This window comes from Netta rufina (assembly GCF_964035555.1).
Source record: "Netta rufina genome assembly, chromosome: 5".
NCBI lineage: Eukaryota > Metazoa > Chordata > Aves > Anseriformes > Anatidae > Netta > Netta rufina.
The window spans coordinates 60145895-60206842 of record NC_140128.1 but is presented as its reverse complement, the minus strand read 5'-3'; the positions used below and the strand labels follow the sequence as shown (position 1 = coordinate 60206842).

Here is a 60948-nt window from a genome sequence, read left to right as displayed (position 1 = left end):
AAGACTCATGTGCATGGCCAGCTCTGTCCTCATCGTGGTGATGTAGTTGGGAAGGATGACTCGTCTCCCTGCCTCTGCTTCCTCCTCCGTAATGGGCATTTGCTGCAGTCTCTGCTGCCCAAATGCAAGATGCTTGGTGTTCCCAGTGCCTGGGCTTTAGTTCAGAGCAGCCACAGGGCTAAGCCAACTAACAGGGCAGGTTTAAGGCAGGGCTTTGTCTTTCCGATACTGCCCACAAGGCCGTTGTCATGCCAGTCTCTCCTCAGTCTCATGTTCAATCTTTTTTAAAGCCTCCCCTTGCATCTCGCTGCCTGGGGAGGACAAGTGAGCCAGAGTGAGCCTGTCCTGCTCTGCCTTTCCTGGTGTTCCCATGACCAGGACAGGGCTTCCCACTCTGGGCCTTTTGTTTCCCGAAGTGGCAACCTCTTTATGCCCTTGGCTGGATGCTCCTTCCTCTTCTCACCCTTCTGGAAATGATTTAATAACCAGATCCTCCTGTGATGCCCTTCCTGGAAGGTCCCTGATGCTGCTGCTTGAGCTCTTTTCTTTTTAACCAGGTTTGTTCTCTTCCTCCTCCAGGCAATGGGTGATGTCTCTGGGAGGGCTCACATCCCCCTGCTGCCTCAGATGGCTGAGTACCACTTCCTCGGCTCACACAGACAACTGGCTGTCTATTTGTTTTCAGTCTCCCTGGAACGAGTCTGGCCTTTTATTCCGCAGCTTTATTCTGCCTTGCCAGCAGCCCTGCAGCTCCCTCGCCAAAGCAAAAGCAAAGAGCTGAGCTCCGAGATGCGACTGGCACTTGGGAAGCAAGCTCGGATTTGGCCACGTGGCCCAGATGTTTTTATTTGGGTTTCTTTGTTTGTTTGCTACTTTACCCGATGCCTGCTGCTTAACTCTGGAGGATGTGAGCTTTTGTTATAAACAAACAAGATGCAAAAAGAAAAAAAGAAAGAAAGAAAGAAAAAAAAAGAGGATAAGGTGTCAGAGGAAGCAGTGACATTTGGAAATGTGTGCGAAGCAATGTGGCGATGCTTGCTGCAGTCTGCCGAGAGCCTGAAACAGCAGCTGGGAGGCTGTCACTGCGGGGCTGGGCGCTTTCTCTTGGCTGCCAGCCCCCTGCCTCGGCTGCAGCCCCCAGGCGTGCAGCACGCCTTGCTCGCTCCCTCTGCGCTCTCCCTCTGCAGCGCTAAGGGAATGCTACATGGGATTTTGATAATAACTAAAGTCTGAGGATTTCACGTGACTCTGGGCTACGGAGCTGTGCTGCGGTGGGGTTAGATTACTGAAAGAGCAGCCAAACTGGAGGAGCTCTGCAAATCCCGCGTGCTGCTAGCTTGAGCATCTGCACAATACGCACAGAGGTGGTGGCTCAGGTTTGCTTCTTGTTAGGCGGAGTGGGGGAAAGTCTCATCAATCTCGTCTGTTTAAACCTTGCACAGGAACACTGTTTAACAGCTCCCTGCCTGCAGTTCAATCTCTTTAATGAACACGAGCACAGATGAGTGAGGCGCAAGCTGAAAAATTCAGATCCCAGGCCAAAGCATGAACGCGCCAGCGTTTGGGTGTGTAGGTCTGGGGATGGAGTCTGACTCACTTGCAAATAGGGACCCTCTGCAAAACATGGATCAAGGTTCAAATTCCTGTCCCTCCTCTAAAATTAAATAAAGTTTGAAGAAATTCTGAGAACTTGGTGTTTTGGTTCTGGGCCATCTAAGAAGGGTGAAGTATGTGCTTAAGTGCTTTGTTGAATAGGAAGAGACTTGAGCATGTGCTTAATGTTATTAAGTGCTTAGCTGTTTTTGTTGAACCAGGGCCCCTGGCTTTTAAAGTCAATACTAACCCCTTAGGCTGCATCTGAAAGGATTTGGAAAAGAAGTGGCATCCAGATACTGCTGGATGTTTGACTGCTGAGCTCTGCATTCCTGCTTTGAAGGCTTGTTCCTCTAAATCTGCTCCCATTGCTATTCCGAGTCATCTGAATGACTTGTCCCTGGCCACCAGGTGATTATGCAAGTGAGCCCAGGGAGTTATGGATATTCAACACATGCCCCAGCACAACTCCTGGAGAAGTTCAGCTGCCCTGCAGTTTCCATCGGTGATCTCAAGGCAGCTGGGTAATACTGGGATGTTGTGTGATGCTGTTTCACTGGGGAAACACACCACAGGCCTCCTGAGGTCTTCTGCTGGCCACCTTTTGTGCCCTGGAACCAGCTTTTCCTTGTGGGACAGCCCCTGCAGCCAGTTTATTTAAGAGGAGAGGGTGAGCGTGGGCTAATCCTACTGCCTGTGGGTGATGTGGGCTGGAGAGTGAGGCTGGTCCGTAACCAACCGCAGGGAGCAGAGAGTAGCTGGAGGCAGCGAACTCAGCTGCTGGAAAGGAGGTGTCCCCAAAAATCTGCAGCGAGAGGGTGAATACAAACCTCGTCCCCTGAAATAATGTTTTATGGTATGAGAGCTGGAACCAGCAAGCAGCGTTTGTGAGCAATGAGAATGCAGAATTGGGGAAAAAAAGCAACTTCTGGTGCTTTACAGGTAGAAGAGTGGCTGAGTCCGGGATGGAAATAGATGGAAAACTTATGCACAGATGAAAGGCTTGAAATGAAATACATTATGCATGAGACTAACAGTTGGAATCTGAGAGCCACTTGGAGGTAATCATCTGAAAAGCAGGAACGGTTCCGGGCAACAATTTCAGCCTATTGCAGAGGCACCAAAATGGTTACCAGAAATGCGATTTCGCTTTAAAGCGAAGACAAAGTTATAATCACAGGACTGGAGTGGCATTCGGCGAGCACACCAGACCCAGAGCTCCCGGCCTTTGGTGCTCTTGTGGGCCTGGGCAGAGGCAGGCTGGCTGCTGAGCCTGCCCCGGGACAGGGCTGTGGTCCTGCAGGGGCTGGCAGTGCTGTCCCGTGACTATGCGAGACTGGCTTTGATGTGCCACGCCAGCATCTTTTGGAACAAAATAATTTCTCAGTGCTGCCATGCCGTTGCCGGCTATTTTTCTAAAAATTGTTCCCGTCTGCACATCTGATGCTCATACCGCAAATGGTAATGCACAGAAGCAGCGTGCCCCGAGTCAACGGTTCAGCTGTGAGACTCAGATTAAAGTTTTGGGCCAATCTTTTCAGGAAATTGAAATGCCATTCTTTTCTCTTGCATGTTTGCAGATAGCCGGGTTGATAGAAAATGTGTTCTTCCAGGGCAAAGCCTTCATTAAAGAAGATTAGAAATGATATTTCCTCCTAAGCCAACACTGATAACAGGATTAATACTCAGAAAATGATGGAACAATGAAAACAACAGAGATTCAGGTTGTGCAGCAGGTCAGCCTGCACCTGAAGCCAAAGCCAGCCTTTTGTGTGCGGCAGGTTCTTGGCTCAGGTTCACCGCGAGGATCAGAGACTGACAGCAATTCCCTCCTGAGCGCTGTCTGTTCCGATTCAGATCACGCCGTGCACGTGTAGCAGGCTCCGTGACTGCACACCTGACCTTCCAAGTTTTATGGGACTCACTGATGCAAAGCCGGAGCCAGTGACACCTCCCTCCCTCCAGGCACGTGCCTCAAGCAGCAGCAAGAGGTCTGTGTTTGTTCTCCCCAGCGCAGTGGAAAGGGGATTTGTTTCAGGCAAAGAGATTTATGTTTTTTCTTCTTGCTTTTTTTTTTTTTTTCAGTGGTTCCTTGACCTGTTGTTGTCGCACACAAACTGAGACTCGCTCCTTTTAACCCTCTGAGCATGCAAAAGCAGCAGGGAGATGATTTGGGGAGAAGAAGCAGAGAATTTTAGGCTCAGTTCTTCAGTGCAAATTTAAATTCCTGGACACAAAAAGGGGAGGAGGGTGAGACAGTGGGAGTGAAGTGATGTACCCAGGACTGCCTTGCAGATCAATACTGCAACAGTGTCCTTTGAGCTCTCTCCCTTTATACCTGGGACATCTCCTGGTTTAAAGGGAGATCCCATATGATGGGGGTTGCCACACCTTAACTCATCAGCCTCTGGCACTGAGGTCTGGTGACCTTGTATGAGTTATTTAGCCCACCTCAGCTTGCCCAAAATAAGGTGAAAAGCGTCGGCCAGCCCATAAGGCGTGCTGTTGGGTGCACAGCAGGTACAGGCAGGTGGCCTCAGGTTCATGCTCACTGTGTGCTGAGAGGGGAGCTGCGATGGGGCCTTGCCCAAGTGAGCATCAGCTGGGGCTGAATGAACTCCTTTAAAGGCTTTAGGGTTGGAGTTCACCAAGAAAACAAAAATAATAACAATAAAAAATACACAGAAGAGCTTATTGCTCCAGCAGGAACCCCTCTGGTGCTGAGTTGAATGCTGAGCCGTGGCTGTTACAAAAGCATTGAGGTGGGTGCAGTGGTTCAGGTAGCAGAGAAAGCATAAACCACACAACCTTGCTTTGGGACAAAAAAATTGGGCTGTGCTGCTGTCACTATCACTGTATCTTCACCATTTTATACCATAGCTGGCTAGGTCAGCCCCCTGAAGGGAACTTTCCTGCCCTGCTGTGTTTTGGCCCTGACATGGGAGGGGAAGGGAAGGCCCTTGAAGAGTTGTTGGCCCTTGAAGAGTTTTATCAGTCCTGACAAATCCATGTTTACCATTTTATCAAAGACATCCCATGATGGAGAAGCTTTCTCTTCCTCGGACTGTGCCAGTTCCTTCTCCTGGGAAATTTTCCCAAGCTGTCTAAAACCTGTAAAAAAATGTAATTTAAGCTCATCATTTCTCTTCTTCCACTCCTGGTGGCTGATTATTCATAGTTTAACAGATATTTCTCCACAGACACCGTACTGGTGAGGGCCTTTGCCAGCCTGGTGTGCTGAGATGAATGCTGGCAGCTAGGGAACAAGAAGGCATTAACCTGGCAGATGTCCGAGGTTAGGCATCCTCAAATGTAAATATGAAACCCAGGCCAGGAGAAGAAAAGGAATCATAGCACAAGAACATCAAACAAGAGCTTGGGAAGGATGAATCAAAAGTCATCGTGGCAGAACTCAACTGACATCATCTGCTTGGTCATGAGGGAGAAAAAGAAGAAAAAAAGTGAGATTGAATGTGTCACTGGAGCAGCTCAGCACTGATGCATTTGAGCAGTGTTCATAAGTGTTCATAAGGAGGGAATGCAGCTGGTAAAGTTTCTTTATTGTGAACAAGAGGGTGGCTTCAAGCTCTGCTTCTTGTCACTTGTGACCTTTGAGAGTGATTCTGGTTTGTTAGCCCCATGTTCCTCCTCCCTACGTTGTTTTTATCAGATTCACTTATCCTTAAAAAAAGAGGTAAAAAAGGAGCTGATCTTGCCTTCCCAACCTTTCCATCTTGCACATCTTCCCTAATCTAGTGTCTAGAAGCAAGTTTTGCATTTTTTGGCCAGTTTGGGGGCTGCCTCAGCAGCGCTGTGGCACCTCACTGGGCTCGGGGCTTGCCTGTTTCCCAGAGGTTCTGCACTGCTTGGCCTCCTTCGTGAAGCAGAATTAGGGTTTTCGGCACCTGGGGAAGCACCACGCCAATTGAGGCAGCAATGGGCGATTCAAAGGCATCCCTTTTCCTGGCTATGCAGATGGGCTGCTACCTCTGGAAAGGAAACGGATGTCTTTGCATGGCTCACGGCCTAACAGGGATGTCTGGAGAAGCTCTAATGTCGCTTCTCCACCAGCAGCTGTCTTCTGCATCCTCTTCCATGGCCTCCTGGGTGACTTCTTGTTTTGCAAACAGTTCATCCTTCCTTCCACGTTCCCTCTGAAAGGAGCTTTTTGCTGGAGGGTTTCCTGCTCCTTTCCTTCGTACATACAGCTCTGCCTTCTCAGACATGCCAGTGCAACTGTTCATGCTGAAAACTACATCACTGAAATATCTGGGTTTAAAAAAAAGGAAAGAAGAGGCAATTTTTTTAACTCATGTTGAGGCAATGAGCTGTTTTCCAGCCATGGTCACTTGCACAGATGGTGGGACAATGATCATTCGCAGAGGAACAGCCCAATGTAGGAAATGCCCAACCAGCTGGAGTGCAAGGGATGCTGTCACTGTCCTGCTTCCAGCACGTCTTCCCCTCTCTTGCATCAGATCAGGGTGCACATGAGGGGCTCAGATCGCTGCAGTGACCCCATGGGAGGTGTCTGTCCCTCCACCTGACACACAGACAGTGTCACTGGGGGTGAGGGAGAGCAGGCCTGCTTCTTTTCAAGGGAGACCAAAAGCAGATCAGGTTAGAGTAAGGAGAAAATGGACCCTCAAGGGACCTAATCGAGTTGTTGTTCGTTCCTAACGTAGCAGTCATTAGCAGTTTTTGCCACAACAATACAAATGTGGTAATGTTCTGACAGGCTGGGATAATGTTATCAACTGAATATTGTGAATTTTGTGTTAAGGAGCCTATTCCACATTTAAGGCCTGCGCATCTTTGTTGACAGCATGGACATGTTTCAGCACTGCACAAAAGCAAGGAAATAAATGTAGGCTGAAGGAGCCTGAAAAGAGTAAAACGAATCGTAGGCACGCAGCAGTCACCTATCACCCACAGAAATTGTTTTCATTTGACAAAAAATGGAAACGCTGCCAGGATATTTTGCTTCAGTTTAGGTTATTTGCTGGAATTGTTTGTGGTTAGTAACAAGCGCAAGGTTCACTTGTAATAATAATGTAACCATGGAAATATGATAACTCAAGCTGATGTCAGTCTGATTTGCTGGTAAGATTTATACCCCATTATATTATCCAACGCAATTAAGAAATGATTAGAAAATTAACATTAGAATAGATTAAAATAAAGTATTAGAGGCATAATGTTGGCTGCAGGTCTTTAGCATGGTCCCCAAGTGGACGTTTCTGGATAACGTATCGCCCTGCCTCAGATGTGTTGTTACAATAAGCAAAGAAAGCAATTGCCTTCATTTTACAAACAGGGAATTGTAATGTTCCTCTTAATTTCTGCAATTTCCTGCACGCGTTTTAGTGTGGCTGGTCAGAAATTAACCTAGGAAAAGTAACAAGTGTTAATTGGCCTCATTTCACCGAAACTGGATTCAGTGATCAGCAGGGGTGGAGGATGGAAAGTCAACTGCATGCATCAGGGTGTAGGGGTTTGTTCCCCCAGGAAGGAAATCAGTGCTGAGATGGGGGTCCAAAACATTTGCCCCTTGCTGCCTTGGTTTCTCAGTTGCCAAAATTCATGGTAATGACCTTGCTGGCTTGTGGCTACTCAGGACTGCTGCAATCTCAGAGACTTTGGATGTAAAATTTTCCTCTGCCCAATCCTGCAGTGTGCACAGACTCAATGCTCTAACCTCCTTCATCTCTCTCTGCACGGTGTCACTGTGGTAGCTCTGGAAAGCTTCTCTGGAGCTGAACCTCTGTGTTTTGGATCCACTGCTCATGCAGCCAGTACTTTCTCAGGTCTCCTTTCAGTGGCTGCCATCTGCTGCTTCTTGTCTTGTAAGAACTGTGAGGCAATCATCTCTTTACTCCCTATGTATGAAATACCTGGTGCAAAGGGAACGCATCATTGCTACCACCTGATAATATAATCCTAAAAGCTGAGCCAGGATAATCAAAGAAGATGAGCCATTTCGTAACCGCCTCTGTACCAGACAGAATTACACCTCTCATAACATCCTAGCAACAGAGCTCCTCAATCGCAGTCTCTTCTTCCTTGCAAATACCTCACTGACTCCTCGTATCTTCTGTGTTCAAGTTTAGGATGGCGAACCTGGGATTATTTGGTTTTTGGAGATTTTGGACTGATTAATCCAGTGAAGGAACAGCAACTTTACAAAGGAGTGTACGAGCAAGTCCTGCAGGTGTTGCTGCACGCCAGGAGAGGAATGGAAGATGCTTTCAAGACTTTTTGTCTTGCTGCTTATGGACAATTTATTTTGTTATTTTCTGAACAGTATCTTCCTAAACAAATGGAAGGGACTATTTCATGCTCATCATCCTTGGTCTTTCTGCTGCCTTCAAACTCTTCTGGGTTCTCCCTCATGACCTATGCTCTGCTGAGCTTCATCCTCATTCTTGCAGTCTTCTGTGTCCCTTCCCTTGCTCCCAGCCATGCAGTGAGCTTGGTTCAGTTGAACCAACCTGCATTCTCCTCTCCATGTGATGGACACAGTCGACAGTTTTGGCAGTTCTCATGCTGCTTTTCCCTCCTGTAGCTGATGCACTGCAAAGGATGAACATGGAAATGTAAGCAGGGAGCATGGGAGACTGGCAGCAGCTGATACTTGTCAGAGTGGAAGAGGTGCCTTGGGAGGGAGGAATTGAACAGTAATTTACAAAATGATAAGTGGCAAATAAATACATCTGAACATTAAGGCAGGAGCTACCTACCACTGTATTTTTTATTGGAAGCTGCGTGTACATTGCACGGTGCACAATAGCACAGAAAGAGTTGAAATAGCTCTGCATAAATATTGCATGAAGCCTTGTGTACGAACGCATGCAAAGCACAGAGCTACATACAAAAATTGGCTAAAAAGGGTGAAGGAAAATGTATGAGCTCTGTGTTTCCCTATCTGGAGAGCTTCTGGTACCTGCTTGGGAAAGCAACTGGCATTGCAACACAGCTTTCAGCATAAACATGCTCAGAGGGTGCTGCGTGCCAAGCCCTGTGCAGGAGATGGAGCCATGGAGAAGGTTTTTTGGTCAGCAGCAGTGGCCTATAGGTTGTGGGCTGGGCCCAAGTCCAGTTCTGGGCCTTTTACGGGCAGAGAGAGATAAAATAAGTAGAGGGGCATTGGTCCAGTACGGGACTTGGCTTTTTTTTTCCAGCTTTGCTTAGCAACCCCAGTCACTCCTTTGCCCTTGGGGTATCCCTTGTCCTTTCAGTGTTTGTCAGTTCTTTCTGTGGCTGCAATTTCATGGTCTCGTGGATCTGGCAGCACTGACACTGCTCCCCAAAGAAGTGGCCCTGCCTTCTCTGGCTGCTTGCTCCCGCACCGCCTCGCCTCCCTGCTTTTGCTGGCACATACAGCTACGTCTACATTAGTAGCCAGGACAGGATTTACCGCGCAGTATCGCCGTACTGAGGGCCTGCTGTCCATGCTGTATGTATTTCAAGGGTGCTGCTCGTTGTGTTCTTATCCCGCAGACTGCCCATTAATGAACACCCATTAGTGGCTGCAGCACTTTGGGTGTGCTCCCTCCTCCTGGTTTTCTTTTACCCCAAACCAGCTCGGTGCATTTGCTCTCAGATCAGCCCGTGATGTGAATCGAAGCACGGCAAGCCAGAACGATCTCGAGGGCTGGTTCCAAAAGGCACTCCTAATCCAAACTGAAATATTAATGCAGATGCACTCTGTCGACACGGCTGTGTGGTGAACCAGATCTGGGAACAGATCAAAAGCAAAAAGAATGGAGCTGGCTTTAGCATCAGCCGTTCTCTGAGGTGATGCCTCAAACATTTGGGAGGGACTGAGGGCTGGTTATGAATGCTCTTTTTAGAAAGCACTTTATGTTGGCTTGAAATGGCTGTGAAATAGCGATTTGTGTGAGCTGCTGGCTCTTTGCAACGAGGACCAGCACCTACAGGGGACAAAGCAGGTGGATGGCACCCCGCAACCCATCGCCTTCTGCAGACAGCATGGGAGTGGGGCACTAACTTTGTGTGAGACCTCTCCGTACCACAAACAGCCCTAATCTCCTGCGGAGCAGAGGGAGAGCAGGAAAGAGCAGTTCATTATGTCTGGGAGAGCTGCTGTACCAAACAAACCCCGTATTGTGAAGGGCTCCCTGAATGCTTTCTTCTCTCCTCTTCCATTCTCTCCCCTCAGAACACACCCGGAACTTAGTTTTTGCTCTATTTTCATTCTAACGTTTTTCTTTCTTTTTTTTTTTTTTCTTTCTTCTTGAGCACTTCCCCCCACCCCCCCTCTTTCCACCGCCTACCCATTGTGAACCTAATTGCACGTCCCAGGCTGCAATTAGTCCACATGCTGTATGAAGTTCACTTCATTATGGCTTTTTCAGCCAGTCCACTCCAACGGGCTTTGCAGCAACACCTCGCCGGTGCTTTGATCCCAGTGCCCACGCTGCCGCCTGGCACAAGAATGATAAAAATCCTAGAACCACTAAGGTTGGAAAAGCCCTCCAGGATCACCTGGTCCATCCCCCTACCACCAAGGTGACCACTAAACCGCGTCCCCAAGCACCAGGGGACATGGCAACCTTCCCTTGAACACCCCCAGGGACGGGGACTCCCCCAACTCCCTGGGCAACCCGTCCCAACGCCTGCCTGCTCTCTGAGCAGAAATGTCTCCTCATTTCCCACCTCAACCTCCTCTGGCACAACTTGAGGCCATCTCCCCTGCGCTCCCCACCTTCCCCCTGCTCTCCCCACCGCCCTGGGCTGCTCTCTCCCCATTTCTTTTCCATTTTCCAGCTGCCCAGCACCCCGACGTGCCGCTGAGGGGCTTTTCAGAGCCCTCACCCATCCCCAAACCGCCTCCGTCTCCTTCCACCGGGGCACGGCGGCGCCCACCACCGACCCCCGGCGGCCCCGCAGGAGGGAGGCGGAGCTGAGGAAGAGGAGGAGGAGGAGGAGGACGAAGAGAAGGAGGAGGAGGAGGAGGAGGAGGAGGAGGAGGGCGGAGCGGCGGTGGGCGGGCGCGGGGCGGTGGCAGCAGCCGGGCTCCCCGCGGCCCATTCGCCACCGGCACCGGCGGCCCCGGAGGCAGCGGCGGCCCCGGCAGCGCGGAGCTCGGCGGCCCCCCGAGGGCAGGGCCCGGAGGCAGCGGCGGAGCCCCCCCTCCCCTGCGGCGATGAAGGCCAGCCCCGGGGCCGCAGCCTCGGCGGGACCCGGACCGGCTCCGGCACCGGCACCGGGATCGGGGCCGGTCCCGGGAACGGGGCCGTCGGGGGGAGCCGATGCTCGCTGGAGGGAGAAGGGCGAAGCGGAGGCGGAGCGGCAGCGCACCCGGGAGAGGCTGGAAGCCACGTTAGCCGGGCTGGGCGAGCTGGACTACCTGAGGCAGAGGCAGGAGCTGCTGGTGAAGAGCCTCCTGCTGCGGCGACCCCCGGGGGCGCAGGGGGGCCGAGGGGAGCAGCAGGCGGGCGAGGGGCCGCCGCCGCGGAGCCTGGAGGAGAAATTCCTGGAGGAGAACATCCTCCTCCTGCGGCGGCAGCTGGTGAGCCCCCGGGACCTCGGGGTGCTTGGGGTGGCGGCAGGGCGGGTGGGGACACCCCGGCACCGCAGCCCGACACCTCGTCCCGTCGGGGCTGGGGGTCCCGGTGATGCCCCGTGCTCCCCGCGGCTCCCTGCCCTCATCCCGGGGGGAGCCCGGGGGTGGCTCTCGGGGACCGGCTGGAAGGGAGAGCCCCGACGGGGGTCGTCGCCGCCGCCTCCCGCAGCCTCGGCGGCGTTTTGGTGGTGGCTGCCCGGCCCTGACTGCCATTCAAGGCAAGGGATGCGCTCCCCTTGCCTTGAATGGAAGTGGGAAGCGAGCTCCTGGCTCGGCGAGCCCCAAAGGAGGCGCCGGGAGCTGCGGCGGGCTCGGGCTCGGGCCCCGCGCGATAAGGGGCTGCTTTTAGGGGAAGGGGGCTCGTGCGGGAAAGGGAGGCAGGCGGCACGAAGCGGCAGATCGGTTTGCAGTGAAAATAGCCTACAGCTGCGCCTGGCCGCCTTTGTGCGCGGCTCAGCATTTGCTTTCACCGGGGGAGAAGTTGGACGGCGTGATTTATTATTTGCTCCCCCTCCCCGCCTTTTTTTTTTTTTTTTTTTTTTTTCATCCTAGCCTTTTGGTGCACCTCATGTAGGCTGATTCCCTCTCCTAAAAGCCAAAATGATGATCTCGCTGCTCGGCAAGAGCCGTAGCCAAGTACCAGGGCACCGCCACCCGAAGAGGGGCTTTGTGGCAGCGCTTCCATTTGTGCACTTGACGTTGCAGGCAGGGTGCTGGCTGGGCTGGGGGGACAGCGGGGGCAGTAGGTGGCGCCCTCAGGCACCGCTCAAACCCCAGCCCGGCTCCCAGCCTTCTCCAGAAAGGTGGGAGAAGACTTGGGTCACCCCTTCGGTTCTCCAGGGATGGCGATCAAAGCCAGCGCGGCTTCAAACGGCCTCGTTCGTGCTGTTGGCGTTCGCTTTCCCTTTGCCCGAGGACTGGCCCTCCCCAGGGAGAGGTTGTCCTTGATTTAATGGGTTCAGAGCGAGCCCAGATATGAGCATCAAAACTCTTTGTGAGGAGTGTATTGGAGCACCGCTGGGCACAGATCAAATGATGCACTTGGAAAAAGAAAAAAAAAAAAAAAGAGATAAACCTTCGCCCTGCTTCCCCTACTTTCCCCAAAGCCAGAACAATTAAAGAGTATGAAGCAGAACAGATGATGGATAAGCAACATTATAATACACACAGGGAAACTGATTGCATTGACCGTGGGTTAATGAGTGCCTTACAAAATCATTTCTTATTGCTTATTTTATGCCATCAAATTACCTTCATAAATAGCCTTAGAATTCATCTCGCAGCAATTTTGTACAATTATAATGGGAGAAGAGGAAGAATTTCTCTTCCTTCCTGCTGCACTGCAAAACTAATAAAAGGGCGGTGATCCCAGCTCTGGGAATCTTGCTGCCTCTGTGGTGGAATATGGGCTTATACCGTGCAGCAGAACGAGGCGGTTCCCACACTACAGACACTTGTTGGCAGAGCCGCTCATCCCATTGTGTGAACAGATGTGATCTCTGACTAGCATCACTGCGGTGGTGAACGTCCCCTGTTACACTGGCAAAGCTGTATTTTCCCTGAAGTAACCCATTTCATATGTGCAGGTCTGGTTTTACCATATCATACAAAACAGCTTTGTTGTTACAGCTGCGTTCTCGCAAAAGAGCGCTTTGCCAACACAGTGTATTGTGGGGCACGCTCCTTATGTGGAGCTGGCTGGAAAAGGCTGGAATGAAGTGCCTGCATAATTCTTCAGTTAAGTGTTTATCCAGAGCATGTATCTAGAATTTCAGGACTTTGTCCGGTTTGTAATTTCTTATTTTTTAAAGAGCGTTGACATGATGCTCAGAGGGAGAAGGCTGATAGTCTGTGGAACCCCTTTGTGTCTGTCCCACTGAAGGAGCTGACGTTTTTCATCTTGTCTTCCAGAACTGCTTGAGGAGGAGGGATGCTGGCCTATTAAATCAGTTGCAAGAGCTAGATAAGCAAATAAGTGACCTCCGTCTGGACGTGGAAAAAACAACAGATGAACACCTTGAGACAGACAGTCGTCCAAGTTCAGGTAAGGCCAATGTGCAGCAGGACGGAGCCTCTGAGTACCTAGAATTAAGCAGCCTGTAATTTTCAGTACTACACCAGAAAATGTCTATAGCACATTCACACTCTGATAATTAGTGCCAACTAGGAAAGTTCACCTACTACTAGAGAGGTTGCTGTTTGTAGACAACATATTCAGAGGGATGTTTCAAGCTTAATTGGGTTTTTAGTGTTTGGGTCACGTTTTTTTCTCAAGGCCACCCACAAAATGTTCCAGTCCTCCTGTGTATTAGGAAGGAGGTTGCAGGAAAAATGGTAAAAGCAAGCAGCGACAGCAGGAAAAAGATGTCAAAGTTAATCTTGCAGCCAGATGGAACAGTGAATCTTAATATCTGATCCCTGATTTATTGAATTTCATTCCATTCTAATTGTGTTGAAGCCAATAAATGGTATTTAACTATGGGGAACCTTCCTTAGCAGCATCTAGACTTTTGATGGCAATAAAAAGTGGAAAACCCACCAACCAATCACTTGCACTGTTAAAACCATTGCTTATTTCTAATTTGAACTTGACTTGCTCCCATACTGATTTATTTTCAAATGCTTTTCTCCCATAGACTAAGGTCTTTTCTAATGCTCAGCTTTTTCTCCTCTTGGAGGTGCTATACATTTTAATTCCCAGCTTTTTTTGATGAGCTAAACAGGTCAAGTTCATTAAGTCATTTGTTTCAAGGCATTTTTCCAAGCTCTTAAATAGCTTTATGGCCCCTTTCCATTTTTTTAGCTTTGTTTTAAGCATGCTGGATTTGAGGACTAGGCACACCGTTCCAATGTCTTTCTTTACCAATGCCATATAGACTGGTGAAGTCATTTCCCAACTGCTATTCATTAGTCTCTTTGTACATCCAGCAATCTCATTAGCTTTTTTCTTTTTTCCTTTTTTTTTTTTTTTTCCATATCATTAAGCTTGATTGAGCTGCTTTTCCATGCTGACTAAGTCCTTTTCAAGAGAATTGTTTTCCAGGATGCATCCTCGTTCTGTAGATATGATCTGCATTCATTTTTCCTAAATGTACAATTTAAATCTTGATTATAGTGTGTTGTATTTTTCTTGGGTAGACCGTGTTTACCAAGAAATAAAAATTTCTGTGCCTGCACATTTTTTACTCTTCTTCTTTCATGGCATCCTAAATATTATATCTATGTCCAGAACTTTTTGAAAATAATGGATTGCATTGGGCCCAACACTTGGTAAAAATTCTGTAGTCAGGTGATAGCTGGGGAGTCTGTGTTGGAATATGCTATTAAATGAGTGGGCTGGCAAACACAGCCTGGAGCCTTCTAGCTAAAATCCATAAGCCCCTGTAAAGGTTAAAACCCCAGCCCCTATAAAGGTTAAAAAAAATAAAGTTTAAAATATCATATGCTGAATAAAGTTGTGCTCTTTTACTTTTAAGTGCCTTACTATTAAACTGAATTCTTCGTAGCAGTAAGGATATTACTAAATTGTGCACTGCTTTTTTGGATGACTGAATGAAATCCCATAACTAATTGCAATAGAGTAAGCCAACATAAACACAAGCATGACTGCCTTTCTAGGGACACAAATGGTAACTTTGTGTAGACATAACTAATATAAATCCGAACTCTTATTTTTATAGGGTTTTATGAGCTGAGTGATGGAGCTTCTGGATCGCTCTCGAATTCGTCTAACTCTGTCTTCAGTGAGTGTTTATCCAGTTGCCATTCTAGCACTTGCTTTTGCAGCCCTTTGGAGGCAACACTGAATATCTCAGATGGACGCCCTAAATCTGCAGGTATAGTAAAAGCAGGTCGAATACATCATACTCCAGGAGGTGGCTTTGGCTTTGGAAACACTGCCTCAGGAGTATCTGGGTTGGATTAACCCTTCTTCTTTTCATTTGATGTACTGTGCTCTGAAAAGATTCCAGTGCCTATCATGTGCATGTGTCATGAGGCAGGACCGTTTGCCTTCCACCACTCCAGCCTCACATGTGAATCTGTTGCCCTAAACGTATGAAAAAAAAACCCACACATGAAAATATGACAGCTGCTCTACCCAGTAGAGGGCAGTGGTACATACGCACATAAACACATTAGTCGGCTATTTTCTCATGATTTCTTTTAGAAAAGCATTTTTACTAAACAGCAGTAATTAGAAGTACCTCCACAGCCATGCAATATAGCCACACTTGTCCTTATTAAAAGTGACAGGGTAAGGAGCTAGCTGCAGGTCGCAAGTTGGTCTGTTTGTAGCAGTCATTTTGTCAGTTCTGAAGGTCCTTAACACCCAGGTGACCATGTTGAGGTGTGTTCTTCGTTTAGGTATTATAGGCAAATAGACAACATGAACAGGGAAAACGTATTTAGTCCCTGGCAGAGAGCTGTTGACTTTCCTTTGATGACAGGCTGAAGTTGCAATCCTTAATTTATATGATGGTAAAATAGGAAGGCCTCCTCTGTCCTAATCTGTTCTGCTTCAGTAGGACTTTTGTGATTGAGCATTACTGGTTGAAGTTGCAGCCATACTCATTCAAAAGCCTTAAGTCCATTCTGGGTTGTGGAGGATGCTCGTAACCATAGTATTTCTAATTTCCATTCTGCTCTTTAAGGTTAACTTATAGTGAATTTTTGTGAATCGAGGACAAAATAATTCACGTTCTTCTGACTCAGAAGTGGGAAAATTCAGCCTGGGATACATTCTTTCTGAGATGCTGAGAACTCCTCTAAGTTATCCTTTGAGCAGCTTGAGGTAATTTAATGTTCCCTGTTGAAAGGTATATGGGATTTTCAGCAGCCATACATAAAAAGAAAAACATGCATAAGGCTTTCCAGCAGATTGCTTTGCTGTTTTTTTTTTTCTTCTGTGTACAACATGAAATCTAAAACTCTCATTAATCATACCGTCTCACTTTTAGGGATGAAATTTCTCAAACTGGCACGTTTCAAAGAAGTTTTTTTGGCAACATTTCCTGACTCTGACATAGAATTTAGGAAATGTGGGAAAACTGTGAGGTGATCTGGAGGAAGTGCCTGTTCTTACCTTCCCTGTTCTCCCTCTCCTGCCCACACAGGAACATCATCTCTATCAGCTAATTTCATCAAAGTATGTGAGACCTCTTTTGAAATAAGCCTTAGATAAGTGGCAAGCACTGAGCATTCAAATTTGAGAACCCTGGCTGAAGTTTCTAGCCCAAGGGTAGAAAACAAAACTGACAGTGATCTCCAAGGATCATTTAGGTTGTCCCCCTACCCAGGAAGACAAAATGAACTAAACCTTAAGAAAATAATAATCGTAGGTGCTTGGATTGAAGCCTTGCTTGTAAGGTTGCTTGTCTCCTAAGTGCCTTAGCCATTAAATCTGACTCATGCATCTTGAAACGCACTGGATTTATCTTCCACAACTCTCTTTGCAGAGCCAAGGCTAGGTTATCGGCTGTATTGACCTGCAATCCTTGTACTTGTGTGGAAAAACGAGCCTGTTTCCCATTCTTTCACCTCTTATTGTTCAAAATGCACACCTATTATTTACAATTTTGCAATTATGAATAGTTATCATGCTAATAGTAATTATAATAATAACAACAATAAAATTAAATCTGGATTTTAGTTTTTGACCCAAGACATACTTGGAAAAATCTGGAAGTGAAATTTGTCAGTAAGCTAGAAGCAATTTGTTGGTCTCTTGTCTATGTTTTTTGTTTCCCTTTGGGCAAAGTAAATTCAGAGTTATACATCTGAGGCCCACGGTGAGTTATACAGGTGACAGTATAACACACAAACAGGAGAGACCCTTACAGGCTTCTGGGTGGCTTGGATATTAAACAGGAAGCTCTTAGCAGCCTAGGCACAAGTTTGAAATCAATGTAAATACTCTCATCAGGGCTGAGATTTTTATTTTTTCAACAATTTAGTCATGTTGACGCAAACCCTCCCTAGCTGCAGGTGGGAAGAGACCCGTAGAAGAATAGTGCTGCTTGTATAGCTGTTGAGCAGCATCCCTGATAGAGAGATTTCTCCTGTTTGAACAGCACTGCCGTACTGAAAACATTACACTGCTTGTGTAGATGAGACCAGAGCCCCTGACAGCGTGTGAAAAACAGCAGGACTGTCACTGGCAGGCTCTCTAAACTCTTCTAAAATGCCTTTCAGATCTCATAGGCTGGATGGATTATAATAAGGAAGGCCAGCATGAGGACCAGACCGCAGGCTCTGTCTGTCGCTCTTTGTCCACACCGCACTCAAATTCCCTCGATGTCGTTGCAGATGTCCACCCAAAGTACCAGTGCGATCTGGTGTCTAAAAACGGGAGTGACGTCTACCGGTACCCCAGCCCTCTCCACGCGGTCGCTGTGCAGAGTCCCATGTTTCTTCTCCCTGTGACTGAGAACCCACAACGAGAAGAGGAGAGACTCGGCTGCGATATTACCGACGTTTGCGCTGGATCTGAAATAGACTCAGGAAAAGCAGCCGATGCCTTTCTCCCGCCGGGCTCCTGGCCTGCGTCATGCCCATCCGCCAGCAAGAGGATAGACGGCTACATCTTAAGCCTGGTGCAGAGAAAGACTCACTCTGTAAGGACTAACAAACCAAGGACAAGTCTCAACGCTGATCCCACCAAAGGGATCTTGCGACATGGCAGCATGTGTGTCAGGCAGGCTGCTGGGGCGGTTTCGCACAGCAACGTCGTGAACCTGAAGAGCACGAAGCAAGCGTGCTTGCCGCCCGGTGGGACGGCCGCTTTGGACACCGTGGTGTCCTCCCCGCTTAAGCAGAGGCCGAGGGAGGCAGGTGGTGAGCAGGTGGAGAGTAGAAAGGTGCCTTTGCCCCCAGCTTTTCCACCTGGTGCAGCGAATGAAGCTCAGAGCAAGCATCTGCCACGTGGGGCCAAGCCAGCGCCTTCAGAGCTAAACCGGCACGCGGTGGCTACCACGGGGGATGTTCCCAAGGAAAGCGGCCAGATCTTTGCTGCATCTCCCAAAGAGAGCCCAGGGAAGCCGGTGGTGCTGCAGCCAGAGACCAGGGTCAGCCAGCCTCCCAAAAAGGTTCTGCTGAAGAGCAGCTTGCAGGCGACTCACACCTCCTCGCCTCCTGTGGAGGAAAGGCCCACGCTGGATTTCAAAAGCGAGGGCTCCTCTTCTCAGAGCCTCGACGATGGGCTGCTGGTGAACGCCCAGTACATACCGGCCCAGCAGCAAAGCGTTAAGCTCCACAAAGGCACCCGAAATGTCAAGATTTTGAAAAGCTCGGCGCTGAAACACAGGCCGCACCTCGCCAACGGGCTGGAAAACAGCGCGCAGACATTGCGGGAGAAAGGCAAGCCGGTCGGCAAGAAGTGCCGCTTTCCTGAGGAATTGGATACAAATAAGAAACTGAAAAAGCCCTCCTCCAGGGGGAAGAGGAGCAGCGGCTTGCAGCCGGAGTCTGGCCTCCAGGGCCGGCCGGCCGGCCTCCATAAATCGGTAATCAGATCCCACGGACACGGCCGGGAGGTGGTGGTGGCCAAACCGAAACACAAGCGGGCCGACTACCGCCGGTGGAAGTCGTCGGCGGAGATTTCCTATGAGGAGGCCCTGCGGAGGGCGAGGAGGAACCGGCGGGACGGTGTAGGAGTCTACTCACAAGTCCCCCTGCCATATGTCAGCCCCTACGCCTACGTGGCCAGCGACTCGGAGTACTCGGCGGAGTGCGAGTCTTTGTTCCACTCCACCGTGGTGGACACAAGCGAGGACGAGCAGAGCAACTACACGACGAACTGCTTCGGAGACAGCGAGTCCAGCCTGAGCGAGGTGGAGTTCGTCGGGGAGAGCACCACCACCAGCGACTCTGATGAAAGCGGGGGCCTCATTTGGTCCCAGTTTGTCCAGACGCTCCCCATCCAGACGGTCACGGCTCCGGAGCTGCATGAAAATGCAGCAAAGGCCTTTGTCAAAATCAAAGCCTCCCACAACCTCAAGAAGAAAATCCTGCGCTTTCGGTCAGGCTCCCTGAAGCTCATGACGACCGTCTAGTGAAGGGACTTGGTGGAATGTATCTGTTTCTGCTTTCGGAAGCAAGGTGCTTTTGTGTACATATTTCCACAGATTTTTTTTTTTTTATACAAATATTTAAAACTTAAGGTAAATTATGTCACTTGTCTTCAGAACTTGGGTGGATACTAGTGCCTTTTAAGTGGAAATAAAAAACATTACACTTGTTTAAAAAAAAACAAAACACAACACTGCCATTTCAGTGGTGAACAGCCTCCAGTGCATAGTATCAGAAGGCTTTGGAAAAAAAGGCTAATGTTTCCAGGAATGGATCTTCTTTGCCTATTTTTTTCTTTCCAGTTCTGGGTCTTATACAGGATATCAACAGCTTAAGGTCATAAGGTTTTAGGAGGTGAGGGGGAGGGAGTATGGGTGGTCTTCATGTTTTTTCTTGTTCCCTTTCTGCTGCTCCTCTTGCCACATCTTGAACTTGTTCCTCCTGATAGTCCAGCCTGATTTTTTTTTCCTTTTTTTTTTTTTTTTTTTTTTTTCTTGTTGATTCTCTTCTTGAAGCTGGCCTCTGTCCTCCCCCAACCTTCTTCCATGAGGAAAGGGCTCCTTTTTAAATCTGTCTCCAAGGTCAAGTTGCCTTCTCTGGAGTGCACTCTGCTCTGATTTCCTGGGAGTCCCAGTGTGGACTGTGGTGGTGTTCAGAATAAACTGTTGGAGCAGCTGACCAAGGCTTAGTAGCTTCAGTATATTGTGTAAAACTGCTTTTGAAAAAAAAAACATATGCATGTCACGTGCATGAGTATCAGTAGTTTTAATATTCCCGTTGATGTCCAATTTACTGTACATCATCAATGGCTGTTTTTATATATATATCATTGTGTAAATTAATATAACACATCATATGCTGTAATAAACAGTCTGTTTTAATACTTTTTTAAAGTTTGTTACGTTGGGGCAGTGCCAGTCAATGGTTTTGTATTGGCGTTGTCACCACCTCGGTGTGTCTTTAATGTGGCCTGTTAACATTCCCTGGAATTCGTCATGCAGGAAATGGAGCAAGTTTAAAATGTTGCTGTGTATGTGATTTGTGCTTTGAGGGAACTGGATTGTCATGGCTCCTGTTGTTCTTGCAGTAGCTTGCATTTTTTAAGGGCAGGATGGGATTGAGGAGCTCGGAGATGTCTTCAGGTTGTTGCTTATGGGCAGCTCACATTGCGGAGCAGATGGAAATGTAATATTAATCCTCCTTGCTTCAGGGTGCTTGCAGACTTTGGTTAGTACAACTGAGGGGCAGATGGTAGGTTTCTGTAACCAAATGGATCTGTGTAATGCAACGGGCGTCCCTCTGAAGTGGCCGGTAAACGAATCACCAAAAGCTTCATGCTCAGGTGCTGGGCTGGGTAGAGGACTGTAGGCTTGGTGTCCCCGGTGCCTTCTTTAGGCATGGAAACTGGCTGTGGCACAAACCTGACAAGGTTATGAGAAAGAAGTGACAGTTGTGTCACCCACTGGACTCTGTCTCAGTTTCTTTCTTCCCATAGGACTGGAGGTGAGTCTCTGCCAGCAAAGGAGAAAGGAGCTAACCGCAGACAACACTGCTTCCCTTTGCAGCAACAACTTTGTATGTTGTCTGTGGGATGGCTGGGGGTTTATGGCAGGCATGTCTGATGGAGCTGGGCCAGAGAATGGGCCGCTTTCTGCAGGTTCATCTTCTGCTCTGGGATCTGTGAAGCAGTGGGCATACAACTAGCATGGATGCTGTGATGGTTAGGAATTTCAGGGATATGTGTGCAGCCCATCTGGTCCATAGCAAACCTGGCTGGACAGATGCCTTCCTTTGTGGTTCCTCTGTGTCCTTCCTGCTGTCACCCACCTGTAAAGCAGAATGGTACTTTCTCAGGTTTCCTTGCATTGAAAATGTGGGAGGGAGAAATCCACCAACAGTTAAATGTCTCTAGGAACAGCTTCTGAGACAGCGGTAACACTTTTCGTCCAAGTGGTGGATTTCATCCTGTAATTTGCAGACTGTACTAAATCCCTAACTATCTCTGATGTCTCTCGTATTATTATTATTATTATTATTTTAGTAGAGAAACGTCACTTTCTGTATGGGGTCATGCAGTATGGTCATAAGTTTCTAGATGCAGTGACCCACGAAGTCCTTACATGTCCATCTCCCATGATACAGGAGAATCTGTAACTCACCTTAGCTGGTTGCTCCTGTTAAAGCAGGAGCAATCTCCTGCTTTAAATCAACTCTCCTGTAGCTTTAAAATGGAAGGGTAACTTGTGTGTGTATATGTAAGTATATACATTTTATATGTTATGTGCATATAAAAAATATAGAATAATTATTCCAGAAGTTGCTGGACAATGGTTGCTGCTACAGAGAGCGGAGAGAAGAAATGTTTGTTATAAAACACAGCATTACTGAAGCTGATCAGCAGCTCAACACATCCCTGTTAATAACTGATGGGTGTTATATCAAACAAAGGGAATGTCAAGAAGCTTGTCAAAGCTCGTGGTTTCTTTCCTAAAATCTCTCTTAATCATGCCACATAATCTCTCTTTGAGCAAGAAAAACACATGCAAATCCCTGTAAATCTCCTCAAAGGTGTAGTTGAGTAAAAGAGAGGATCTGCAGACGTGCACTGTCTCTGTGGCTACAAAGGAGCTGCTGGTGGGAAGAAAACTGACCAGTGGCTTTGGAAAGATGAATTCTTAATTACAGTGCTATAGCATATTGTCTCTTAGCGGGTGCAGGAGGCTGGTTTCCAGAAGTGAGTTGCTGAATAATATCAGTTTAGGTAATTGAGTAAAATAACAAGAAATTCTCCATCTAAATATCACTAAAACTGCATCAGCTGCAACCACTGCATTCTGCAGCACTCTCATAGGGTAGCTTAATACCAGATGGGGAAATGTGCCGATGCTATCTCTGTTTTAATTGCATCTGAGTCATTTCAGTTTGGAAAAGGAATTTTCCTTTTCCTACGTGATTTAGGTGAGCATCCAGAATCCTTTAAACAGGCCTACATCTCCCCCTTTCCCTTCTCTCCCCCAGTTTTTTTTTTTTTTTTTTTTAATAAAAATCTTACAGTGCTGGAAAAGTACTTGATATTGTCCCAAAACACAGCACACATTCTTTTCTCTGGTTCTGATTTAGGAAACACATCTATGTTAGTAAGTTTTTGCAATGTTAGGTTGAAAAACATCTGCAAAACTTGGAGAGCAGTTAAATATCTGGCACTTCTTTAAGCTACCTGGCTTTCCAGCTCCACAGCCTTGAGTCCTTGCCAATGTACTTTTCATAACGTTCGTGTTTTAATTATCCACAGTGTTTATGGTAGTCTCTGGAAGTTTGAAGCTGCGAGGTTTGTCTTCAGTGCACTGGGGCCTATTTCAAGGTGAGGACAGGTTATGGTGAGGAGGTTTGGGTTTATATCCCTGTGCTGCATGTATAACCGAGTGCAGCAAAGGACAGAAGCGCACGCTTAACATAAGGAACGTAGCTGGAGTGCTTCTGAGTTAGGTCCTGGAGTGTCACTGTGCATCTCTGAAGTACCATCTCCTCTAGTGCAGGGTTCAGCATCATGTACACTTCGAGGTGCTGTGATTCACACGGGATATGAGAGTGTCACAGCAGGCTTTTAGGGTCTGTCTTATGCACCATAAGCCCAGTCACAGCTGTGGGTCAGTGGACCACAAAGCAAGCTGGCCCTGCTGTGTGTGGGGTCAGAGAGACGTCTGGGCTTTTTGCCTAGACATCCCAACTGTGCAGGACTTTGTGTGGACCTTGTTCTTGTCCTGAGAGATTCAATCCACTGGTGTCACAAGGGTTTGGAACAGCAGGGGCTGAAGGAAGGTGGCAACAGAGAGCCCTTAAGCGCAGTGTTCTGATTCTGGTTCATCTGTATTTCCAGGAAAGGCTGGAAGAAGGAAGTGTTTCAGTCTAATGCTGAGATTGGTAAAATGGACTGGGCTAGCCTGAATCCTCTGAGGGATTGTGCTTCATTTTTTTCAGTGCTCTTGAAATGATTAAGGCCACTTTCAGCAGTGGCAGTGGATGAGGTGCTTTAACTGTCTGGTCAAGTCCTGCAACAGCCTTACTGGGACAAGTGATAAGCTCCAATCTCCCGTGTCTGTTTTTTCCCTTTCATATCCCAACTCTTTCTTGCAGAGAGGCTTCAGCTCACAGCCTTTGCAGCTTTCCTTGTTCTGTGCCTTCAGAAAGAATCCGTCCATCTCTTAAAAGCTTTCCAGTTTTTCTCCTGACGTGGGATTCATCCTGGATAAGGACTGACAACTGATTTCCCCCAACAGAGTCCTTTACCTTCATTAATCCCAAATCTATCTGTTTGTTGGCTCTGAGAAAGGTCAGGAGCTCCTCAGGTGGCAGCCAGCAAAGCCATCCCTGAGGGACCTGCATCCTTTTCTGCCACAAAGAGCAAAGAAGGTTTTTATTAGCTGTGATTGCCATTCGGCAGATGATTCACGACACAGGGCATGGCTCTCCCTCAATGTGCTTTTTCTTGCAGGAGGGAACAAGGACATGAAAATTGTGAGGAAGCAGAAATGCCTAAAGATGTATTTAATAGCTAAATTCAGCATTTAGCTGTACCTTTGGAGCAGCCAACAATCATACATATAACTGAGCTGCTAGCACAAAAAAAGCTTTCCAACATAATTCTTGATTTTACAGTTCCTGTGCACAGTACAGAGAGGATACAGAGACTGCAAACCAGTGGAAACAATCTGCAAAATCCAGACCAGTCTACTTTTCCTGTGAATTTTCCTGAAACTCCAAGGAATTGTGTTGATGCTCCTTGCATGGCATGATTTTTATTTATTTATTTATTTTAATTTGGCAAAATAATATAGGTGGATCACTCTGGCAAGAAACAATTGCTCTGGGTTTTAAAAATCCCACAGTGCTGTCATGAGGGGAGATGTACAGAAACAAGTGGGAGATCAGTTAAATGGTATAACAGAAACTGCATTTTTTTTTTTTCACAGCAAGGAATGTGCTGCCACAGGGAATAGCAGAGCACATATAATGTCAGCAAGTTCAAAGGGGATAGACAAGGTATTACAGAAAGGAGGGAGGGATGTGTGCTCTTCCACCCCTAGCTGATGACCTCCAACCCAAACAAAATGTAGTAGTGGCAGAGCACTGGGCATTTAGTGCACCTTGCCTTGGGATTTTGCTGTCCTTGGAGAGTTTTCCTCTTTCTCTGTTTGTATCTACATCTGTGCCTTTTTGGTTTGGACAGCAGAGCAGTTTTGGAGCATGCTAGACGCCTTTGAGCCTCTAACCTAGACACTCCACTCCAGGGGCTCAGGAAATGTGCTCCTACCTGGGCAGGAGCATGGGATCTGAACCAGTGATGGCTCCTTAGAACAGCTTCCAGTCCAAAAACGTGGATAAATTTAATGAAAAGATGTGGACAAATTTGGTCCAAGTGACACTGGGGAGCAGAGTAAATCTAGGCTGAAGTAAACACACGAACTGTATATATTGTACCTGTGGGGCCCTCAGTTTGGATCTGCTCCTTCTGTGTGGAATGCCTTGCTAATGTAAGCAGAGCCTCTCTCTATTAATGGCCTTTGTTTCCATGCTGTATTCCTTTAAGATCAATAAAATATATTAACATTAATAACTTCATGTCACGGAGCCAAGCTCTGAAAATCTGGCTTTTGTTCTGTTTAAAGGAGTTGGAGTTGAAAGTCCTGAAAACTAAGGTTTTCATGACATTACTGAAGGAAAATGTATATGATCTGGACTCTTACATCATGATGTAATGGCTTTGCGAGCAGATTAAGTGCTTTCCCCCCAGAAAGGTTCAAGTCTTCTGTGGTCAAGGGCAGGAAGCTGGAAAACTTGCAACCTGTTGAAAAATATGTTCCCTGGGTCTCCTTGCACTCTGTAAGCCTTACGTTTTAAGAAATGGGCTTTTCTGGAGGGGAAGCTTGAGGTACGGGGGGGACAAGGACCCAATCAATCTTAATTTCCGAAGTACTCATGCAGTAAGTGTTTAAGCATCTGATTAAGCCCATTCTGACTCAACGAAGCATTTCAGCACATGCTCAGGGTACTTCACAGTTAGGAGTGAGTTAAGCACGTGCTGGTGGACCAAGGTCTCTAAGCTTGTCTTTACAAGCATCCCGATGAAACATATCTGTACAGGCTGTCCCGGTGACTTCTCTTGGATAATGTTGGAGGGTCTCCCTGGTGGAGTCCCTGCTCTCTCTTCAGAGCCAGACCCTGTACGGTGAAACTTGATTCAAACCATTCACTTGTACGCAGGAGGAGCAGTATCTTGAGCCTGTATTTTAACCAATAATAGAATAGAAGGTCTTTTAAAGGGAGAGATGCATTTGTTATTTGTTGTATTTGAGGTGACTGAGCTAAAACACTTAGAGATATGTAAGAGGGAACGTGCTTGTGCTCTGTGTTGGTAGCCCCTTTCTGTAAGCCCTGGGAATGGCATTTAGGGGAGGAGGCAGAATGACCCTTTCTGCATGTGACATTTCCCTCAGGTGCCCAGATGGAGGTGGAAGATTGATCTGGGCAGAGAGGTCCAGGCACACACACAGAAGCCTTCTGAGACCCAACACTCATTCTTGTACCTGGCTAATCTTACTTGAGTCTCAGTTTTGGGTGGTGGGATTAGCAAAACAGTGGGGTGTCAGGGTTACCTGGACTGGAGAACGGAGCCTGGAAGCATTGAGAGGTTGACAGCACAGCTTCAAGGAAAGCTGCACCTTGACTGAGCAAAAAGTAAAGGTTAGGGAAGGGTTAAAAGTTTGTCTTCTCTTCCCAGACACGTTATTTACAGTGGGTTGGTTTCCTCTTGGAAGGGCCCACTGTAAAATGAGACATTCCCAGTGTTTCAGTGGGTTAGACCTGTATCACATTACAGTTTTCTTGACTGACACCATTTCCAGAGGTTGCTCTTCTCTTGGGAAGGAAAACTCGGGAAAGAGTAGGAGTCTGCTGAAAATCCAGAGCCTTGGAAGGCAAAAGCTCAGTGAAATCCTTCTCTTTCTAGACCTAAGGTCAGTCTTCTGTGCTGTGTCATGCTCTCTGTCTCCTAGTGCGAGGCAAGGGCTGGGAAAGGAGTGGGAGAGGAAATCCATCAGGTTTGATAAGAGAGCAGTCTGTAAATCCAGTCGGAGCAGCTTGCAGAGGCCACGGCACCAGCCCCGGGAGCTGCACCTGCCTGCATCACGCGAGCAGCCGTCTCACCTGGTGGCCAATGAGGTCAAGGGCAGTGCCGGGTACTGACCTGGATATCCCAACCACTGCTAGTGCTTACGCCACCTTCACGCCTCCAGGCTACTGCAGACACCACGTTCACGCTGGTAAGTGTTTCCTTCGCTGTTTTTCTTTTTCTTCTTAATGATATAAATTGTGGCTTGGCATTAAGGCACAAATGCTGTATGAAACTGAATTTCTGGCTTGTTTCTCCTGACAAACAGCTCATGATAGGGTTTTCCTTGATGCTCAGTTGCTCAGGAGAAAAGGAAACCATCCCCTTCCCATCCGCATCACGTCCTTTTTTTTTTTTTTTTTTTTTTTTTTTACAGGCATCTTCTGAGAGCCAAGCATGGAACAAGGTATCTTGTCAACACACCGCTGTCTTATGGTGCTGCACAGGACACAGCAACCCTCTAGCTGTACAATCCCCAGATAACCCCAGATATTTTCTGGTGGGGATATCAAGACTGGAAGTTTTCGATATGACTATTTCTATTGAGCACTCAGGGTGAAGATGCTCCTACTAGGAGAACTCGTGGTCATGGCTGAGACTGGCAAGGGGAACACAAGTGCTGTTCAAAGGCTGCCTCTCCATGGAGAGTAAATGATGGGGGCTGGTGCTTCCAAGCACCTTGGGTGGCTCCTATCTTCTTCTTGTCTCTTCTTCCTAATTACCAGTTCCCATTTTGGTCCTGTCTGAGCTCTGTGATTTGTTCCCCGCCGCTGTGGAGGCCCTGGGTGCTGCCCAAGGACAGCAGGTGCTGGGGTAAAGAAGCTCATGGGCAGAGAGAGAGCCTGGAGCAGGAGGATCAGGAGGGGATCTGCTGGAGACAGTGGAGCCAAGCTGCTCCCTCTCTCTTCCCTCCATAATTTGTGCACTCAGCCATGGAATTTGGGGCTAAATCCTGCTTATATGTGTGCAAGCAGGGAGGAGGAGGACCACAAGGATAATCAGAGGGCTGGAGCACCTCCTCTATGAAGAGAGGCTGGAAAAGTTGGGGTTTTTCAGCCTGGAGAAGAGAAGGCTCCAGGCAGACCTTACAGGGGCCTGCCAGTGCCTAAAAGGTGTTGCAGGACAGCTGGGGAGGGGCTCTGTGTCAGGGGGTGCAGTTAGACTGAAAAAGGGGAGATTTAGGTTAAATGTTTCACCAGGGTTAATGGGGCAGGCAGAGGGCTTCAGATTTGTATTCACATCTGCGGAAAACCCCAAATTTGCTTTTAGAGGACTTTCATCAGCTCAGCCCTACCTACTGCCACTCTGCCTGAGCAGCCTGTAGGACACCACTTCTCTGTTCTGGTTTACCATCTCTGGGACCAAGCACCGCAGGAGCCTTGAGAGGAAAAACACTCAGAAATCTTTATTATTGCTGTTAAACGATAAGTTCCTTCCCCTCCCCTCCCTTGCCTTTAGTCCTGCCATGGAGATAGTGATCTCTGCTGTGGTCCCCACGGCTTTCTTTTTCCTGTCTTGATCTCTGACTCAACTCTTGAAGGATGGTCTTAGCCACGGGAGAGGCTTTTATTGCTGCATCACTGATGCTTTATTCCAAGCATGTGGCTGCCTCCTGGGCTGTTACAGAGGCCCACCATCACCCTAGGTAGGTCGCTCAGGCTCACTCAGTCCTGCAGGTGTTCTGAGCTTTCCTCCCTTCCCTCCTCTGCCAGAAAAGCAGGATTGTTTAACTTTCCTCCTCTGTGCTCATCACTCTTGTCTGAAGTCACTCAGCTGAGGGAGTGTTCCTCATGACTTCAGAGCACAGCACTTGTGTGGTCTAGGTGAACTTTGCGGATTCATTACAGATGATCAATGGATTTTGTATTGGAAAAAAGATGAGCAGATTATTTATTTATTCATTAATTCATTGATTCATTCTTCTCTCATGTGTTTTCTCCACCCTTTTTTATCTTCTTAACAAAAGCATCACAATGTGGACAGGAAAGACAGCAAAGTAAGTTAAAAAAAAAATAAGATAAATCCCTACAGTTTAGCATAGAGTCAACGCTTTAACATGGGGAAGGAAACAAAAGAACCTTTCTCCTGCCAAAGGATCCTCATTGATGTTACTCTAAAACCCCAAATAATTTACCGACCTGCAGTTAGTGGGGGTAGCAAAATGGACAAGTATGAGCTGTGAAGCTGGGCAAAACGTAGCTGGTCCTTGTGCTAGAAATGATTCCTCTGGCCGCTGGCTCCCCTCTCATTGTTGACTGACTCCGTGGGACCGTTTTCTTGGTGGTCAGGGCTGCATTCAGAAACCGCTTATGGTGCAGTGATGAAAAGGACAATTTTGTGAGTAAACACCCTAATAAGCAGGTCTTGACAGATGGTTTGTTGCTCAAGCCCCACATAACCCCACAGCTGGTGTCAGTGTCTCCCGCAGACGTTTCCCAGGAGGACGTCCCCACGGCGTGCTCAGGAGCTCTCAGCTTTCACAGCACGCCCGGCTGCAGCCCCAGGAGGAGCCCTGGCACTTGCTTGACACATAGCAGGATGTCTTTAGGAACAACACAGATGTCCGGAGATGTTTTTCTCATGGCACTGATAAAATTGAGCTCCTGGTGGAGCCTGATGGTGATTGAACAGGGTAAGCAAAGGAGCCTGTGCAGGGCAGCTGCTGCTATCTCTTGGTTCATGACCAGGGAGAAATGTCCAGCACCACGTGAAGCAGAACAAGAAACCTTTCAGATACCTTAAGTAACCTTCAATCCCTTTTGTCTTGGTACTATCTCATCTCAGTCTTTCAAAAATCTGCCCTCTTTCCCCATGTTTTCTTGCAAATCATAGAAAAAAAAACTATCTACCCAGTTATTTTTCTCAGTGAATCTTTTATTTTCCCCCTTTTTCCTCTGTCTGTGAGTCTGATGAGCTGGTGTGAGCCCTGGGATCAGACCCAGGGCCCCGTGGTCACTCCTAACATCAGATGTGCACTCCTCCATGGACAAAGTATTTCCATTGGAAGATGATGGAGAAAATTCAGATTTCACCTTGTTCTGCTGCCTTGGGGAGCTCGTGGGACCGTAAGGTGGTTTGAATCATCTGCCCTCCAGATCAGGCAATTCAGATTTGACTGATTTGTACATCCCTGCTGTGTTTCATCCCTGCCTCTGACACCTTCCCTGAGTCGCAAGGGCTGTTGTTGAGGGGGAAAAGGCTTCAGCTGCCCTGACGAGGCAGTTAGAAATGGGCTTAAAATGATGCTTCTGGGTTGAGGAGGCTCAATTCCTTCCAAACCAGAGCAAAACACAACCAGGTAGGAATTCCACAGAAGGAAACCGTGCATCACCTTTCACTGTGGGCTGATCTCTTGGAGTACCGAGCCTCTCAGGTTGGTTTCATGGACTTTCCACTTGTGGATGCACTTGTGTTTGCCCCTGAGGCAGTCTAACACCTAGGACACCCAAATGGAGAGGTGTGGGAGCACTGAAGTCCCCTCTTGCGAAGCAGCCTGCATTGCAGCAGGCTGCCCTAGGGCCCTGGAAACCCGAACGGTGGAGGAACCAGATGGGTGACCAGGCAGGAAACTCAGCAGGTTTCTGATGTTTGGAGCCCTGTGCGAGTTTCATGGGAACCTGGGCAAAATTGACTCACCTTGTTGAGATTTTGCTGAATTGGTGAATTCCTCTGAAATGCTGTTTTGCCTGAAACCTTCTGAGCAGGTGCAGTATCTCCAGCTATCTTTTGAAGATGAAGACAATGCGTTCCCCTGCGCTGTGCTGCATGGGTCTTCTGGCTGTCAGAGAAGTACTTGCCTTTGCTGCAGAGGCCTCCGCCAGCATTCACACTCCTGAAGTGGTGTTGAGGAAGGAGAACACAGGAACTTGGCAGAGGTGAGCGGAGGATGCTGGCAGGCTATTCTGATCCTTAGAAAATCATTGTGTTCTCCTCATTACCCTACACCTCATCCACCTACTCTGTCTTGTCCTATAGACTATAAATTCTCCATATTAAATTAATTCCCCAAGTTCTCTATTTGTTTTCACAGCCTCTAGCTGAGTTTCCTACGTGCTTCCCTAATATAAACAGTAATAAAGACAGCTCTGTCCTGCTGCAAACCACTTCTGAGGATGTTCCCTCTAATTCTCTTCCTTGTTGAGCGTTGTATCATTAAAAGGCATGAGGTGGTTAATTGGAGGCTTACAGCCTTTGTGACTGATGCAAACCAGTGTGTGTGTGCAGTTGCTTGCTGCAAACGCTCAGGTGAAGGCTTTACAAGAAAAGGACGCAGATGGCCACGAGCAGAAGGCTCCCTGCAAAAGGTCAGAGGAAAAGGTTAGTGACAGGGCTGCCCCGAAGCTGGGAAAAAGAACCTAATACCTGGCCAACTGGTGAAGAGCCTGGCTAGACCGTGGCTTTTTTCCCTAAAGGGGGCTGCTGCCGCGGCAGAGACTCCTACTTCAAAGCTCTGCTAACAAAACACAGCAGAGATCGGTATCGCCCAGCCTGTGGCACTGGGGAAATGGATTGGTTGACAACTCAGAGGCCCTTTCTGGGCAGATGGCTGGGTAGGAGTCACTGGCTGCTTGCAAAATCTCCGAATGAGCCTTTAATCTGCGTGTGATACTGTATGTTTTAGCGAGCATCGAGATGTTTATCTCAGCCGCATTAGTCACCAGAAGAGTCTGCTCTCAACCTTTTCTCTTCCGTACCTTAGCTGCAGGCTTCTTCCTCCAGTTTGGCAGTTTTGGGACAGCTGTGGGCTAAACACTGTAGGATTCTTTTATTTTTTTATTTTTATTTTTTTTATTTTTAATTTGATGGAGAGGTAATGCTCTGCAGAACAAATTTAACACCATGACTTTGAGTGTGTTGTGCTAGATTTTCAGAGACTTGCCCAGGAAGCCAGTGGTCTGAAAACTCTTATCGTGCTCCTAAACAAATACTCCTGTCTTGAAGCCCATTAGAATAACAACTACAAAGCTGCGATTCTCCCAAACTGATGTTAAGTGCTTTGCAGTGCCAAAGGTAAACATGACCAATCAGTCATCCTCCCAGGGATGTTCTAAAGGCAGTCCATGAATCAAGCTTGGCTTTTGAGGTCATTTTTATCTGCCTTGAGTCGTACAAGCTGACCAAACTGGGGTCTTGCTTTGCATGTGCAGGCTGAAGACTGCGAGGTTGGGTCTGGCAGGGTGTATTAATTAGGTGGAGGCAGTGTAAATATATCTGTTTTGGTGGGCTCTGCAAAGTGATGAAGCCTGACTGTGCAGGCTCTGGCCATCTCTGCTCTCCTACAAAGCCAATATTCTGCTGGTTTGGCCAAAAACCAGCTCAATGCTGCTTTTACTTATGTTCTTTTGTACCTATGTTGTGTTGCTAGTCTTGACTGTGACAAATAAAAGCTTACTTTGGTGAGGAAACCAAACTCCCAGCAATGCCTGGAGAATACAGACAATTTAATAGTCTGAAGTTTTGCTAATCCAGACAGTAACATGAGCTCAGGGTGTTCAGCTGAGGTCCCACTATAACTTTGCACATCATCCAGTGAGATTTAGAGCCTACCAGGTCATGGGCTGTGCACGCAATTAAAAAGCCCTTTTCCCGAAGGAGTTCACAACACAGAGACAACATATTATCCTTCCAATTAGTTTATTGCAGCAGACTGAGGCACAGAAGTCAGATTATCCGGGGGCATGCTAAGACCATTCATGTGCCGTTGAACTTGGAAAAGCCATTTTTCACAACATCTGGATTCAATCAATTTGTCGTCGATTCGGAGTGCCAGACCCATTTTCTGGGGCCATTAAAGTACACAACACTTGTGCAGGGCTGTGGCTGTAATCCAGACATGGGTATCCACAGTAAGAGTCCTGCTACCTCTCACTAGAGAACGGGAACCTGGTGGTCCTGGTCTGCTGCATGCAGCTCCTCTTCCCATCTGAGAAAGCCTCAGATTGTCACCTCCAGCTATGCCCTGGGCAGCTTGGCCATACATGTGATACCTGGACAGACCTTAGGAGGGAGGAGAAATGCAGCCAGGCATTATGGAAACCTTTGCAAAGCCTCTCACCTACGTGAAACATCCTTCTCCCCCTGTCTACCTCTGCATTTTGCTTTTAGCACTCCAACCTCCGTCTTGTGCAAGCAGCCCGCTGCGGCTGCGGTTCTGCCAAGATGGGAACACGCTGAGAGGAGCCTGGTTCATTCAAATGTGTGCAACCACAGCTCATGCTTTTACAGCATATATTCAATGAAGCAGTGCCTTTATCTGCAATACTTAGTCTTTATCTACCATCTTTTCAGTCTAAAGCTTTTTTTGAAACGCAGATTAAGTAATAACAACGTAGGATAATTGAGTGCATTTTTTCACAGTGACATAATGATACTTATCTGTAGCTACTGAAAAGCAAGGATAACACACTATGTGAGCGCTGTATTATCTCGCCTCTGAAACAGACCAAGTTTGGCATTAGGGCTTAAGTAATTGAAATACGGCTCCTTGTACCAAAGCCTGTTTGTTTATAATAAAGCCTAATACATCTTTCTAATGGACATTGCGATGTCAGGAGCACTGACATGACTGCTGACTCTGCAACCTGTGAGGCTGGTGGTGCACTGCGTGTGAAGGTCACACCATGTAAGAGCTACATCAGATGTGTCTCCTGCTAGGTGAGAACAAAGCACACCTTGTTGTGAGAGGAGCTGACCTTGGGGATTGGCGTTTGTAATGGGCAATAGTTTTTTGGACAGCAGGTGAGATGCAGTTCTGAGCATCCTCTGCTTAACATCACCTTGGCTTTCATCGCTAATTAGTTCTAGCACGGTTGTTAGCAGACCTTACAAACCCACTAGGTGATTTTATTTGCATAGGAGTCCTGGTGGAATAAAGCGATGGGCTGACATGGGGAAGGAAGCTGGATTCCCATTGAATCCTACCAAGTGAGGAGGAAAATGTACATTACAACACACTAAAAAATAACGTACATTACAACCCCAAAATCCTCAAACATGCAGGTCTCTTCCACAGAAGAAAAATCAACGTATCTTCCAGAAAAAAACTGGAGGATCAATGGGAAAGCTGTTAGATTTAAATTGACTTACTGCCCAACGTGGTATTTTTGTCCCTCTTGCATTTGTTCAGGCGGAACATGATGGTGTGTCTCTGGATAATTTTCCACCTGCCTGTTTTGAATATCAGATGGAAGCATTTAGCTAGCGAACTGGAATGGTGCCAGATTTCACAGGAGCCTTTTCTCCTGAGTTCTGCTGTTTTTGTAACTACTTAGATGGAATTATCCAAGCATGCTCCGGGCTGGCACAGGGTAAACGCTGAGCAACACAACATGAGTCGGCTGTTCATATGTCAACACAATTCCATAGTTAATGTCAAGGAACAAGCTACTAGGGCTTATTTAGCTGTAATTCTTGGGTTTACAAAAGGACAAAAGGGTATTTGATATTGTATGAACCTGCAGAATCACCCTGGCCCATCAGCAAAGTCATTTCAGAAGCTGAAAAAAAAAATAGTTTACACCATTTTCTTGCTGAATTGAAGTGCAATGTGCATGAATGTGCATGAAAACTGTTTTGCTGAACATGACTGAAAGCTTCTTATTCTCTTAAGCGTCTTCTACTAGGGTGGAAGTAGGATAATTCAGCTGGGTAATGTGAAGCTTTGAAGTTAAGGAATCTATTTGGTGTTTAGCTGTTTATTTATACATATTCACATTGGATAATTGGAATAATGGTGTTAGGACTCCAGCTTGACTCACCTATTCCTTCCTTGTGTTGTTTAGTTGGGGCTAATCGTGAGAGAAGAGGTAGTGGTGCCAGCTGCTGTTTCCCTAGTAGAAAATGAACCCGACCATCCCCGTTCTCACATGTGGTCAGTATCTCCAGAGTTCAGGAATTTGTTAGCTTAAAGCTTCTCTCTAAATGGGTGACAACTCTTCTCTGATAAGCTGTGGCTGCCCTGCATGTGAGACCTCAGACACCAAATAAACAGTGCTGGCATCAGATAATTCTGTTTAGAATGCTGAAGCCTCAGAAGTACCCTATCTTTTGAAATGCAATGTTTTTTTCATGGGTTGTTTACATCTTCCTGCAGTGACTTCATGTCATCTCGTAGTTCTTCAGAGTCTATGAAACCTTAAACCACTGATCCTAGAAAGTATTTGCAGAATTGGATTTCTTTTTCTTGGGTTTCTGGGGAATGACTTTTCTATAATTCTTCCTCCTGCTCCTAAAAAGTGCTGATGGGCAAAACAAATCTTGCAGTCATTAGAGATGTAGCATTTCTGCAAGAGGCTTCACTTGATGTGCTCCAAGGGGAAACGCTGAGGTTGCTGAGATAGCATTGGGAAAAGACACAGATGTTCTTGTATTCACAGCCCAAAGCCATAGGTCTGCTGGCCTCAAAGTGTTCTGGAGGTTTCTGCTTGCTTCCTTTAAAATGTAGGGTGAACCCTGCCATTGTAAAGATCACAATATTATGAAATTTGAGGGAAGACCTCTTACTTGGGCTGGTAACCTCTAACGCTTTGGAAGTTATGAACAAGCAAGACTGAAGCTGGCCATGTGAAATCAATGACTACGTCATGTGTAGAAGAGAAGGCACCAAAAAGCTGAGGGTTTTGAAACTGTTTATCTAAGTTTCTTCCATGGCCCTTCTTATCTCAGCATCACTGCACCTCCCAGATGGTAATACGTTTATCTTCTTGCCAACACCCTTGCAGGGTTCCTATCCCTATTTTACAGTTAGGAGACCCGAGTGCAGGCGCTGAGTGATATGCCCAGTGGCACTTGGGGTTTCTGTGGCAGATCAAGGAATGAAGCTCAACTTTCCCATGCCCCAGGCTAATTCCTTAACCCTGTGGGATCCTCCTAGAAATGAGCAGAATGGCTTGGCAAAACACAGCAGCATGTGGAAATAATGCTCCAATGCAGTATGGGGGAGCCCATCTTTGACTCCGGAAACATGAGAATTGGCATTGAAGTCTTGGCCTTTTGAAGCAAGCTGATGCTGTGCGGTGGGGAGCTGAAGATGGCTCTGGGATGAGTAGAATACAGCTGCATGGGGCAAGGTTTATTGGTGTGGGTGTAGCACTGTGCTGGCCAGGCTGTGCAGCATTGAGGGACAGCTCTACAGAGTGCTGGGTACGTGGATTTTGCTGTCCATGCAGAGCAGCTGGGATTTCAGGCTCCTATATCACCCAAGGCCAGAACTGGATTGCCTTGATGCCAGCAGACCAGTGGATCCTCCAGTTCACCTTTCCGAGGGTACAGTCCTAGGTTTTGCAAAATTTCGCTTCCAAAATGGGTCTGGCAGTTTCAGCCTTTGAGCTGCCAGTTGCTCATGAGTTACCCCAAGCTCTTCCTCCTCCCTTCCTACCAACTCCTCCATCTCCCGATCACTGCTCTTTCTATCACTCCAGCAGCAGAATACTCTCATCCTAACAAAGTGCTTTAAAATCACAAAGAGTTGTGGTGGGGGAATGAATAACAGGAGAGACTGAATATTTACCATGTCCAGGTTACCTAATAACTGCTTGCTTCATTCATTGATAAAGTTTAAACTATTCCAAATTGCAGCATCTAATAAACACTACTAAATAGTGCCATGCCCATAACTTGATTGCAGTAATCCATCAGGGACATGTTTCAAAATGTCAACATTTCTCAGCAGTTAGCTGGAAAACTAGTTCTTAGTGTGAGTGCTGGGAAAAGCTGGTGTTTCAGATGCCGCTGGGTGTGGTAGATGCTGATTCTGAAATGGAGTCTGCACCTTCCTTCTTACTCTGTGCTAGTGTCCAGAGCCCCTTTTTAGGAGGCCAGAGTAATAACATACAAACAGGCATGCAGCCCCAAAGCAGACAGCTCGATTAGAAGGGTGGTGAGGTTGCAGGACAAAGGGAAGGTGAAGACAAGCACAGAAGGCAGTGATCTCCGTTGGCTGCCTGCCTGCTCCTCGCTGCCATTCACAGTGGTTTCGCTGAACAGGCGAACTGGAGTGCTGTCAGTCGGGAATGCTGTCAGCTCCTCGAAACCTTGGTTTCTGAGGGCTTGCTCTGCCATGCACACTCAGCAGTCTCTAATAGAAGCAAAAAAAAACCTCTTCCATTGTCATCGTAAGGTAGGCAACACATCATGAAGTCCTCATCTAAGAAGATCCTAGTTGAGTGTCTCATTTGCATGTCTAACAAAGCCTTGGGTAATCACCAAGAGGACGCTGGACTCAGTTAAAAGACTTGGACGATAGCACCGGGTATTTGGAAAGAGGCATCTATGCACAGCGATTCCTTGATCTGCCTCAGATTTGAGTTCGTGCGCTCATCTTGGAAAAGGATGCTGCAGCAGCTTCGCAGCGCATCTGGAAATTCCAGATTTTTGTGGAAGGCATGGAAGGAGGAGGTGGGAGGCCGGGGCACCCAATGGTTTGGTTTATTTAAGCACTCTTCTGCAGCAAAAATAACATAGAAAAAGGGTGGAAGGCCTTCCCTGGGCAGCCAGCAGAAGGGAGGAATAAGCAGGGCTGTCCGCAAGGCAGAGCTCACGGGGGAGATCCCAAGCCCAGATCTGGCTTGTTGCAGCACTTCAGCTATGACATTACACAAAGTCCTTTGAAGATTTCCTCTTGGCACAGCCTGCCACTTCATCACGGAGGTAAAGCAGGGAACGATCTAAATCTTGTCAGGAGCTGTAAAGCAGTCAGAACGGCTGGCTGCAACACTAGCCCCTTCCCAGAAGAAGGAAGCACGGTGGCTGTAGGCATGGAAGAGTGGGAGGTGTGACTAGTGCACCAGAGGACTGTAGCAGGCTGGTTCTGGCCTTGAGATGTGAATTAAAATAAGTGAAGGTGAGTCAAGGTCTGGAGAAAGGGGAGAGGAGTATAGTGAAGTTGTTATAGAGAAAGACCTCTGTTTCTGAAGTTCCACAAAGCTTGTATCTACCCAAAGCACAATACCCTGTATGTCCTCCTAAGCCCTCCCTTTAACCTCCCTCCTCTCCTCAGCCCCTCTTTTTAATGGCACAAGCTTCAGGAATGGTTTTGCTTTTATCTGCCGCTGTGTACTGCTGGTAACTCGTGGCGTTATCCCAAGGTGACTCCCACATCTAGGTCTGATCGTGCTCTGACTGTGGAGGTGACAGTGGCATGGCCAGGACACTTTCTGGGCTTAATTTCCTGCCATTTCCTCTCACTGGTGAGTGTCACATCCTCCAGAGTGATCAATGGGCCCCTGTACAGAGGTCCTTAGCTTCACAGAGATGTCTTTCACACCTCGTGCCATCCACTTCCCCACCATATGCTTCTCGTGCTTGCCTTTCCTGATAAAGTGTGTCCCCAGTTTCTCTGTCCACATTTGCTCTGTCGCTGCCTTTAACAAGACTAATTTTAAAGTTCAGGAAAGAAAGCCTCATTGTTGAGCTTTGGGAATTGCTTGTGAGAGAAACCCCATGGGTGGCTGAAATACTCCAGCATTCCTCTTCTAAATTTTGATTTACACGGTGCAGAATGGGTAGCATTCCCTGGAAACAGCACCACTCCTCCCCCAGCACCCCAGCCCTTTTAAAACAAAACTGAAAGACCAAAATGCTTTGGGCAACTCTTCATTTGTAAACATTGCGTCTTGCATTTTGTTTCTGCCATACACGAAAATATTAATGTTTTCTGTACGGACATTTTATGACCTCCCCTTGTGTGTTTTTCAGACACTGTCATGCTGTGCTGGGAGCTCTGCATCTTGCTGCCTGTGCTCAGCCTCTCCTTGCAGACTCAAACAGCTTCCACAAAGCAAAGACGCTGACTGCACTGGTAATCCCCCTCTGCTCAGAAAAACTCCCATTCTTTCATCACCTCACAGGGATATTTCAAAGGGATTGCTCTGACTTGAGCTGTGCCCTCCCAGAACTGGGAATCCTTCATTTTCATCATGGGCTAAGTGACCATTTCTAAGGGGATTGATCTGAAACAGGCACTGAATCCTCTTCCTTCCTGAACCAGCTTTAACAAATAGCAGGGTGCAAACACAAATTGCTTAGCGGTTGCTGAAAGGCAGCTGAACAAAGGGCTTTGAAAAGCTGAGCCTCCACCACGACCGTCGGCTGTGCTCTAGCTCCTGGAGGTCCCATTGAGCGGCACTGGGAGCTTAGCAGAGAGCGGGCACAGGTTCTTCACGAGGTGGTTTGCCTGGGACACACTTCAAAAGCATTCAGGCTGATGATTTATCTTGCTGATTGAACAAGCTGAGCTGCCAGCGCGTGTGCTAGGTGTGGCTGGATGGAGAGAAAGGCAGCTGCACAGCAGCCACAAGCACCTCTCCCTCTTGCCCCATGGAGGAGAGGATTTCATCCTTTTGGAGACAGCCCATGCCTCCTCGCTGCCTAAAGCATGTACCTTGGAGGGAAAATGCCATAACTGTAGCAGTTTGGGACTTTCATAGTTATTGCCATGCACTCATGTAACATTATGCTCTTTTTGTAATCAAACCTTGGAACCTTGGGCTGCTTTTTGCCACCATTCCCTGAGAATAATCATAGGTCGGTGTTCAAATTGCATGAACTCGGTTCTGGGCTGGTGCCCCATCCTGAGCGACTGCTGATTCTGTGGATTTGCTGCACACACACCACAGGGGCCTAATAGACGGCTCTTTGTGGCAGGCTGGCAGCACTCGGTTTTGCCAAGTGCTCTGTTTTTAACATTTAACAACGGTGGTGGGTTTATTTTATTTTTTTATTTTTAAGAGGAATGACTGAATTAGCTCATAACCTGTAATCGGTATTAATTCTTTTGACTGCTCTTGGTTGAGTTATAGATGATCATTGTTGTCTGACCCTAGCTAAGGCCATTTCTAGAAACTGCTTTGTGTGACTTTGTGTATATAGCAGAAAGGAATGCAGCTTTCCCCTAATTATATACTGGTAATGCAGGAGGAGACATTTCTAGTTCTGCTTCTGAAACTATTTCCTTTGAGTGCTGATTAGCCAGTGATAGCAGTAACCTCTGAGACCGTTTTGAAAAGGAGAGACAAGGCAGGAACAAATACAGTTTCATCACTTGAAACCTTGCATAGATTGTAGCAGCAATTGAGCCATCAGTAAGTCACTGGGGATAATATAGTTAAACTGCTCTGTATTTTAATAAGATTAAATCGATTCAGTTCTTTGCCTGTCTTTTCAAAGCCAGTGCTCTATGGTGGTCAGTAGCTCAGCCATCTCTACACTGGGAAACAAAGAACTGAAGTTTCATGTGTTTAAGCTGAAGAACTGAAGAAGATGTGAAGAATGGTATCTTTACATGCAGGTTGCTGCATTAAATGTACAGAAAAATTATCCCAGTATAAGCAAGTCACATTTCCTAATCAGCTATGCCTATCTGATTTGCCTTTGTTCTCAGCTCTTTAATTTTATTTAGATCTCCTGACAGGCGTGTGAAGGCATTTCTTACTGTATGTGCTGCAAGTACAATGAATTTCTTACAGAAGTGAGTTCAATTGTCAATACCATTTATTACAGTATTAGTTAAGGCGCTGTGAATAAATCAAAGGATTAACGTTATCTCTTGGGTAGAATAGAGGAACAGAACATGATATTGCTCATGTATCACTGATGCTCAATATTTTTTCAACCTTTCATTTGTAAAAATGTAAGGGGGTTCCCTAAAGTGGGTTCTTTTCTCTGAGTTTGAGCTGGTAACACAGCTTTTTCCATTTAATTGTTAAAAACTGTGTTTACGTCACCATTATTTTTATAGGTAGGTATTGCTATATTTAAATATATTTGGGCTGCTGTGTCAATGCATTTAACGCTTCTTGAGCTGAATATTTAATTCATGAATTGTTCTATCCAAAACAGACAAAAGTGAAAGAAAACACATCAGTTCATTGCTGTTCCTGAGCTGGGCTATAGACACGACGATAATCCTGCATTAGCTCTGGGTGAAGGGCATTCATGTGGACATTTACCGAACCTCAGCTGACCTGTGGCAACTGCTGCTCGTTGAAGAGCAGCTCATTATAGAGCAGCAGCATCACGGCGCGTGCAGACCTACAGTGGTGAATACAGGATTAGATGCTAACCCTCTGGTTTAGCTGATCAGAGAGGTTAAGAGATGACTTGGCTGTGGTCGTGGAGCACCTGCGTATGGGAGATGTTTCTAATAGGAGTCAATGTTTCATTCTAGCAGAATAAGTTACAATGGAAATGAGAGTCAGCTTAATTAGAGCTGGAGGACTGTTGGAAGGCAGCTAACCTTGCCAACAGTGTTCCAAGGACAAGTTGGGTTTTCCATCATCCAACTCTTTGTGTTGAGTCTGCATATCTCCCGGAGGATGGGTCATAGCTCAGTCAGGAGTTATGGGCTCGAGGCAGGAATTGGGTTATTTGCTATGCAGAAGGTCAGGACAAAAGTCGTTAAGGCCTCTCTGGGTCCTAAAGTCTATGAATTCCAGCAAGAATTATTACAAGGTCACCATGGCCGGCCTTGAACTTGGGGCAAACATTAATTGCCAAATAACACATGTCAAAGATGCCTTATAAATGAAAAAAGGAGACAGTAGTGTTGCCCTATGGGTCATTTATCCTGTGGCATATGATGCCAAAATCTGATTCATTAGTTTATATCAAGTTAGAGCATGGCTTTGAGGTTCAGCCGTGGTGGGACTCAGAAGATCCTAGTTCTGTCACAGGCTTTCTGTTTGATCTGAGCTAAGCTTTCACTTTTGCTCCATGTGGGTATTTATTTTTCCAGTATCCAACATGAAGTACCCAGGTGTCTTGCAACAGATACCAACCATCTACAGACCACACCTGAAAGCATTTGCAACCTTTGCATCCCCAGAGATCCTGCAAGGTAGTAGAAGTTCACAGAAATTTATTTTCAAAGCTTCTGATTCTGAGCAACAGAGAAGCCGGGCAGTTTTTGTGGAATCTGGATTTCATTTGCATAATCCCCCCAGTAGAATTCAGTGATATTTCAGTCCCTACAAGAGCGACATGAATGGCACACAAAATGTGCTTATTTCTTTGGACTGCCATTTAAAAATAACTTGTCATTAGGAGTGTGTCCAAAAAACACAGGATTTAAAAATAACTCTGCTAATGAGAGCAGATTGGCAGTAGCAGTGCTATAGGTTGGAGCCTACACATGTGTCTGTGCCTGCCCTCCCCGACCATCAGCCCTGGCTTTTCTGCAGCTGAAGAAGAGACGTAGTGCTGCCCATCCTGCCTTGTTTTCTCCTTGGCTTGGAAACCCAAAGGTCTCTGGGGATATCTTTGAAGGATGCCTCTGTACAAAGCCCTGAAAACCCAGCACCCCAGAAAAGTCCCCCAAGCAAGGGCTCTGCACACTGGAAACTCATAGGGAAGGCTCTTTTATTTCAAAAGGGTCCCACTGTGTGTGGAAATATGAAAAATGCCCTTAAAAAATCAGCCCTTCAGGTTACAGTATAGATGGAGTGAGGCTGAAAATGAATTTCAGCTTTCAAGCGACTTTATGCTGTCTCCTTGATTGACTTGCCAGTTTTAATACTGTAAATTGAGGGATTGCGTGTAATGCATTCATGCCGTTCTTGTCTGGAATGAAGCAAGAACATAATTTATGGGGATATTCTCATCTCAGCCTTTGAGGAATTAGCTTCAATTAACTCTGTTGGGAATTGCATGTGTCGGGTGTCAGAAAGCCATCAAGTTTTCTTTAGAAATGCCTGCTGCTGCGCGCATTTCATTCTTCGGCTGTCTGAAGGGTTTTAGCAGTGGATAAGGATTCAAAGCTGGGGAAACACAGATCTGGGTGACCAAGTTTCACAGGGTTAATACCGCACACAGATGATGGACAGGACCATAGCTGAGTGCATTGCAGTCCATTATAATTTATAGCCACCCAGCTTGGTTGGGAGAGGGTTTGGGGAGGGTTGAGCGGCTTGTGAACCCAGAGCTCAGAAAAAGCAAACACACCAGAGGGCACGGGCTGTAAAATAAGATCTCTCCAGATAAATCTTTCTGACGTCCATGAGAATTAGAAAGGACATCGACTTGAGGCTGAGAGTGGCCAGTGATTGCGGCTCTGACATCCTTCAGCTGCAGTCTGCGTCCTAGGTTTGAGGGCGGCCCTAAGGAAAGCGGGGTGGTGAGGGTGAGGAATTGAGGTCCCAGTGTGGTGCAGTGGTGGGGTGCAGCAGCAGAGTCCCCTGTGGCACGTCGGGGAGGATTTCCCTTCATCAGGGGCTGTGGAATCAGATGAGAGCAGCTCGATGGGAGCAGCTTGCTGTCGTGCTGGACCCAGAGCCACAGCATGATGCCGCCCGCCAGCCCCGCTGAGATGGAAGGGGTGCGTGGTCTGCCAGACTTCATTAGGCTGCCGTATCAAAATACAGCACGGGAGAGCTGTGAGCTTCAGACAGCCCGAGCGATGCTCCCTGTGTCTTGGCTTGCCAGCGATGGCTCTGTAATTACTCTATCAAGCATCGTCTTGAATCTGAGAAGAGTGGAGGGTGCTTATTTTCACTCTTAGTGCACATTCTTCAGCTCTCTCTTAATTTCTGATCTAGTGGGGACAAAATCAGGCAAAGATGTCTGATGCTCCTTGAAAGCCAAAAATCCCCCCCTGCCCCCTTGATTAGCACTTCATTATCAGCTGCCACCCGCCAGGGCAGGCACCGAAGTCATTTTGCTGGCGAACTGTTTCTCAGCAATGCCCTTGCACCTAAACAGCCAATTCTCTAACCACAGTTTATCCCAAAGATTAAAAACCCAACCGAGCTCGATCTGAGCAAATCCAAACCAGTAATCCTAATCAGTTCTGTCGCTAAAAGTGCGTTAATATGGCACAAGAGCGAGCGTGGCTTTCTTCCAGCAGATACAACACTCACAGCTCGTTTGGGCGGGGAGTTTTTCTGCTGCTGTGTATTGACACAAAGGAGCACTTAGCTTGATAATGCCTCCTGGCTGCTGCCGCGATGCGAATATTAAGAACAAATTAAGGTGTAAGATTAAACTCTGGAAGTTGTTACCTGTTCACAGTGAGGCAGCAGTTGCTTCTTTAGCTTTTTTTTTTTTTTTTTTTTTCACACCAAAACATTGGCTGTCAGCACCTGGGAGTTTAAAAATAAAATTCAGCTCCTACTTTATTTGGGAAACAATTGGAATCTGAAGTCTCCTGTAGTATTTCTGCTATGGAATTTCTAATCTGCAATTAAATCTGTCATGGGATGCAGCATGACTGACTGAAAGCCCCACGAACGCTGCCTTGTCGGGGTGGCTTGCTCATGGAGCCAGTTCAAAGTGACACGGACACGGCAGCTTGCATAAATTGAAAGCCAGCTCAAAGTTTGTCACGGCCACAAAAATCCCGAGGCTGGCGAGGCCGAGGCTGGTGTCAGGGTGGGGTGGGGATTGCTGTGCACCGGGGCTGTGCAGCCCAGGCTCTGGGTGGCCCCAGTGTCTTGCCATGCAGACTCCTACCGACATGGGAGATAGGAAAGGTGACAGCAATTGCCCAAATTCCCCAAAGGGCAAGCCGTGTCGGGTCCGAGTGAGCAGTGAGCAAAGTCTGTTTGCCGACACGTACCCTTGACATCAGTATTGACAGCGGTAATTGCAGGAGGACGTGTGGTTGGGATGAAAGAGGTGTCTCCCGGGTGACAGACGGTGCTAGTGGCAGAGCTGGCCCAACGCGCTGCCTTCCTAAGTGATCTCAGTGCTAAATGCGGCGTAGCCAAACCTGCAGTCGCTATGGAACTGGGAGGAACCGAGAGAAATGAGCAACAGAAGAAAGCAAGGCTTGCTTTGGAAATGCTTAAGCTGAGTAAACACAGCTAAAAATAACCGGCTCCTTAATGAGATGGGGAAGCTGGAAAAAGCGTGGAGAAATTCTCGCGAACAGTCGTAGGAAGGATGAGTTCAAGAAGATGGCAGCACAACCACTGGGTGGAGGGCAGGGTTGTACGTGCAGGTGCCCAGGGCTGGGAGAACAGGGGCTGTGAGTCCCCAGCTTGTCCGATCCCACCCAGCAGGACCCTGTCCCCTCCTCAGCACCTGCCTGCAGGGCGCTGGTGATGAGTGGCAGGAATTCAGGGAATAGCACCGGCAGCGTGCTGGGGCTGCAGAGGCTGATTTATGAGGCGATGCTGACAGCGAGCTATGTGCATGGCTTAGCTAAGCACCCCTCTCGACATGGGATGAGGGTAGGAGAGATTAGGTAAGAGCACGCGGTCCTCTGAAAGCCTGAAGTGCTGGTGAGGAAGGAGGGGTATTTTAGGTGGTGAGCAAGAGTGAAGAACACAATAGGGTGGCAAGTGGAAATTGTAATGAGGACATCTATTAGAGCATTAAACAGCTTTCCAAAGGCAGTGACTGAAGTCCCATAGTGAAATCTGGGCATTGCAGTGCAAGCATAGCGTCCCATGATGAGAATTGTCCCATGATGAGGATTGAGACTAATTAAGTAGTTTCCTCCTCTCTGCTTTGAATGTGTCCTGCCCTGTCCTGTCCTGCCCGGTGGTGCCAGAGCATCGCTTGTTCTTAGCAGCCCCCTGATAAAGCTGAGTGAAACATCTTCCTTCCAAAAACACAGAGGTGACTTGGGAAGAGATTGCCCCTAGGTGAGCACCACAGTTAATATTTCAGTTCCAAGGGAGTTTCCAGGCTGGAGCATTTGTGAATTTAGCTTCCCCAGTGGCACAGTACCCACATGAAATAAATTTTCTTCACAAACTCTATTTGGAAACTTGAGCTTTTTACTCTTTAATGGGCTAGAGCTGCTGCAAATGCAGCCATCCCCACAGTAGCTCTGCGTTTCTCCTGATTCACCCAGAGATACAGATTTGCTGAGGCTACTGGAAACGAGCAGCTTGATTGGGAAATGCAGGAAATGTATTAACATGTGGCCAGGCAGCAGCTTAGCAAATCTTGCCAAAAATCTCTCTGGCTGCCTGCGCTTTCCCTCTGCATTTACTGTCCTTTCATCTTCATTAACCTTTTATAGCTCTGTCTGATTGCTGCAGATTTCCCACCATTTCCTACCAAAATGTCACTCTAACAGCTTTGTTATGGGCAGCCAATATCGATGTTGGACATCAGAGGGCTGTTAACATCTAAGAGAGTGATTGAGATGGGATGGAGCTGTTTGTGAGCGATGCCAACGATGACTGTGGGACCGCCACCAAAGCTGCAAGGAATGCATGCAAGAGGGGAGCAGGAGTGCAATCGCCCTACAAAAGGCACCTCAGTGGCTCTCCCAGATGACTGATAATGTTGTGAGAAATTCAGCAGCTTCTGCAGCTCATTTATCCATTGAATAAATCACCAGCTTTGCTCTTTTGCAACCAATTTTTGGGGCCAAGTTTAAAATGACAGCAACAACAACAAAAAAAACCTCCAAAAATGTTCCTTTTTAAGAGTTTGCAAAAGATGCTTGTCAGCTGCTGCAGTCTTTGCGAGTCTGGGTGTGGCTTTTTTTGGGTATAACTCAGAGATTTCCATTGTCTAGCAGCTAGCTGGGGCATTAAATTGTCATGGATCACATCTTTTTCATCACACATGCACAAACCTGGAAGATTAATTACACTTCCTTTTGTAAAACGCAGCATCCCAAGTGATTAGGGAAGAAATGAATCAAGAATATGAATTTAAGTACCTAAAAGCAACGCAGCCATAGCTCGGCTTGAAAGAAAACAGCTGCCAAGGGAAATAGTAAGGCAAAAATGTGGAGCAGCGTCTCTGAGGCTGGGGGAGGGAAAAGGGCTCGGGATGCTCCCAGAAGTGTTTGGACTGACCTGGGGCCCTGACACCTTGAGATGGGATTGCATCAGCTCTCTTACATGGAGCCGGGCAAAACTCATGCAGGGTTTGTTGTAAGGGACAAGCAGGCTAAACTGGAGGTTTTCCAGTGGACGGTGTTTTCCTTCCAGTTAGGACACAAGAATTTTTCACGTATTGGTAAATTCAGCTTCACTCTCAAGGCTCAATGAGTTGTTGCTGGTGTTAAAGGGAAAAGCGGGCATCAGTGCGGCACACCCAGGAATCCAGGCAGCATATTTTGTCTTCTGCCATCCCCACTGCATGGCTTCTTGCTTACTTTTGCTCTTCCCTTGCATTTTAGGTGCTCTGCGGAGGAGAGGTGTTAGTACAAACGTCTGGTGGGGCAGGTCTGTGCTGCGGGGCGGATGCACGCTCCTGCCCGCAGCTGCCGTGGTCACCTCCAGCAGAGGAGCTGCAGCTACGTGGGTGGAAAATGTGCTTTGCTTGGTGGAGGTGAGTCACGCCACAAGGTGCTGAGGCCACGCTCTCTGTCGGAGGTGGGTGTGTTGCATGGGGATGGCAACAAATGCCATATTCAGGTTGTGTTTTCAGGCTGATGCAGTGCATGATTTTGGTCCAGTATATTCTTCATCTGTTTTTATAATCTCTCCGTCTGACCCCTCCTTTGCTTCCTCCAACATCGTCCCCACTGTTTTATTTTTTATTTCCTTTTTTTCCCCAGACTGCCACTGCCTGCCTAGAAAAGAGATGCAAACGTAACAGAGCCGGAGTGGGAGACGTAACCATCTCCAGATGTGTGCCGTGAGTGGGCTGGGAATGAGCTGTTCCCTGGGCTTCGACGGCAGTGAGGGACATGCAAGTCCAGGAAAAGCTTTGAAGGGTGAAAAGGAGAGAGTCAAGGGAAGCAGTTGCCCAGGAAGACTGGAATTTCAGCCAGTGGGTATTTTTAGCACAGACCCGGGCAATAAGCTGTAACTTGACCCTGCACTGGGGGATGAATGGGGAGACCACTCAAGGTGCTGCACAGCACCATTTGCTGTGTTTTAGTTAATTACTTGTACTTATGTAAGATTTAAAGGCTCTTCTTTTTTTTTTTTTTTTGGCTCGTGGGTGTCTGTTTCTGTGCGTACACTTACACATGGAGCAAGGGGCAGGGAGTTCACAGTGTGACCAGACATATATCAGGGTGCTTATCTGTCAGTATATGCAGATAAGGGAGTTATAAAGTACCCATTTTAGAGAAGAGAATGGTTTTAAACATGTTTCCTTGAGAAGCAGCGAGGGGGAAGAAGGACTGCACAAAGTCCCACGCTCCCTCTGCTCCCCTCTCCCCTCCTCATTCTCCCAGGGCTTTTCTCACCGCGGCTCCAGGACCAGCAGGACCCCTCTGAGGGCTGATTGAACTCCTTGGGATGCGAGAATGCCAGCCAGAAAGAGCTGCTGCTGCTTGGGGAAGGGGATAGTGAGCATCAGGACCAGAGTAGGGAGGAGCTGGGTGGCCAGCTCAGCTGGAGGGTGCTGGGGAGCTCTTGCGAAGCACCTCAGGATGGAAATCACAGCCTACAGTCGTAACATAGCAGCCTTCTTAAATAGAGAGAACAAAAAAAGAAAAGGGAAGAAAGGGATCTTTTTTCTTCCTCCTGGGAGGAGCTCTTATCTGATTCCTGAAGATTGTTTTAGTGTCTGTGCTATTTTTGTAGCTGGAAGTGCACTCTGTGAAGGAGCAAGCAGCGCTGAGAACCTCCGAGAAATTCATTATGAGAGGAGGAGGCCAAAAGTTGAGCTGGGACACGGGAAGCTAACAACCACGTGCTTTGCAGCCTCCAAATTTGATCTCCCTCTCTGATGCCCTACCAGCCGTATGGCTCCGAGACAGCTGGGCTGAAGCAAACAGCCTTGAGGCCACCCGGAGGTCTGCTGGGCAGGATAAAGTTACTTGAGCATCCTCACCCTGCCGCTAACATGTCACATTTGCAGCCCACTATTGATTTCTGGGACTCAGGATCCCTGTGGCCACCAACCAGCGGACCAGAATGAACTCCAGCCCTTTGGGAATTGACAGAGCTGAGATGCAGAGTGCAGTCTTTCATCACTTTGCTGCTCCTGCTCTCCAGGTCATCCATCCATGTACAGCCAGGGGACAATAGCTCAGAAAATGGACCCCTCTTTGCTGTTTTTCCTGGGGGGTGCAGTGATAAGGGTGGGATGCTGGCCTGTTTCACTGTCACTGTTGCTCACTCTGAGAAACAGAATAGAGCTGCCAATTTTTAAATTTAAATTATTATTATTTTTTTTTTTCACAGTGCTGAGAAAATGTTTGAAAATCTTGCAGAAGGTTTTTTTATTTTTATTTTTTCTTTTTTATTTTAAATGCACAATCCAAAGCAACGATCTCTTGATGTATGGCTGCTGACAGGTGCCCATCTGCTCCCCTGGAAGCCCATCTTTCATGCCTCATCTCCTCCAGCATGTGAGATGGGGCGAAGCAGCCGGAGGGGATGCTGCATGCAGGACTGCATCGCTCCGCAGACGGCTGTCGTGCAATATAATCTGCTCAGCCTTCCGGTGTCAGAAACATTGCTGGCTGTGCATGCAGGGCAGGGGGAGAAGAGAAATGCTGCTGCTGCAAAGACAAGCACGTGTTTGTTGTTTTCCTGGATGTTGTGCAACATTTTTTTGGGGGGGGGGGGAACGGGAGAGCTGCCTGCTGGCAGCAGGGAAGAGGTTAAATTTTGATAGCATCTTGGTTAAGCCAGGAAAACTTTGACCTCTGCCTCTTCTTTACTTCTAACCGAATTCGGGAGATTGTGACAAAGCCTGTGTGGGCGTGTTCCCAGTGCTCGGTTTCCAAAAGATGGAAATACCATCTTCCTTCCCTCCGGAGATTTCGGCAGCAGGAGCTGGAGCTGGAGATCTGCTGCCGAGACCCCCCAGCACCCACATCTTCAATCTCTGCTCGTGGCCAGGAGCAGAACAGCCAGGGCAGGAGCTATGTTCTGCTGCATCCTGCTGTCCCGAGGAGGGTGATTTATGGTGTTTTGGGGGTCATGGGGGAGCCAAAGGGTGCACACGCGCCTTCCCTCCCTCTTCGTGTACATATAAATATGTTCTAGTGCCTGCTACTGCCGGCTTCTGAATGCGTGGCTACATGTTTCGCCCTGGGTTCATCCCACCCTAAATTTGCCTGAGATGCCTGAGTGTGGAGCACAGACATCCTCGGGCTCCCTCTGTTGTCGATGGAGCGAAGCACCTGCAGAAGGTGACCCAGCTCAGGTGAGCGATTCCCTTAATTGCCTTCTGGCTAATTCTGCACCAGCCGGGCACCCGCAGGCAGGATGATGGTACCGGGGAGAGCAGCAGGCAGGGGTCTCATTGCACCCCACGTCTGTCTGCCCTCGTGTTTCCTTGTGGTTTTGGGCTCAGAGGGTCCACAGTGCCCATGGGGTCCAGCTCACCACTTGCCAAATCCTCCAGCCCTCTGCGGCCAGCCAAAGTCCTAAAATCAGCCACCCTGCACTCCACGTGCACCCACACCCCGTGACGCCCCCTCGTCCTTTGCTCCATGGTGAAGGAGATCTGGCAAGAGGGCAGGGAGATGCCTTTGCCCATCTCACCTCGAGCTGGCATCTCGGGAGCGAGGAGGAACGAAACAAGGAGGAGAGATGAGAGATAGGGCACGGCACACCTTGAGATGAAAGACGTGTGGTTGGTGTTTGAAGAGCTGTGACGTTCCTCGGAGAGGAGGATTTATTTCTTCATTAACTTGGTGCCTGAACAAGTTTATCTTGAAGCACTGAACAAGTGTCATTCATGTTTCCTTTGAGCAAACAAGGCTCTTTGATAGTGCCTACCCTCTTTTGACCTTTATTTTAATTTTGAATGCTACTAATTAACACCGATCGTTCGTTCAACCACGAAACTGGTTGTTCCTGCTGAATGCAAAGCAAATGCTTTGTGGTCAGGAGAAAAATGGGGGCAGGTTTCTGTAGGAAAACTCCAAGGTTGCGGGATACCCTATGCAAACAGGGGACTGTTGTGCCCAAACTGGGGAGTTTCCTCTCTAGCCCTGTGGAAATAGGAATTTCCTCTCTGGTCCTGGGAATAACAGACCCCGTAGGAAAGGAGAGGGTGCTCTCAACAGATGGCTTGTGGAGGCAGTGCCAGCACTCAGAACCTTTTAAACAACGTTTTTTCTTTTCTTATTTTTCTTCTGAAGTGTCTGGTTTACAGCTACCTTGGCAACTGCTTGAAGAGCACAGCTTTGCTCTGCTCCCAACCAGCTTCCCAGTGTTGCTGGAGTAATGCATCCTGGAGTTACCTGCTAGTAGGAACCCCGGGGAGATGTCACCAAGTGCTGCCCTAGGAGGCATGTCCCTTTGTGCAGGGGAATGATCCCCCACGCTCAAAGGAGGATCATGCAGGAGGGTTCATCTGCCTTGTGCACCAGCCTCAGCCTCTCCAGAGCAGCTCTGCCCACCACCGTCACCCAAAATCCTCAGTCCTGAGCTTGGAGGTTGCCTTCGCCTAAAATGGCCAAAATGCAGCAGAGGGATTGGGTTCAGCTGGTGCCTGAAGGCTGCTGCAGCCAGAAGAGCTGGGCTGGGTTTTGGGAAGGAGAAAGTTTTTTCAAGGGTGGACTGGGCTGTGGTTTCCTTTCTCTGCACAAGCTCTACCTGGTGTTTTATCACCTGGAAAACAAATAGAAACCGAGATCTCTTGATGTGAGACAAGCTCCCTGGTGCACACATAATGGAGCTGCTGGTGTTGTGAAGGAGGGACTGGGCAGCTGTCCACATTTTCTACACAGGCTTCTTGGAAAAAAACAGGATTGTGGGCTCTAGCTTGAAACCCTTCCTGTTTCACGAGCATGAGTAACCACTGAGACAATGCAGACTGTCGCAAGGAGAGGCTGGAGGGCTCGGATGCCAAATTCTTTCTTCATTTGCTGCAGCAGGACCTTCGGTGCACCACAGCTGGTGGGATAGGGTGGATGGTATCTGGAGATGGGGCTGAAGCCCAGACATAAGCTTCCTGTGGGACTGGGAGCAACTCTAACAGGGCTTCAAATAGTCCCTCTGAGGGGCTACAGGTCTTTATATTTTCCCTCTGAGGGGCTACAAGACTTCCCCATCTCACCAGGACAAGGATAACAGGAATCATTACGGACCAGGAAGGGTTCAGGTGCCACAGTAGGACCGACTTGTCTGGCCTGGGCAAGTGCCACAGGTTTCCTTGGGACAGGGATGTCGTGGGGACTAGCACGTCATGTAGCATGCCTGAGATGCTGACAGAAAATGCCAGCTCTCAATCAGACAGTCCTGGGTCTTGGCCACCAAAGTGCTTTTCATCTCAGTCTCAGGGAGCTGTGTGGGCTCCCCCCGACCCTCCATGAAGCGTGTCCACAGCTCTCACGTGAAATGCTTTAACAGCGTTACCAGTTCTGGACCATTTCCTGGGATTAAAAAAAAAAGAAAAAAAAAAAGAAGCACATGTGACTGAAAACTTAGTTGCATCAGCAGCACTATTGAATGACAGGCACCGTCTATTTTAGTCTAATAATGAATTCACTATCTAGCAGCCTGCCATCATTGTGGTCCCATGATATTTCTAGCACAAGCATGGGAAGATAAAGCATCCACTGGCAAGGAAAGTTGAGCCTGTAACAGCTTCCAGAGCAGGCCAGCAGATCTAAATATGATTTCCTCGTCTCCACACACCGACAGCTCAATGCAGCTAAACAAAACCTCTTTTCTAGCCCCCATGAGAGTTTTTAGCACCCGTGGAGCAATCCGTTCTGCACAACCCGGTGTCTGCTGGAAACCCAGCCTGCCTCTTGCCACACTGCCTCAGCCTGCAAGTCCTATGAATCTGATTTCAAGCAGCATAATCTAGCAGAATAGTTTAAACATTTCACTCAAGGGCTCCACCACATCTGAGGGCAGTGAATGAATCATGTTCATTCCTTTATCTGATGGTGTGTTTGTGTAAAAGGAGCGACATGCAGCGAGGAACTTGCTGTTGCAGGGAATTTGTGTTTACATAAATCCCCAACCCACAGAATTTACTTATTTATTTATTTTGCTGTGCCATTCCCCGTTTGCAAAATCCTCATTGGGAGCTATTTAAAAACCATCAGCACTCAAATAGTTTACAGGCCGGAGCTGGGAAGGGGGAGGAAATGCTTGACTGCAAAGGGGTGTATTGTCCAGGGAGCTGGTCTTGTGGTTCTGTAAGAGATTTTCTTAAATTGCGTTTTTTAAATTTTTATTTAAATGTAGAAAGGAAGGTGTAAGTTAAAAGTTCGTGAAGGTACCCAGACCTAGGAACATCAATATCACATTATTTCTACTCTTTGCAAGAATTAATCAATTTAATATGCATCAAGGAAAAGCTACTGGCCCTGAACTGAGCAAGGGGTCTGACTCAGGGTGGGTCCCACATCTGCAAGCAGCACATAAATCCCTCCAAAAGCCATCAGATCAGGCTCTGAAATCCTGACGATTTATGTGGTCTGGCTGACTCCTGATCCCCACCCTGATGTCCTGCTCCAAATATCTCCTTGCAGAGAAGCTCCCAGGCCCCCCATTTTTGAGGCTCTTGTGCACAAGATGACAGGTTTGACAAGGCAAGCCAAGCACCACAAAGATGGGGAGGACAAAAAGTGAGTTTGCTTGAGCAGCCCAAATTTTATCCCTTTGCCCATGCTTTTCCCATTGGTCTGCCTGTCTCCTGTTCATGGTTTCCTTGCCAGGTCCTGTCACTGAACCCTTCCCAAGTTCAGGTTTTCCTTTCCTCCTTATGCTTACGGTCTCCTGAGCACAAATAAAATGGTCATCACATTTGGGCAGAAGGCCATGGGTTCCTGACATGGAGGCTCACTCATTTCCCAGTCCTTGCACCCTGCACTGAGGAAAACCAAAGTAAAGCCCACCAGAGTGCTTTCAGATGGGCCACACTGGCCAGGTTTTCCAATCCTGTGTATGAAGAAGGTGAATCATTGCCTGCAATAACCCACAATTTTCATCCTTTTCTCAAGCAGATGCCCCATGCAGGGCCAACCAGCCAAAACAGCCACAGGGGTTCAGGGCACGTGCAAGCAGGGCTTGTGACTTGGAGGTGCCTGGCAGCCTTATGGATCAGCACCATAATGCCCCAGCTCCACGCGTGGCACAGATTATCTCAGTGATGCCCATGTTCTGGCTTTGTAAAGGTTATAGATACAAGTTGTCCTGGTGAGCACCAGGTCTGGTGTCTAACCACAGAGGGCCCTGGGCCAGGTGGCCGTGGCAGCAATCCAGAACCCCAGTGTGGTGGGTTCATGGCAGGGAAGGCTCTCCTTGGGCACCTCCTTGATCACTGACCAGCACTTTGTGACACTTTTCCTCCACATCAGCAGCAGGAAGCCTCCAGCCCCAGGCCTGCCTCCATCCTGGGTGAGGCTGATTGTGGGGCTGTGACTGATGCTGTGGAAAATCCCCTTCAATGGAGCAACCTCTCCACCCCACAACGCAAGCATTTTCATGCAGCGAGCCTCTGCTCCTGCGTTACCACTGGAGCAAGGTGCCAGACCCAGGCCCCTTTCCCAGTGGTGCCCCACACACTTGCACAGAGGACAGTCCAGCAACAAGGAGCTGGACTCCTTCTTCCCTTCCCAAGCCTAATGCCAGACCCAGCCTTATTCTGGGAAAACCCTTTGGCTCACACGTCGCTCTGTGCTGGCCTGGAGCCTTTGTTTGCAGGATGCTGAATACATCTGGCGCTGCCTGCATGCGTAGGTTTCGGTTATGGCGGTGATAGTTTGTCATTAGCTGCTTAACCCTCCCGTGGACTAATGCACTGTGCTGCCCCCAGGACACACCGTTCCCTTAGGGTTTCTGCAGGGAATAACACCTCGTGCACGCAGGCATCATGAATGGCAGTTGTGTGCGTGTGGCAACGTGCAGTGGCTAGGTTGCACTCAGAGGTTGTGCCTATTAGTATTGCAGTTGGACTTGAGGATCTTTGTAGGTCCCTGCCAACTGAACTACCCTATTTTATTACTAATATTACAACATTGCTTGAGGCTCCACCTGAATTGGTATGTGTGGCACTGTGTAGGTGCTTTGGAAAGAAGTGTTGATGTGATGTAAACAGTAAGTGGTTTACAGCAAGGTTTTGTGAGGGTCTTGTGGTGTGGCTGTCTGTGAGCCTGTCACTGTCGTGCAGAGATTTGGCTCAAGGGATTTTTTAACAATGAATGCTTGAGTTGGCAGCAGCACAGTGTCTCTGCTCCCATGGCAAGGGTCCTGGCTCTCCTCAGTGGGGAGGGCAAGAGGGAGAAAGCAGAAATACTGTGGGGACTTGCACTGGTAGGGGGAGATCTTTTCAGCAGGAGAACAAGTAGGGTGATTGTTGGGCAAATGGCTCAGTCAACACGTCTCAGGCTTCACCGCTCTGAAGCTGGGCTTCGGGATTGAATGGGGATCAAATAGAAGGGGACAGCAGGCAGCCTCCCCAGCAGGGGCTGCAGAGGAGGTGGGGAGCAGAGCAGAAGTGAGGAGAAGATGGGGAACCAGTGGAAATGGAAAAGATAAGCCAAGTTATTCTTGTGGACTGTCTGGGGGCACTAGTTGGAATGAATATCCTCATCCCAGATGCTCTGTAACGTGCTTTCTGGCCAGTCTCAGCAGGATCTCCTGCAAGCCGTAGTGCAGAGACAGTCCCTCATCCCCAGCAACAGGTGATTCATCTCTCAAGCAGGCTCCTTGCGTGTCTCCCAGCCACCCCACCAGGAGTGTGGATTCAGCAGGACCAGGGGTCAGCCCAGCCTCCTCCAAAGCCAAGTCAGCCTTTGGGTTGAGCCGGGAACACGAGAAGTGTTGCAACAGCCTGAGAGCAATTAGGGGTGAGGATGCCAAGGAATGTGCTCCACACTGGATTGCTCTATGCTGGGGCAGGGGAGGCGCTGATAAAAAATAAAAACGTCTTGGACAAGAGCCCTTTGCTTGCAGCAGGAGGGGAGGGAGGCCTTGGAATATTGAAGAATATCATAGATTTTCTATTTGCCTCGCAAAACAAAAACAACCCTCTCTCACAGTGTTTCCACAGCTACACAGAGATAAACATACAAATTCCAAGGTTATTTCCGGTGGATTTCTTTGGGGCTCAGAACAAGCTCTTTCCGGAGTTGAAACATTACTAGGGAAGGCTCGTTCCAGCAGGAGTGCCCTTAACAGTGCTATTTATTGAGGTCTTTATTTTGCGGTGAGCTGTACTGAGCTGGAAAACATGGGGGTTTGTGATTTCAGGGACTAATCTGCTTGTTCAAACTGTAGTAGGGAAAGCAGATATTTAGGGCGGTTTTAATGGCTGGAGCAGCTGGCTCGTAAATAACCCATGTAGAATTGAGTCTAAATTTTCCCTGAACAGGATGCTCCCGCAGATGTGACAATTAATCACAGTGATCAGCATTTCTGTACAAGCGTTTCCAGATAAATTGAAATGATAGGTTCTTGCTCTTTTGAGGGGTGGAATCAGAATTTCAGTCTGGAGGCTTAACACTTAGTCAGTACTTCCCTATGAACAGAGGATACTGAAAGGGAGAAATTATGATGTGGGAGATGTCTCCCAGATTTACGGTCTGAAGGCTACAGCTGGGATTTCTTGGAAATATCTTTGCAGTTGTCATGGCATTTATTGTGCCTATAAAAAGTCTTCCAGGTGATACTCTTTATTGATGTTAGAAGTACGAAGTACAAAGAGAAATAGGTTACATGGTTTTATCTGAAAGTCAAAACACAAGAGAAACTACACTGATAATGAATTGTACTATTTTAACAAAGAATTTGCCAGCTGAGCATCTCAAAACTCACTTATACCTCATATGCTTTTGTGTACCTTTGCCTGAGCACTGAGTTCCCAATTTTCTGTTTGCAGTCAGAGAGAAAGGAAGAAAATGCTACAGAAATGTTTTTCTTTCTCTTCATATCTCCATGAAAATTATCTCAGAGGGAAATGGTGGACCCTTCTGAGGATGGCTTAGAGCAGATCTGAGGCTAAGCAGGCAGGAACGCTGCACTGCAGGAGAAAGAAGTTGGCTGTAAGGACAGGTTTGTGCCTTTATGTGTTCACCAGTGTAATGAGGTGGTCAATGTTGCAGGACTGTGTGGTGCTTGGGATGTCTTTTTTTTTTTTTTTTTGCCTATTTTTGGGATGCTCCTCCTGATTACACTGAAGTTGTTTGGCTTTCAGATGTGAGCTCCTGTCTGGAGAAGTCTCCTTTGCTTTGAGTGAGTGGGTTGCACCCGTTGCTTCAGCCTTCTCTGTTGAACATTAGCCTGCTCAGGGAGCATGGGCAGCACACTTGGGCCATTGCTGGGGAGCGTCCACGTCCTTCCCACCTGCTGCAGCACATCAGTTTGCTCTTGTCAGGCAGAGATTGCCTCCCTCCGGGACTGATCGTATTGTGCATCCATGCATCACCCTGGCAGATTAGGATTTATTAGTGTGCTGGTCTCGGAGAGGCTGTATTTTACCAGCCCGAGTCAGAGGAAGGGAAGGAGAAGTTTCTTTTCTCCCTAGTTTTGAGGCCACCCACAGGAACCAGCAGCAGGGCAGGAACAGGGGAGCTGCATCTCATGCCAAAGGTGTCTCTTCAGTTGGGCTTCCCCTGTGCTGGTATGGGAATCCGAGGAAAGGAAATTTGTGCCCAAGGTGCCTGCATCTCCCTGAACCTCCAGGCCACATCTGCACCCTCACCCACATTTAAGTCCTGCTGCTGCAGAGAATAGGTGTACAGGCCTCATGGAAACATATTTGGCTTGCAGATGTTGTGTTTTGGTCTAGCTGTGAACTTCTGAGTAGCAGAAAAGCTGTGGTTAATAGCACAAGAAAAGGGGAGTTATTACCATTCACACCTGTGCTACATCCTTCCTCCACTGTAGGATGGAACAGATGAAGTAACGTGTGCCTGGATAAACCAAGGGTAAAACAGAAAAATGTGGGTGAATTAGCACTTAGAGTGAAGACAGCAGTAAATAATCCCTCTACAAATATGTTTTTTTTTTTCTTTACATGCCAGCATTTCACTCTAGAAGCCCAATAATCACATCTATGTTTGGGATTTTCTATCCTGCTGAGAAGCCATCAGGTTTGATTAGCACATTAAGTGCCTGCTAGAATTAAAATTATCAGCAGTTAAAAGATGACCTGAACGATAAGATAAGATACAACGTTCTAAGCAAAATTTTTTTCTGAATGAGATGAGATGGAGAAAGTTCTTGTTTTTTTCCCAGTCTGTTTTTCTTCCCATCATTCTCTGTTCTGCCAGTCACTGAGAGGAGACACAGATATTTCCAGACTCATGCCAGTGCCCAAGCAGCCAAACGTGCCACCAGGCATGTGGTGAGTGGTCTCCAAACTGACTTGAGGATATAGGGCTGCCTGCCTGATGTTGCATGTGAAAAAATGAAAGAAGCTGTCTTCAGACTGGTTTGGAGATGAGAAATCTCTGCACAGTATTAGGAAACGAGATAAAAAGGCAAAAATCAAAGGATTGAATGACAGAAATATAACTGAGTTAGAGCTTAAAAGGGCTGAAAGCACCAGTGTCCCTGGCGACTCTGCTTGTACTTCTCGCTTCTTCCTTTTCCTGTCTCCCTGTGGTGACCTTCACGTTGCTCAGCCCCTGACGGCCACTTTCACAGCCATTAATTGAATATCAATGCGTGGCAAACGTTTTGCTATGAGGCCATCCCGCCACGGCACTCGGCCTGGCTCAGAGGAGAGAAGCATGAGACGTGAAATATCTCATTACCCGAGCAAAGGCAAAGCCTTCACACAGGCCAGGACGGGCCTCGTGAGCAGCCTGCGAGGGCAGGGCCACTGCTGCCGGAGGCCTGGGAGGCCCCGCTGCGGCTTCTCCTGAGGCGAGAACGCCAAAAAGGGGCAATTACGCCCAATTGCTCCAGCCCGCCTCGGCCAAGTTGGGCCCGGGGGCGATGCTGTGGAGCCAGCGGGTCACGTCACCGCTTGCTCTCCTCTGGCCTCGGTTTTAACTTGTTAAATCCCCGTGGCCGGGAGCAAGATGGAGGTTTTGTGGGCATGGCGCACACCCGAGCTGCACCACCTCTGCCTGGCCCTGCAGAGCACAGCTATGCCTGCCAGGCCCTTCCACCTGCTGCAGGGGCTGCTGTTCAGTTGATGCAGCTCCTTATTTCCAGGTTGAACATCTTTAGCCCAAGCCTGCACCCACACGGTGCCTTTGCTGCTCTGATGCTGGAAATGCAATTCTTATAGACCTCAGCATCGGCACCATTGAACTGTGCCTTGATTCAGTGGAACAGAGCAACTCTCTAATCTGTCACTCAGGATAAGTTTACCCCCCCTATTAGAACTGTTTCCTGAACTGTTTACAGTTTTTCAACTTTCTTTTTGAAGTGAGAACCCCAGGCATGAGCATGTTTTTCCAGCAGCAAACGGTGAATGTGCCATTATTCCTCCTGCCACCCTGCAGACACCCACATCTTGGGGCCCTTCTTGATCTCTGGACTCCAGAAACAGCAGCTTGGGGGTCACCACCAGTCACCAGCCAGGCCCACAACTAATGCTCCAGTGGAAATTAAATGCTACTTAATTTTGGGTCTGGAGCTATGCTTTTTTTTGGGTGATGTTCAAGGATACAGTCCACCAATTTGCAGTGATTACCTCTATTCCTAGATCTTTGATGCTGCCTTTGAATTGAGCCACATCAAAAGAAAAAACCCTACTGATTTCAGTGGGAGAAGAGCCAAGCTGATACATTTGCTTTTGACAATCCTGTGGTAGGTTCAGCAATTCTGCATTTCAGTATGACCCTAAAGTGTCTCCCTTGGCTTATGGGCAATGATATAGACTAAGCTGAGTCTGAAGCTTGATTAATGAGAACATAGTCTACAGGAAAACGGCTTCAGCATTTGCAAGAAGACAGACAGCCTCAGGCATTTTGTGGCTTTTGACAGCTGGGAGCCATGAATGTCTGTTGTCTTATTAAAAAAAAAAAAAATTGCTCCGTAGAATGAACACATTCAGCAAATGGGGAAAAAAAAAAGGAAAAAAAAAAAGGAAAGAAAACATTACTCCCGGCTGGGGTGAGAAAAATCAAGTCTATCAGAGAGATTCTCTTGGTGGCTAAAAGGCAGCTTCCTGGGTTTTCATCTTGGTGGATTCATTCTCGGCATTCCTCTCCTCTTTCTTTAGATAGCTGGTTAAATTCTTTTTTTTTTTGGTGGGGGAGGTCTTCTTTCAGGAACGAATTTTGAGCTATGCTGCAGATGGAGCATTTCCAATCAAACTCCCCTGTGAACATGGTGTATGGACTGGGGTGCTTGCAGGACCCTCTCTGACAAGCCCAGAGTGACTGGTAGGAGCAAGATCCCCCCTCCAAAGGATGCAGGTCTGGAGAGGATAACCAGGGTCAAAGCAGGAATTTGGGAGCCCTGATTTAGATTCACTGCATAGCATGGGAAGAATGACTTCTCACTTCCATCTGAAGGAAGCGGTCTTTGGTATTTGCCCTTTAGAGTCATTGCTGGTTGTCCACACAGCCAGACAGATGCTGCTGCACTGGTTGCATCAGGAATACAAGAACAATGATTTATAGGATGCAAATATAGTTCTGGAGAATCTGAATATGACGCAGAGCGAATGGTGAATGCATTGTGCAGGTTGGGTCTGGCCAACAGACCGTGTGTTTGGCGTGTCTGCTCTAAAATTAATCATGTGTTTGAGTGATAGCCTGATTGGGGATGCTTTCCTGAGTTTGGGACATAAAATGCAACTTTAGGGAAGACTTTCTTAATCCAACAAATAAATCTGTTGCAGACGTATGAGTGTTTTCTGTTGTTTTTCATGGAGCTCTTTATAGCTTTCAGATGGGTCACTCCCTGCTTCCTCCAGAAATTTCACTTGCAGTGAGTTGAACTTTTGGTCAGCACTGAAAATCCATGAAGAATATCAAGACGTGCAGGGCCCCAGATACAAAAGCCAAGAAGGACTAGCGATACTTAGCAGTGATTACATTTGTTTCCTTTCCATAGGAAGGGATGGATTTCTGTGTTAAAAGGAGTGCATTTCTTGCAGAGCAGGCAGCATGACAAATTACCGTATTAATAATACAGGATTTCTTCTCTGAGTTGTGGGAATGGGCTAGGGACTCTTCACCTCCTCCTCTTCCCTTACAAAAGGGGAAATAGAGGCTAATTTATAAAGATAGACTGCAGTGTGTGATGGCTGGCAGAGCACATGACTGATCACTCCGTGCATGGATATTATATCTAATAGGTCTCAGTAATGGGTCCCTGAGGTCCCTTATGTCCCAGGCTGGGGGCAGCTCCCTGGGCTGCTGTGATTTGCTGTGCCTCCTGCAGCCGCAGGCTCTGCCACCAGCCGGAAACATGTCCTGAAGGGCACGTCAGTGCCTGCCATTGATTTTCAAGACCAGATGTCTGTTTTTGCTGTTTTCTGTGGGATATGCAATCGGTTGGAGGGGAACAATCCCTCAGTCCACACTGCACTTGTGCTTAGTACAGGAAAAGTGGGGCAAGGGCTTTGAACAGTGAATGAGAGGCAGGGGAGAGCTGGCAGGATGGGAGCAGGGGGCTGAGACTGTAATTATTTTCCTCTGATGTGCCCTGTGTGTAAATAGGCATTTCTAGCATGTGAGAGCAGTCTGCACATCAAATACATCAGTTGTATGCTGGTTCCCCCAGGAGTGGGTTCAAAGTAAAGGCAATGCTTCATCAGAAAGCTAATTGAGGAACTGAGTCTGAAGTCT

The 60948-nt window shown here is 47.6% G+C and overlaps 1 protein-coding gene across 1 annotated transcript; it reads left to right on the top strand.

Moving 5' to 3' along the window:
- Nucleotides 1–10762: 10762 nt before the first annotated feature.
- On the top strand, nt 10763–19289 carry DACT1 (dishevelled binding antagonist of beta catenin 1; the record flags this gene model as incomplete). The annotated part of the gene is made up of 4 exons (XM_084288015.1): nt 10763–11128; nt 13094–13226; nt 14863–15018; nt 17489–19289. The coding sequence occupies 4 exons, from the start codon at nt 10763–10765 to the stop codon at nt 19231–19233; spliced, it is 2400 nt and encodes a 799-aa protein (XP_084144141.1). The 3' UTR covers nt 19234–19289.
- Between the last annotated feature and the right edge of the window lie 41659 nt (nt 19290–60948).